Source organism: Glycine max, chromosome 11 (genome assembly GCF_000004515.6).
Source record: "Glycine max cultivar Williams 82 chromosome 11, Glycine_max_v4.0, whole genome shotgun sequence".
In the NCBI taxonomy this organism is placed as follows: Eukaryota; Viridiplantae; Streptophyta; class Magnoliopsida; order Fabales; family Fabaceae; genus Glycine; species Glycine max.
This window is the reverse complement of record NC_038247.2, coordinates 35990095-36060650: the sequence shown is the minus strand read 5'-3', so window position 1 is coordinate 36060650 and position 70556 is coordinate 35990095. Positions and strand designations below refer to the sequence as shown.

At 33.5% G+C, this 70556-nt stretch overlaps 9 protein-coding genes across 17 annotated transcripts in view; 7 read left to right on the top strand and 2 right to left on the bottom strand.

Moving 5' to 3' along the window:
* LOC100808074 (proline-rich receptor-like protein kinase PERK13-like) overlaps positions 1–2717 on the top strand; it is a 3192-nt gene extending 475 nt beyond the window's left edge. The window contains exons 1-6 of the mRNA NM_001255511.2: positions 1–231; positions 545–802; positions 895–1058; positions 1165–1244; positions 1359–1506; positions 2048–2717. The exon at positions 1–231 is cut by the window's left edge and continues 475 nt beyond it. Coding sequence (NP_001242440.2) covers positions 1–231; positions 545–802; positions 895–1058; positions 1165–1244; positions 1359–1506; positions 2048–2401 — 1235 coding nt within the window. The 3' untranslated portion in view covers positions 2402–2717. The remainder of the gene's footprint in view (positions 232–544; positions 803–894; positions 1059–1164; positions 1245–1358; positions 1507–2047) is intronic.
* A 704-nt stretch (positions 2718–3421) lies between these two features.
* LOC100776519 (polcalcin Che a 3) lies at positions 3422–4052 on the bottom strand. Its single transcript, XM_014763700.3, has one exon. The coding sequence runs from the start codon at positions 3926–3928 to the stop codon at positions 3620–3622; it is 309 nt and encodes a 102-aa protein (XP_014619186.1). The 5' UTR covers positions 3929–4052; the 3' UTR covers positions 3422–3619.
* Positions 4053–11842: 7790 nt separating this feature from the next.
* Positions 11843–14049, top strand: LOC100806813 (probable calcium-binding protein CML27). 2 transcript variants are annotated; one of them, NM_001354884.1, is made up of 2 exons: positions 11843–12505; positions 13690–14049. In NM_001354884.1, exon 1 carries the CDS (start codon positions 12064–12066, stop codon positions 12475–12477), a length of 414 nt encoding a protein of 137 aa, NP_001341813.1. In that variant the 5' UTR covers positions 11843–12063; the 3' UTR covers positions 12478–12505; positions 13690–14049. The 2 variants fall into 2 exon arrangements, with proteins under 2 accessions (NP_001341813.1, NP_001341812.1); NM_001354883.1 differs by having other exon boundaries at positions 11843–12509.
* LOC100526847 (putative DNA-directed RNA polymerase III subunit) lies at positions 13400–19864 on the bottom strand. 2 transcript variants are annotated; one of them, XM_026124276.2, is made up of 5 exons: positions 18827–18850; positions 18324–18390; positions 18100–18217; positions 17871–18023; positions 13400–13824 (listed from the first exon to the last, which is right to left on the bottom strand). In XM_026124276.2, the coding sequence occupies exons 2-5, from the start codon at positions 18329–18331 to the stop codon at positions 13618–13620; spliced, it is 486 nt and encodes a 161-aa protein (XP_025980061.1). In that variant the 5' UTR covers positions 18332–18390; positions 18827–18850; the 3' UTR covers positions 13400–13617. The 2 variants fall into 2 exon arrangements, with proteins under 2 accessions (XP_025980061.1, NP_001238744.2); NM_001251815.3 differs by lacking the exon at positions 18827–18850 and adding an exon at positions 19705–19864 and having other exon boundaries at positions 13502–13824.
* Positions 19865–30393: 10529 nt separating this feature from the next.
* Positions 30394–32848, top strand: LOC100306214 (protein C2-DOMAIN ABA-RELATED 4-like). The gene is made up of 3 exons (NM_001248586.2): positions 30394–30696; positions 31758–31853; positions 32199–32848. Exons 1-3 carry the CDS (start codon positions 30586–30588, stop codon positions 32487–32489), a joined length of 498 nt encoding a protein of 165 aa, NP_001235515.1. The 5' UTR covers positions 30394–30585; the 3' UTR covers positions 32490–32848.
* Positions 32849–39097: 6249 nt separating this feature from the next.
* On the top strand, positions 39098–45508 carry LOC100806282 (protein PTST, chloroplastic-like). 7 transcript variants are annotated; one of them, NM_001369280.1, is made up of 10 exons: positions 39098–39387; positions 39703–39810; positions 40907–40947; positions 41075–41378; positions 42473–42562; positions 43397–43465; positions 44209–44314; positions 44516–44604; positions 44975–45087; positions 45178–45508. In NM_001369280.1, the coding sequence occupies exons 3-10, from the start codon at positions 40928–40930 to the stop codon at positions 45278–45280; spliced, it is 894 nt and encodes a 297-aa protein (NP_001356209.1). In that variant the 5' UTR covers positions 39098–39387; positions 39703–39810; positions 40907–40927; the 3' UTR covers positions 45281–45508. The 7 variants fall into 7 exon arrangements, with proteins under 7 accessions (NP_001356209.1, NP_001356208.1, NP_001356210.1 ...); NM_001369279.1 differs by having other exon boundaries at positions 39700–39810; XM_041006428.1 differs by having other exon boundaries at positions 39145–39387; positions 40939–40947; positions 45178–45458.
* Positions 45509–48602: 3094 nt separating this feature from the next.
* Positions 48603–50714, top strand: LOC100775979 (uncharacterized). The gene is made up of 2 exons (XM_003537400.5): positions 48603–49167; positions 50300–50714. The coding sequence occupies exons 1-2, from the start codon at positions 48885–48887 to the stop codon at positions 50482–50484; spliced, it is 468 nt and encodes a 155-aa protein (XP_003537448.2). The 5' UTR covers positions 48603–48884; the 3' UTR covers positions 50485–50714.
* A 10621-nt stretch (positions 50715–61335) lies between these two features.
* On the top strand, positions 61336–63013 carry LOC102667224 (protein FAR1-RELATED SEQUENCE 5-like). Its single transcript, XM_006591726.1, has 2 exons — positions 61336–62279; positions 62515–63013. The coding sequence occupies exons 1-2, from the start codon at positions 61336–61338 to the stop codon at positions 63011–63013; spliced, it is 1443 nt and encodes a 480-aa protein (XP_006591789.1).
* Positions 63014–63040: 27 nt separating this feature from the next.
* On the top strand, positions 63041–63478 carry LOC102667087 (uncharacterized). Its single transcript, XM_006591725.1, has one exon. It carries the CDS (start codon positions 63041–63043, stop codon positions 63476–63478), a length of 438 nt encoding a protein of 145 aa, XP_006591788.1.
* Positions 63479–70556: the final 7078 nt, after the last annotated feature.

Sequence of the window (70556 nt, the reverse complement as noted above, 5' to 3'; positions counted from 1 at the left end):
TCAGGTTCAGCTTCTGTTCTCAGGTTGAGTTGGAGTCCCTGAACATGAGTTCTTCGGCTGCTGCAACGGTTTTGATGGTGAATTTGGACAATGGGGTGAGTGAATCGCGCGCCAATGAAATGAAGTGGAGGAGAATGGAGTCGTTGGAGAAGAGCATATCCCCTGTGGCTCACACCTTGATCAGGTTTAGCTATGGTGAAATTATGTCTGCTACTAGAAATTTCTCCAAAGGTAAGCTTTTTTTTTTTTTTTTCTTTCTTTTTTGGTTAATAGTGACTTTAGAGTTTAGTTCATGAAAAAAAAAATACTTAATTTTGGTTTTAGTCATTGTATCTTTTGAAATATCTGAACTTTAGTTCATGAGCAAGAGAAAAAGTGTTAACTTTAAACACTAAAATTTGAGTATGTTAAAAATACAGGAGCAAAACTGAGGAATTTGTCGGGGACTGAAAACATTATTAACCTTTGTTTTCATGTTTTTTTGATAAAAGTTGATTGGTTTGAGTTAGATCATGATTTTGTTTATTTGTTATGGTATGTGTAGGGAGGGTGTTGGGGAGAGGAGCATTGAGCTGTGTTTTTAGAGGGAGAGTTGGGATTTTGAGGACTGCCGTGGCGATCAAACGGTTGGACAAGGAAGACAAGGAATCTGCCAAGGCCTTTTGTAGAGAACTGATGATTGCAAGTTCTCTTCATAGTTCAAATGTTGTTCCCCTTTTGGGGTTTTGTATTGATCCTGAGGAGGGTTTGTTTTTGGTGTACAAGTATGTCTCAGGGGGAAGCTTGGAGCGCCACTTGCATGGTATTATTCATTTCTCTGGTTTTCCCATGGCTTCTATTTTGTGAGGTTGTGAATTGGTGAATTTTACTGATTCTAGCATGCCTGTTTTGCAGGAAGGAAGAAGGGTAGCTCGCCTCTTCCATGGCCTGTGAGGTACAAAGTTGCAATTGGGATTGCTGAAGCTGTGGCTTATCTACATAGTGGAACTGAAAGATGTGTTGTGCACAGAGACATTAAACCCTCAAACATTCTGCTTTCTTCAAGGAAGACTCCCAAGGTGAGACGTTTTCTTGTGAATCAATTGTAGGCTTGTGGTTAAGTAATGTGGAGAATCTAGTACACAGCCCGTGGGTGTTATTCTGATTGTTTTTGTTAATTTGTAGCTATGTGATTTTGGATTAGCTACATGGACTTCTGCACCTTCAGTTCCTTTCCTTTGCAAAACTGTCAAAGGAACATTTGGGTACAAACTTAAGCATTTCATATTGATTCTGCATAATATTTGTCATGTGTATAATTTCTTTTTGTGTTACGGTTAACTGAAATTAAATCTTCTATTCCTCTGCTTTCCCTACAGATATTTGGCCCCTGAGTATTTCCAACATGGGAAAGTATCAGACAAGACTGATGTATATGCTTTTGGAGTGGTTTTGTTGGAACTCATTACTGGCCGGAAGCCGATTGAGGCAACAAGACCTTCAGGAGATGAGAACTTGGTCTTATGGGTGAGTTATTTGTTAATTTTTCTGTAGTTGCCTTAATTCTTGATAATACGATAGTTGAACTTATTCCTTTTGTGGACGAGATTGATAATAACCAAAGCGCTCTTCAGCATAAGCTACTCCTTTATAGTACATTAAAGCAATAAATCAATAATATCAATTGCACAGAAACAATGTGTTATCCTAGCTGTTTACTCCTATTACAAATCAAAAGAGAATTGAAAATTGTTTTATCCGCTTCTGTAATCAAACTTACTTGATCTAGTTGTGAAGTATGAGAGTTAGATTTGAAATGCATCTTAATAGTTCAGATAGATACTTTGTTTGGCAGGAGTCGATGTACTATATATTTTGAATTAGGGAGTTTATTTCTATCAATTCTATGCATGGCAGTATCCATGGTGAATTATATCTTATCCTTTACTCCAAAGTTTGGCATTTATGACCACATTTGTGCTGGTAATTACAGCACTGCATTTAAGAAAAGTAATATCCAATTGACACGATCTTGCTAACATACGCCGAATGTGGCATTTGTTTGCAGGCTAAACCTTTTCTACAAAAAGGGAAAGGAGCAATTGAAGAGTTGCTCGATCCTCAACTCAAGTGCAGTCTTAAATTCTCAAATCAAATGGGTAGAATGATTGAAGCAGCAGCTGCCTGTGTCACAAATGAAGAATCTCGACGACCTGGCATACGTGAGATTATTGCAATACTGAAAGGTGAAGAAGAACCTCTTCTCTCCAAAAGAAAGAAGTCCAGTTTTCTTGGGAATGGATGTGTGATTGATTGTTATTCTCAGTTACAACAAACAAATAATGAGATGAAAAGTCACTTGGCATTAGCAATGTTAGGTGTTGCAGAGTTTGAGGATGATGATTATCTCTATGGTCGATAAAACATGATGACAACACTTAAGTAACCTTTTACTTTTTTGCCATGATTGTCACTAAGAGTGCTTAAGGTTAGATGTTGTGAGCGAGTTGAAATTGTAAATAGAAATAGGAGCTTAGATGAAGATTGTGTGTAGATATCTTCCCTTTTCTCTAAAGGGTAACGCTAATAGATTTTCATTCATGTTTGTGGATCACGTTCAATTCATATTTGTAAATTTTATGATCTTTTATCTGATCCTTCTTGCTCATAAACACACCTTTTTGGTGGGATGGGGATAATAACTTTCATTTCAATGAAGAGCGTTAGGGTATGAGTTGCCATTTTGAGAAGACTCCTCTTCTACTTCTCCCTCACCTAATTCATAATGACCCTAAACAGATAAAAAGAATAAAAAAGAGTAAAAGGCACACACAAGGAATGCATTAAGAATAGGTAAAGATGGACGAAATGTATTAAGTAAAGATACTTTTTAATCCATAAATTATTCTTGAGCATATGTGGTATAATTAATTTTATATATTTTATGGAGTGTTAAGGTTGTTAATAAATAACTGAATTTTGTTATGGGTTTTTAATAATTTTATGAATTAAATATGTTAAGGTTTTTGATAAATAATCAAATTTTATTATTGATTCTTAATAATTTTATGGACTAAATATGTTAAGGTCAGTTAAAATTATTAGTAATAAATTCGGTCATTTATGAGAGATGTTAAACATATTTTAATTTTATTTTATTTACTAATTGACACATATGGTTTGATATATAACTTTATACATTTATTTTCTCTTTTATACAAGACAGTGTGTTATGTCAACATCAAAAAGAGGAAAAAAAATGTGTCGTGTCCAGTTTACAACCTTAAGAATTAAGATTTTGATTTCCATAACTGCTCTCCTATTTTGTATTGAAGCTGGTCTCGATCGAGAAAACATAATCTCAACTGCCTCTAATGTCAAGGGCCTTGCTTTATAATTAATGAACATGAGAAAAACCAATTAGATTAAGTATATCGCAAGACATGACCGTACAACTAACAACAAAAGCGTTAGGCCATACACAACTTCAAAAAACAAAACCCCCCAAAAGAGGCTAACTAACACATCATGAACCTATCATTGTTACATCTTATATCTAAAGGATGAACACACATTGATAAATGATTGTATGTCATAATAAACATTGTTGACAATACAGCACAAAGAAATAATAAAATTATTAAGAGCAAGAACTTAAAAAACCAAAAATCTTGGCTACATCCCTCACTAGGCCACGGTTGGCTCGTGCAAAATTTATGAACTCTTCGTGTGAAATGAAGCCATCACCATCTGTATCGTGTGAAATGAAGCCATCACCATCTGTATCAATCTCTGCCATCATCCGTTGCACTTCTTCCGGGGTCACCGATCCAAGTGCTTTAAGGGCATCACCAAGCTCTTGTGAAGAGACTTGGCCATCACCATCGGAATCAAAATGCTTGAAAATGCGTTCCCTATCGGCTACATCTTGTGGATCATCATCAGCCATTGTAGAATGTTTGTATTGTATACCTATAAGAATGAGTTTCTTCTGGTTTTGGTGTTACTCTCAAAAATGGAGATTGAGAGGTTAAAGGCCTATGAACTTGGCTTGTAAACAGTTTGCATAAGGTTAAGCCATATTTAGTATAAAGGGTTTTCTTTTTATTGACAATAAGACCTAGTCACAAAGATAACATAATTCACAACTGGTTTACCAAACTTGGCCAAAATTCATTTTTTTACCAATATGAATGGAGGTACATGGTCTTTAAGAGAATGGTTGAAAGTGTTTTGCCAAATTGGGTCATTTTGGCTATATGAGATGTGACACAGTCCTATATGCATGGCCCTCTTCAAAGGATTTGGTTGATCCTATGTACCTGATATAACATCATGTTACAGATGAAAACAAACCATAATTAGCAAAAGAAGAATGGATTTTCAAACCTTGGTTTGACTAACCGTTGTGGCGGTTATATCCAACATTGTACTATCTCTTTATTGGCTTTTATTTACGTAGGTTTCTCCAAAATTTCTTCCAGACAAGGGGATAAAATTGAGTAAATGTTATTTGGTTGACAAAATCTTATCTAACTTATTTGAGGAGCGCAATAGAGAAATTATCCACATCCTAATCACTAATAATTAATATATACAACCTGCATGCATTGCACGTGACAATACTTGGACAAAACCATAGGTTCCAATTCTAGAATGCCCATCCCCCATCCTCCTCTTTTATTAATTTTTTGTGGAATAAAATTTAATCATGTGTGCATGGTTTGTATTTGCCAAGGAAGGGAAAAGAAAAAGGAAAAACTTTGTTCACATTAGATATTTTTAACTAGTGTTACGAACCAGTACTGGGCCCAACAAATGGCCCGGTCATCTAGCCCAATCCATCAGGAACATTTCAGACTTGCACCCAGTCGGATACTTTCTTAACCTCACCAACTTCACTCCCAAGCCAATACAACACTAGTGACTCTCCTTTCAAGTAAGTTCTCTAGGCTCTTTTTTTAGCCTTCTCTTATTGAACTCATATGTAAGATTTGATGTCTTGCATGAGAGAGATGTGACTTATTAATGACTAATAAATAAATAATTGATTATTATAGACTAAATTGTAAATGAACTTAAGTTGAGTAGTTTATAAAAATAATTGTTATTTGATGGGAGTAGTGATTTAAAAGGTCTAATACCTATTAATGTGAAATACGATCTTCCCTTCCTGACATTAGAGTATTCTTTAAACCCTAATAACCATTATGAAAGATAGAAAAAATAGAAAGAAAAGTCAAAGGAAGTGAAACCTTATTTCCTTCCTCTATAAAGGAATCAAAGTGCACTGAAAAAAATCTTATTATAGAGAAAGATATAAATTATTTATCTATTATTTATGAGAATCATTAATTTTAAGACTGCTCTTAATTTTCTACTATCAAACCCTAGAAGTATAACTTACATCATAGGCATAACTTACTTAAATTTAGTGTATGTGTTTGGTTGAAGTGAAAACAAATTAAAAGAAGAAAGGAAGGGAATGAGTGGATTGTGCATAGCTTCTACTGTTTGGTTTGGTTTGATATAGAAGTGAAAGAAAAACTTGTGAGACTTTTGAAGTAAGAAAGAAAAAGGCACCTTTTATATTAAAATATTAAATTATTCTTATTTTTACACTTTTATTTTATTTTATTAGTGATATTTGTGTCATAATATATGTTATTTATTTTTACACATGTACACTTTTAATAATAAACAACTGGTATTAACAGTAATGCTTAAAACTAATCATCTAATAAAAAGTTCTCACCATCTTCTCTCCTGAAAAAGCAAAATTTGTTTCCTCTCAATCAGTAAGATAAGAGCCCTGAATATTGGAAAACTAATCATCAAGAATTATGCTGTCAAAGAGCCTTCGCCGAGGAACACCTTTGTGAATGTTACAAATAAAATAGTAATTTAGCAATTAGGTCCTTTAATTATTAAGTAGTTTAACTAGATCTTCTAATTATTTAAAATGGTTCAATTGGATTATTTCTATTGATTAGGTGTTAATGTTGTTAGGACAATTATTGTTGCTTAAATGTATTAACCTATTGTGAACGATCTTAAGTCACAAAGAAATATTTGTGTTCAATCGAAGTGTGAATATGTTAGGATTATTTTGAAATTTTACTCATCTTTGTGGTGAAAAATTTGATGGAGGGAGATGAAATTATCTGAAAAAAGAAGAAGACCGTGTTGCTAAGAAGAAGAAGATTGTTGGGTGTTTGACTAGGGTTTGTTGACGATTGGGGGGAGAAAAGAAGAAGATCCTATAGTGAAGAAGAAGACGGAGATCGTGAATTATTTGGATAAGATTTATCGACGTAGATAGGTGGAGTTACTTTAAGATATTAGATATCATGAAACATAAACTATAAGGACAAGTGAAGTTTTCATAATCTCTATTAAAATATGCATAAATGAATATCTCTTTGTGACTTAATATCATGCACAATAGGTCAATATTTGCTTGTGACTTAATATCGTGCAGAATATGTTAATATACTTCACCAATAATAAGTGTCATGTAGATGACTTGTTGATGATGTTAAGACTTAATTGACAGAAATGATCCAATTGAATCATTTTAAATAATTAAATGATTCAATTGAACCACTTAATAATTAAAGAATCTAATTGAACATTAAAAATAAATTAAAAGACCTAAAGAATCTAATTGAACACTAAAAATAAATTAAAAGACCTAAAGAGTAATTTAACCTAAAATATATATTTTATCCATTCGTTCGAGATAAAGTGAAGCTTTAGTAATTGCCTTTTAGACATCTGCCAAGAAATTGAAATTGCAAGTTTTTGATTCACATATATAAATAATATAATAGTATTTATATAAGAATAGTTTTTGTCAAGAAATTTAAATTATTGATCCTTTGGTAGCCATGTGTTACGAAAATGGTTTGAGAATTTCTATGATTTATATTATCATGAAATGATGAAATAAAATTTGATGCTATTTTGCATTTTGCATAAACTATTTGATATCGTTATTTATACTTGTGAAATATATAACAGTATCATTGAACAAACAAACTATCTAATGATATTTTATTTTATCCGTAAAAGTTAAAAATAATATCATAACATTTATAATAACTCATATACTATGTTTAATTAATTTTACATGTAATGTTAGAGATTTAATATTCTAGATCCAAAACAAATAATAATAAAATTAAAATAAGACAAACTCTTTAAACCATCCAATTTTCGCATAATTGTTTAAGTTTTCGTTTTATCAACATATTTTTTTAGTAGTTTAAGCAATTAGAGAAGATAAATTAAATTTACCATATAGCACAGTAGTCCTAGAAATATCTGTGAGAACAATCGAATCCATAAATTGGAAACCAGATCTAAATAGAAAGACGTTGGAAGCAGCAAATTATTCTCCAATAGTCAATGATGGAGTAGATGACCTAAAAGGTTTCTTTATAATTTAAGTTCAATAGGCGACAAATTGAAGGGTATAATTATTGTACAGCTATGTGTGATAATGCTCTCTTGCCACAAAAACACCGGCACCAGTGTTGTCAAAAGCATCCACCTTAAACCCTTGACTTCACCACTGAAGTACTGCAAGGAAATAGATGACACAGGTTTCAAAACATAATTATTAATTATCAAGAATACGATATAACTAGCAGCATTTAATAAAAACAACCTGGATTGATGCTATAGTTAACAGCAACAACAAAAACTCTTCGCTATTGTTTTCAATAATTTTTAGTTGTATATGTAAGTCTGCAACAACTGCACATAAAGGATTTTAATGTGTGATTGGTTTCATGTTAGAAAATTAATTAAGTTTAAAAAATTGATCTTAGATAAAGTTTCACAAATTTTGATTTTACTTTCTGGATTGATGTTATAGTTAACAACAACAAGAACTCTCCGATATTGTTTTAATAATTTTTAGTTGTCTATGTAAGTCTGCAACAACCGCACATAAAGGATTTTAGTGTGTGATTGATTCCATATTGAAAAATTGATTAAGTTTAAAATTAATTTTAGATAAAGTTTCACATATTTTATTTTACATCAGATATAATATTAATTATGAATTGATTATGGGTTGAATCAAACATTTAGCATTCGATAAAATATTTTATATAAAGTTTTAATTTTATAATAAAATAATCTAAATATAAATTATACTACTTTAAAATAAATTTTATTAAAAATCAATTTAATCAAAAGTGATCCAAACACGCACCTAACAAACATAATAAAAAGATGTTCTGAGGGGATTTAAAATCAATTTTATTTAAATAAGCTGGGGAATGATGCATGCATTTATCGTACAAGAAGTCAATTCTTAATCTGTTCGGAATGTAAGAGCACAGTGTAAGCAGCAAAAAAATTGTCGTTAATTGTTAACATGTCTGAATGTGCATCAGAGGCCAAAAATAAAATAGTTACGTTATCTGTACAATAGTTTATATAACAAATTACATAATAATATTTTTTTTCTTTATTTTTCTTTCACATTGTTGATTATATTTCATACTTCTTTTTCTGTTTTCTCTTTTCTTTTTGTAAAATTTATCATACAAATTATATTTCTCTAAAATAAATAAGACGGAACTACACCAGCATCTTTTACAGCAGCTATTTGTGCTGAATTATGGATCTGCATGTTCTAAGACAAATAGAACCATTAAGATCTTGACCTGCCAGAATAGAAAGACATAGACCAATATTGATACGATAACTTGATTAATCAAATAGAGTTAAAATTATGGTAAATTGTATAAAGCTATAAATGGAATGATTTTGATCGAGTAACTGAAAATTGTGAAATGTGTACGCGAAAGAATATTGAACAACTTTCCCAGCAGTTATTTCTCATCTATTCAACTTATCTTTTTTCAGTTGATACTACATATGTTTTGCAAGAGAGATAGTCTTACTCGGACAAGGTATGATCATTGTAGCCGCAAAAATCTCCAAGTATTAACATAGGTATATATTCATGAAGTCAAAATGAAAAACAATCTTGCACCAATTAATTCATGGATTTGGTGGTAACTTGTATGGATCAATGGTATAGATTTTGTTTTTTTAATAATCGTTAACAATTAACATTTGTCAGATAAAAAAAATCATTCATTGCAGCTTTCGTTTTAGCTTTCTTATGAAGTCAAAATCAAGTTCAGCAACTTCTTGGAGCAGCATATCAGCGTTGGGATTACGATAAAACATGAACTCTCGTAGGCTTCAAAATTGAATTTGATGCAATGAATCAGATTCAGCTTCTATTGGAGGCAATAAATTACAAATTTTCTCATAGGCAAATGACTCTAATCCGATGGAATTGGACGTACTCCAATGATATTTTAGATCATATGGAATTTAGGGATACTTAATATACCATTTTCCACTACTATGTTCCGAAAGTGTACAAACAATACAATACATAGCCCACACAGGCCACAGCATGCAGTCTAAGAGTATGTTATGAAATAAGCAGAGGCATTATATTATGGCCTAGAACTGCAAATTGAATTATGAAATATATTGTTCTTACTTCTTATCTAAAAAATGAAGGTACTGAAAAAGAACCCTAACTAGAGGATGAAAATTGAAGACTAGCACCATCTTATGAGCAAAGTTTGGGCAATTTGCAAGTAAAGTCATCAATAGATGCTTTAGCACACTAAAATATGATGCTTCCTGCTCCTGTCAAAATTTAACAAGCCTTGGGAATTGGAATGGATATATTGCTATAACAACTTCCCAATGAATGCTCCATAACCGCCTAATGTAGCCATGCCTAAAGAAACATTAGAAAAGTTCCTCCAATTTCCTTCTTACATAATGTTTGGTTGATTTAGTTTGTTTGGTTAAACTATAAGGAGGGAGCCCAAATTCATTTCCTTTTCAGTTGAGTCGCCTTGAATATTGAAAAATTTAAGAGTAATTAAAAGTACTTAAAAACTTTGATATGTATAGTAACAATTGGATTATAAAATACTAGTTGAAAAAGAAACATTTATGCTTCTATCTTTATTTTTTTTAAGTAGTTAAAAAAATAATAGCGACAGTTTTTTTTAGGGAAAATAACTTTAGTTACATCTTAAAAATTCATGAAGGAAATAAAAACAGTTTTATATATTAAAGGATAATTTAAAAATAAAAAATGTGTATATTAAATGAAGTAATTATCTTTATTAATAGTTATAGATATTGTTCAACTATAGTAACAACTAGATTATTTTGAACTTGAATATTTGAATTGAATATCTTTTATTTGTGTATCACAGAAATATATTTATTTTTCTCTTCTTTTGCAAATAAAAAAAAAAGGTGTCCCTCATCTTTTGCTTTCCTTTGCTAAATTTCTTTCTTCCTTTCAACTAATCAGTACAAAAAAAATAAAAAATAAAGACAGGTGCATCTGCCAAAGAAAGACCATTAATTACTTGGCTCAAAATCAATAAACATTTCATCAGTACGGTCACTTTTATCACATATCCTGGCTTGTGGACCATATCCTTCACTTCTATGAATATGTGACCATGTGAGCATGCATAATCACTGCAAATGGAAGACAGCTTATGTTATATCCTATACTTTAAGGGTTTGTTTGAGTAAATTTATCCTGAAATACTTCTAGGTTCTAAAAGAAAAAATGTGAAGAAAAAAATGAAATTACTTTTTTATTAGTTAAAATTAATTTATACATAAATTAAAAATCATCTTTAAAAAAATTATACGAAAAAACTTTTGTAAGTCAGCTTATGCCCAAGACCAAACATAAAACTTTTGCCTAAACTATCTTAGCTTATTTTTCAACATGACTATCGATAATTCAATGTGAATTGAAACACGTACTAAAATAAAAAGCAAAATATGATGACAGGTTTGTTTCCACTGGCAAAATTAAAGAGCATCGCGATTTGGGAACCATTTTTAGACACGAGTAATGTTGTTGTGTTTTGATTGTTGAAGATGTTTCGAAAAAATCCATGTCCCACGTTGCTTGATTTTGTTTATTTTTTAAAGAATTTTTTAAGTGTTTATAATCAACATGTATTTAAATCTTCAAATTAAATAATTAAGAAACATAGACTAACGAACACCAAATCGCGCTAAGTGAACCTTAGCAAATCTGTCCATATAAACTAAAATTAATGTTAATTCGATTTTTGAATTTATTTAGACCTATATCTGAATAAAAACATTTTTTTGTTAGTTTTGTTGTCCGGTTATTATTGAAATCGAATAATCATTTTATTTTGATTTCATTTAAATATTTATTTGAAAAATATCCTATTTTTATGCTATTTTTAATGTCCTACTAATAATTATCCGAAAGCGCTTGTTAAATTTGACAAATTTATTTATGCATTATTCAGATAAAATTCTGAAGAATATTTGCGATAATCATATTTTTAGGATTTCCAGTATGGATTGAGTTCAATCAATATTGTGGATTTTTATAGTACTTATACATATAAATCATTAACCAAATTTTTTTTTACATTGATAACAAAAATTAAATTCACATTTTTGTGTAATATTATCAACTGAATCAACATTTATTATTTAAATAATAATATTCTTTATAATAAAATAGTGAGTGAAGAAAGAAGAGAGAAAGATAGAGATTCAACTGAGATTTCTAACTAAACTAATAAACTCAGATAAAAAAAATATAAAGAGAAAAAAGATGTGTGTATAAAATTATTATCATAAAGGATTTTTGTAGAGCAGAAATGGAATCCTTTTTAAACACGATCACGACATGATATCTTGATTCTCGTGCACTCCACGAGGACATGACACGCGTCCAAATTATGTGGTTAATAAAAGCCTTCCTTCGCTTTCAATTAACTAACTACCTTACATTCACCACTTCAGCCACACTCAACAACACCGCGTTTGGCTCACACACTAACACAACTGTTCTGTACCTTTCTTCCTCTCCTCAACTTGTTTCCTACTTAACGCGTTTCCGTGAACCAATCGCCGATCTCGCGCTTTATCTATAAAGCGCGAGATACCTCACCGCAACCAGTGGAACTCACCGAATTGAACTCAAGTTTTTTCTCTTCTCTCGGTTTCATCGCCATGGATGAAGAAGTGCGCAAGATCTTCAGCAAGTTCGACAAGAACGGCGACGGCAAGATCTCGTGCGCCGAGCTGAAGGAGATGATGGTGGCGCTGGGATCCAAAACGACGTCGGAGGAGGTGAAGCGCATGATGGCGGAGCTTGATCGGAACGGCGACGGCTACATTGACCTGAAGGAGTTCGGCGAGTTCCATTGCGGCGGCGGCGACGGGAGGGAGCTCCGGGAGGCGTTCGAGCTGTACGATCTGGACAAGAACGGGCTGATCTCGGCGAAGGAGCTGCACTCCGTGATGCGGAGGTTGGGGGAGAAGTGCTCCCTCAGCGACTGCCGGAGGATGATCGGAAACGTGGATGCCGACGGTGACGGCAACGTCAATTTTGAAGAGTTTAAGAAGATGATGACTCGCTCGTAGGTGGTGGTGGTAGTAGCACTCTCTTTCAGTAAGTGAGTCATTTATTTAAGTGAATGATGAATGACACCACATTTTACGATAATTCTGGTAACAAAAAAATATTGTAGTTTCATTTTAATTATATGTGTGGGTGAGTAGAATGTAGTGTTCAAGTACATCTTAATCAATGGGAAAGAAAAAATCATTTCTTATCACGTTAACGTTAAGATTCCACTATTTAATTTAACTACAGATAAATTTAACTCATAATTAAAAAAAACATTTTTAATATGAATAAATCATCATTTTAGTATCTTAATATGTATTAAAGACATGGCAATTTAATCTTTTGAAAGAAGGAAATTTTAATTTAGTTTCTGAATATATAAAAGGTATAATAATTATGTTATGTAATTAATTTTTTATGAGATTATTTTATTATTAAAATATAATATTTAATGATTAATTTAATAATAAGTTATATAATTAAAAAATTAATTTTTCATTAAATTGTAGGCTAAAACAAAATTGTCACGGTCTACACATTTATTTAGAACTCTTTTAATAATTTTTATAATGAGACTAACAAAGATTAACTCTCATCGAGAGTCTAGTTAATTAGAAACACAACAAACATCGTAGTATTTCTAAGACAAAATTTATTATACAATAAATAATCTTATTCGTTGACAAGTTAGGTAGTACAACTATTATTCACAACAAAACTTTTCTTTTAAATATTTAAAAGTAATATGTTTAAGACTTAAATTTAATACTAATAATTAAACTAAAAAAATCTCATATAACTTACCCATCCCTAGTAATATGTGCCAAAGAAATAAAGAAAGAATTTCATTTTAATATAGTAATTTTATTCTAGATATGAATTTTGAAATAATTATTATAAAAGAAAATAAATTATACATGATCAACAATAATTGAATTAGTGTGAAAATATTTATAAGTACATTCTAATTAAATTTATAAATAAAAGGAAAGTAATGTGTGGAAATAGCCCAACCGTAGGATTTGCCAGATCGTAGGCTTGTATCAAACTCTTTTTTGTATTGACTCAAAATTAAAAAAAATTACACAGCTATGAACTATCTTCTCCAGAACCTCTGGCACTACTCATATAATGTTGTGGTGACAACTAGGGTTTTAACTTGTGTCCATTTCTTCTCCATCTTCGTTTTGGTCTTGACGAATCTTATTACCTTTTTCATTTTTCAGTGTTGCGGTTTCTTCGTCACCCTTGGTGATTTCTTCCTTCTTCATATTGAGAGGCAGTGGCAATGTTTTCTTCACCAGCTCTACTATTTCAGTTACACCTTCATCTCCAAAACGCTCATCAGATTCCTCTAAGATCTGTGTAATGAAAGTGAACAAACTGATTACAGTTTCGTAAGGGTAGTAGCTATTGAAATAGACAAAATATTTAAAAGCATATTAGTAGTCTCCTAGATCAAAGTCTTACTAAAATGGGAGAAATACATAACAAGACTCTTAGCAGAAATTTCTTATCAAACAAAACACAGCACACTAATTTCTTGGGTTAATAATTCACGCATTGCTATTTCTTAATGAACAGTCAAACATAGCAGACTTGCAAACCTGATGAACCCAACCTCCCTACTCCATAGACAATTCCAAAACAAACACCATTAATCAGGAATTGTCATATCAAAAAGCAACTTTGACAAAAATACAATCATCAACATAGTCACTGAAGAAGGCAAATATGTAGATAGATAATAGTCATATTGCTCCGGAAGAATGGCAATCTGTAAGGGCTGTAAGATACCAAGATTAATTGGATAAAAGTTGTGGTGATGGAGCATGTTGAAGTCCCACATCGAATAAAAATAGTGTCGAGATAAACTATATAAGTGGAAAGTAATCCTCACCTTACAAGCCGATTTTGTAGGGTTGAGCTAAACTCATGAAAAACTCATTTTCTAACAAAAGTTGCACCATCATTATTTGCTGATAAATTACAGACAGGGTCAACAAAAGTCATTAACCCCAAATCCCAGTGGTCAACGCTAAAACCTTGGGCGTTTTTAAGTGCTGGTTCAGAGCATGGGTGAGATGATGCACCACGAGGCAAAGTAATTAATAGTGAGGGAGAATGAATTATCCTTCGAAAATTGATTCATAGTTAAGTTTTAGTTGCCCCTTATTACCTTAAATGAACAAAGCTTGTGGTAAGTATAAATTCACAAAGGTAGCACAATTAAAGAAATTCAAATACTTCAAAGATTGGATCTTCTTGTAGATTTGGTCCATCATGATTAGCCCATCCTCACATGTATTCGAATCAAAGGCAACCTAGTGCATGAAGGCTCCCTTATATATATATGCAGCTTTAACCTCGCAAGTGGAGGCTGGAGAGTCTGTTTCCAAGATTTGAATCCATTGCTCTATAGTTCACCACTTCACCCTCTAATTCACTAACAGGTCTATATACAAGTTGGGACCAAAGAAAGTTAAAGTTTAGTCTAATTGTCTCTTCCAAATGAGATATCATCACAAGATTCCCTAGAAAAGCAATTCCGGAATTGATAACAAATATAACGGCTGATTCATTCAAAATTGAATCTTATAACCTATCAGCTAAATATTTAGCTAATTGTACTATTTTGACTGCCACACCCAAGCATGGAGCTTCTTATGTATAGAGAAGTATTCTTAAAGCTATGGGAGAGCTTCATGCAGGATTTGGCCCTCAGTTGGCAGCTGGAAATTCATCTTTCTGGTTAGAAACTGGCTGGGGTTTGACCCAACTAACTACTTTTTTCTTTTTTTTTACACATTAAAAGTAATTAATAATGCAGGTACTATGTTACCAAGAAAGTTAAATCTCAATTAAATGCGAGAAGGATTGCTGAAGGATTGAGCGGTCTAATGTCAAAGGCTATTGACAGAGGGCTCTATAGGGGTTTCTTAGTGGGCACAAAGAAGGTTGAAGTTAGCATACTCCAGCAGGCAGATGACACTATATTTTTGGGAGAGGCAACTATGGAAAATGTAAGAGCAATCAGAGCAATCAGAGCAATATTGCGTGCTTTTGAGCTTGCATCTGGGCTAAAGATAAATTTTGCTAAAAGTAGCTGCGGGACCTTTGGTGTGTCGGATCAGTGGACTTATGGTGCATCCAATTATCTCAATTGTAGATTGATGTCTTTTCCTTTCACATATCTTGGCATCCCTATTGGTGCCAATCCCAGAAGATGTCAGACTTGGGACCCTATAATCACTAAATGCGAGAGAAAATTAGCGAGATGGAAACAAAGACATTTGTCTTTTGGGGGGAGAGTGACTCTCATAAATTTAGTGCTAACATCCATTCCGATTTATTTTTTCTCATTTTTCAGGGTCCCCAGATAGGTGGCCGACAAGCCAGTCAGACTACAGAGGAATTTTTTATGAGGTGGGACATCTGATCAAAACAAGATTCCTTGGATCCGGTGGGAAACGGTATGTTTGCCAAAGGTACAAGGAGGACTAGGAGTCAAGGATATCACTTCGTTCAATATATCATTGTTGGAAAAGTGGAAATGGGACCTGTTTCAGAATCAAGGGGAGACTTGGACAAGAGTTCTTGAATCAAAGTATGGAGGGTGGCGGAGTCTAGATGGAGCTTCGAGGACTAGTATCGAATCCTTATGGTGGAGGGACCTGAAGACGATAAATCATCATTCACATCAGGGACAGCAGTTGAATAGGTCAACTTTGAGGAAGGTCGGGTGTGGGGACAAGTTCAAATTCTGGGAGGATAAGTGGATAGGTGGAGATACTCAATTGTTAGAGAAATATCCAAGATTATACACCACATCGGCTCAGCAACACCAATTCATTCAGCAATTAGGATCTTTCAATGAAGAAGGGTGGGAGTGGCAATTTCAGTGGAGAAGACCATTGTTTGATAGTGAGATAGACATGGCGGTCGCTTTCCTTCAAGAAGTTGAAGGGTTCAGAACTAGGCTGGATTTATACGATCAGTGGATCTGGACAGCAGAGCCAAGTGGCAATTATTCTGCTAGGAGTGCTTATAAGGTAATTAGAGAAGCCATATCAGGTGAAGGGCAGGATGGAGGGTTCAAGGATTTATGGAAGCTCAGGGTACCATCGAAAGTGGCTATGTTTGCGTGGAGGTTAATCAAAGACAAATTGCCAACCAGAGACAATTTGAAAAGGAAACGGGTTAAGTTGCAGGAGTATTTGTGTCCTCTTTGCAGATCAGCGGATGAGAGTGCAAGTCACTTATTCTTTCATTGCAGTAAAGTTAGCCCTTTATGGTGGGAAGCGGTGTCTTGGGTGAATCTGGTGGGGGCCTTCCCATATCATCCGAGACAGCATTTTATACAGCATATTCATGGAGTGTATGAAGGATTGTAGACGAACAGATGGCAATGGTGGTGGTTAGCTCTGACTTATACTATTTGGAAGCACAGAAACAACATCATTTTCTCCAATGCCACTTTCAACGCTAATAAACTAATGGACGATGTGGTGTTTCTTCTATGGACATGGCTCAAATGCTTAGAAAAGAATTTCACTCTTCATTTCAATCAGTGGTCTTCAAATCTCAAAATTGGTTTTCTTAGGACACGAATATAGGAATATAGTCTACATTCCTGTTCATTTACCTTGCTATGGGATCTTTCAGCTTGTGTAATCATTGCTTGTCAGTGAACTAGCTATGAAAGGTCTTTTAAAACCTGTATTTTTTAGTACCTCTGGTACTCATTAATGATATATTATAACTTGGCTGAGCAAAAAAAAAATCTCAATTAAAAATTAAAGTTTTTTCCAACTTACCTTTCATTGCAACTTGGTATAAGGAATAAAAAGGAGTCATTGGAACTAAAACCTCAATTAAATGAAGGGTATTTTAGAGATAGTAGCATTAAATGAGATAAAGTTAGTTGAAATTTTCTTATATTTGAGACCAAGAAAAATGTACTTTTTTCTTATATTTGAGACAAGAGTAGTACTATATTATATTTATATATCAGAACAAAGTAATTCTTTTGTAGCTTATATGTTGCTTTTTATGTTGGTGTTGACAAGTTTACAACACAGCTTAAAACCTGTTGTAAATAATAAAAACATCTTAGGGGATCAAAATATGTGATATTTTACTTTGTTTCTTTTATTTCCTCACAGTTTCCTTGTTTCCTAATTTAAGGGACAATTGTTCCCCTATAATAGAAGAATTAGAGAATGTATTATTTGTGAACAAAATTAATAAAAGCACTGCCCCTTTCAACTTGTACTTCAAAGCTAAAGGCAAATAACAGAAAACATGTTGCAGACAATGTGGTTGCAGCTAAAATATTGCAGAGCTAATAACTTCTAACTATGCTTGGGTGTAAAATAAATGGGAAAATCAAAATTTTGATACTTACTGGGTATAATTCAACTTCGGCAGCTGGCCCAATGTTTAATATGTTCAGAACCTCAGCTTTTGCCAGGTCATGCTGTTTAACACTTCTCAAGAACTCATTGATGCTCTCTCTTGTTTGAACAGAGGCAGCAGTGTCAACCAAATAATCATAAACCTGTTAGATATACAGCACATTCATCTACCAATAAAGCTTACAAGTATTGCCATTTATTAGAAAAAGAAAATCCAACCTTGTATTCAGACTGTGATACTTTGGCAATAACTCTTGTTGGATCCTTTGAAGCTCCTTTAGCTCGTAAGAAATCAAGGACCTCAAAATTTGTGAGTGCACCAGCATTGCCCTCTAAGCTGCGACAAAGGTATTAAACATCAATCATATCCCAATATAAAAGAGAAGGTTCAATTGAAATTAGTGTATTAATTTTGAAAACAAACAAAAAGGCTGGAAACATACATTTTCATTTGTAACACAACAGTGAGAGAAAAGGCAGTAACAACACAAGAGAGTGTCTCCTTTGCTTCTGCAATAAAGCCAATACAGAAACAGACAATTACAGAATTAAATTTCCAGTTTTCACAAAATACAACAAATCACACTGCTAATACAGCTTAAACACACAAAATTGGGTTGGGGTGGACATCAGAAGCAAAAAAAATGAGTTGGGTATGTTTTACCCTATGAAGAAAAATAGCAATGTTCAAATATTAGAGCAGTGCATATAATTTGAGCAACTAAACAAGAATAAAATAGAGAAGACAGAAACTGTCACAGTGCTACAGATCTACAACACAACACAAGGTCATCATTTTGAAGAGGCAACACGCATCACATACAATTCACCAAGCTGTAAAACGATATTCAAATTGAAATTCTTATTTGCTTTTAACTTCAAATTTTCCATTATGATACTCATGGTAAATTTGAGAATTTATCTTACTTAAGTTCCTAGTCAATACCTTCAGAAGGCGGTTTAGCAATATTGCATCACGGCACATACTCTTCACCAAGTTAGAATTTTGTTAGAGACCTTTCCAAGGATTCCCAAATCCCCATTAATACCTAAAGATTTAACAACAATATTCCATTTCAAGTAGGAATTCAGACCAAGTTTACCCAATTTTCCTCAATCAAACAAGAATAATAATATGCAGGGACCATTCTCTAATCTCTTGGTTTTTCACTGTCCATGCAAGGATGGAATCGTGACACTCTCTAAAACTCAGAGCAACACTAGCAGAATAGTTTCATATAGGGAGAAGTTCATAGCTCCACAAGACATGAAAGTAGACATATGGAACATGAGTTTTTAAACCATAGGATAGAATCATAAACACAAACTGAATATGTAAGACTGGAGTTCAGTCCACCTGTGACTCCTAGAACAGGATCTTATTCTGATTTCAGTACATCTTCCAAATCAATTTTTCACAACAAGATATAATAGAACCCACCATGTAGAAAGGAATTTTTTTATTATTTTTATGCCACTCAACAGTAACTAATCGAAGAACTATAGCTTTCTCTTCTGCTATTACAAATCTTTGGCACCAAAAAATAAAAATCAAAATCAAAATAATGCATTTCAAGTTTTCACATGCAGGCATTTTGTTAAACAGTATATCTACAAACAATAAAAATAAAAATAACACTTTTGAAGTTTCACAAGCAGAGTCAGTGATATAACTGAATGAATAAAACACGGTGCTGTCAATGATATCAAGAGATAAACTGAGAAAGGAACTAATTTAACTGTGACAACGTTGCTGGTTTTGAAAGAAAAAACAAACAAACAGGGAGAAGAAGAAAAAAACAAAAAGCAAAACGCTAAACGTACCAGAGAGAAAAGCTTGTCAGACTAGGTCGTGGTGAACAACGGTGCCGGAGAGAAAGGCTGCTGAAGGAAATAGTGCGGCCGTGAACTCGCGGTGAACGACGTAGCAGAGAGAAAGGTAAAGTCACTATTTCAATTTTCAATTTTTATCAGGGTAGGAACCAGGAAGGAAGATAGGAATTTCAATTTTCATAACCCTGTTTTTTCGTGTTTTTTAAGGGTATTTTCTATAAATTTTAAAACTTAATTTTGGTTTTTGATTTTAAATTGGATTATTGAAGAAATAAAAAAATTAAACAATTTTTAAAAATAAATTTAGTAAAGAATTAAATATGAAAAAAATTGGAATTTTTTTCATTTAAAAAATAGTGGACGGATTAATAAGTATTAATGAGATTATTCATTGATTAAAAAAAATGAGATTATTCATTGAATTTTGAAAATAGTAGATGAATAATTAACCATACATAAAATTAAATAGATGAATTGAATCCAATCCATTTTTTTATCATAAATAGAATGGATGAATTTACTTATGAAAAAATGATGGATAAATAAATTAATTTGTCACCCTAGTCAGAAATAGATGGACCACTTATCAATTTTGTAAATAAGTTATAAGTTATATTTTAGCTTACGGACGATATAAATGGTTATTTTTATATAAATAAAATTTATAATAAATAGATATTTTTAGTATATAAATTACATTATAATTAAATTTTATAATAAATATTTATTTCAAATATATAAAATATAATTTAGGCTTAACAACAAAAACAGGTTTTTTTGTTGTATACCTTAGCAAGTTCTTACCAAAATACAGACCAAAAACCTTGATGGGGAAGGGAACAGAGACGTACGGAGAGAGGTAGAACATTTATATATATATATATATATAAAGAGTGGGTGTGTCCTACGCTGCATACAAGGTTTTGCTTCAGACACTAGCCGATTTGTTGATACATCTAGCAAAATTTTAAAAATACTCATTATATCCTTGTGTTATAAGTAACACTTTTCTTTTTCATTTTTGTCTGAGCTTGTTTTAATTTTTTCCTTCGTCATCGTTTATTCTGTGAGAAGTTATTTGTGAGAGTTTGTTGTTCATTCTTATGTCCTTTTTGGTCGAATTATATTGTTTTACGATGATTCGTTGATAAATGGTGATTGTGACAATGGCTGATTTGGTCTTTAACGGTTGAGGTAAGGTGGCCATTTTTTTTTTGCGTAATACTAACGAATTGGTAATCCATGAGTTAAACTAAATTTACAGATTGAAAATTCATAAATTTAATATAACTTACAGATTGATAATCCGTATGAATCATACAGATTATTAATTCATAATTTTGTTTTAAATTTATGTTATTTTTTTAAAAGTTATTTAATTGTTTAATTAGAAAAAAATTAGAATTGATAATTAAAAATTTTAAATAGATATAATTAGAATATTCATTTGATAGTTATAGTTTGTATAGTAAGAAAGTGATATTTAGGGTTAAAAAATTTATACATAAATTTTTTTCATTTTTAATTTAATTTAATGTATTATATTAATAAATGTAGTAAAAAATGAGAAAATTATATGATAGTATAATTATGGTGTGGTTAGGGATTTTTTGTTTGTCATTGAAATTTTTGAATATTTTGTTAAGATGGACGAAGATAAGTGGATGTATGATAGTGTAATGTCTGAAGAAGTTTATATGAATAGCCAAAATGAAGACGAAGGTGGTGTGAATGAAGAACATGTTGATTGTTCTGATACGTTCAATATTTCTCAAGTATTAATATGATTTATTGTTATTAAAGTAATCAAATGAATATTCGTTGAAGACTAAACTTGTATGGATTACATTATAAGTGCTTGTTACCCATGATGATGTTCTGTATTTGGCTCGATCCATTGCTTATGAAATTAGATTTGTGGCAGTGATTATGAGGTCAGACACAAATAATGGTATTAGAGGAATGACCTCATTTGTTTTAATTAGTTGTGAAAGGAGTGATCAGTATAGGGCCAAGAAGAAGGATCTAGTAAGAACATGTACTGACAGTAGAAAATATGGATGTCCATTTAAGCTGCGTGCAAAACTAGTTGTGGGAGGCGAAGGATGGATGGTGAATTTAATTTGTGGAAGTCACAATCATGAATTGGCGAAGTCTTTAGTAGGACATCCATATGTTGGTCGACTGACTAAGGATATGAAGATCATTGTTGCTGATATGACAAAGTCAATGGTGAATCCAAAAAATATCCTTCTAAATTGAAGGCACAATGACAGTAGTTATACAACTATCAAGAAAATATACAATGCAAGAAATGTTTACCGTTCTTCCATAAGAGGCAACAATACTGAAATGCAACAACTAATGAAGCTTCTTGAATGGGATCAATATATTCATTGGCATAGATTAAAGGATGAAGATGTTGTATGTGACATATTTTGTAGTCATCTTGATGCAGTCAAATTAACAAATGTATGTAATTTGGTATTTTTGATAGATGATACCTACAAAACAAACAGGTACAAGTTGTCGTTAGATATTCTCTATTGCTTTTGCCTATTTGGAGGGAGAGCGTCTGAATAATGTTGTTTGGGCTCTACAACGGTTTCGAGGTCTTTTCCTCAAACATGATGCACTCCTTGGAGTTATTGTTACTGATTGAGATCTAACATTGATGAATGCAGTAAATCTGTATTTCCTGAGGCTACCAATTTGTTGTATCGGTTTCACATTGATAAGAATGTGAAGGCAAAGTGTAAAACCCTGGTTGGTAAAAAAAAGCATGGGATTATGTCATGGAAGCCTAGGGGTGTTTGGTGGATTATCCTTCTGAGCAACAGTTTGATGAGTGCCTTATAAAGTTTGAAATTACTTACTCACCATGGCCAATGTTTGTTGACTATGTCAACCAAACATGGTTAATTCCTCACCAAGAAAGATTTGTTAAAGCCTGGACGAATAAGGTGATGCACTTGAGAAACACAACAACTAACATGTACGAAGATTCTAAATTTTTGTTGTTGTCATGGTTTACAGTTAAATGGATTAAAAAAATTATGTTTCTTTACCTACTTGCGTATTTCATTTGCAGGGTTGAGTCTGCTCATTGAGCCTTTAAGAGACTACTACAAAATAGCCTTGGAGACCTATGTAGTGTTTAGGAAGCCATGAACAACATGATCATGCTGCAACACACTGAAATTAAGGCATCTTTTAAGACAAGTACACATGTGGTTGCACATGTTTTTAAGGTTACCTTATACAAGAGACTACTTGGTATGGTATCAAGGTATGCTTTTAATCAGATTGTTGCTGAGTTTGAGCGTGTACATTATGCTGGCAAAAACCTTTCTCGTTGTGGATGTGTGATGAGAACTACTCACGGTCTTTGATGTGCATGTGAGCTATCTAAATATGTTCTAGGTACCATACCACTTGAGACAATCCATATGTTTTGGCGAAGGCTAAGTTTTTCAGACCAAGGGTTATCTGAGCCCCAAGTGAGCATAACCGAAGAGATGTAAACCATATCCAAACGATTTGAAGAGCATGATGTTTATGGCAAAGTTACTTTGAAGAATAAACTTTGAGAAATTGTTTACCCTAATCTAAACTCTATGTGTGCTCCTCCAGAAAAGATGAAAACAAAAGGTGCTCAGAAGAAACTGATGACCAAACAACAAAGATCAACAAAGCGTGATCTGTCTTACTGGAAGTATGTTGATGCATTACATTTTGTACAGAAGCGTAGTGCATCATCATCTGAGCAACTAATTCAAAGAAGGAGCATGCCGATGTTGGATCAATTTCATCCATGCATTCATGATTTCATTGTAAACATTGTTGATGTCAAAACTGATGGTAATTGTGGATATCGTGCAATTGCTGCCTTATTAGGTATGGGTGAAGATTCATGGTCATTGATGCACAACCATTTGCATAAAGAACTTACAAAATGGTCTGATAAGTATATCAACCTAGTTGGTGGCATAGACAAATTTAAGGAATTAAAGTTGTCCTTGTTGATGGATTATCCATGGTATATAACTTTAATGGTACATTTTGTTCGATTTGATTTGCTTTAAATAAATTCAATTTGTTTACTGTTACATGTAGGTTACCAGGGACAAGTGGATGAATATAACTGACATGGGATATTTCATTGCATCAAGGTATAATATAATCCTTGTTTCTCTTTTACTCCAACAAATCATGACATTTTTTTTTCTTTGAAGTCAACCACCAACAAATTCTTCTGTGTATCGCGTCATATGTATTGGTCATGTGTATGAAAATTATTTTGTTCAGGTAAATGCATGATCACCATGTGTTGTGTAATTTTTGTATAAAATATGTTATGATATTTTGAACATGTATGTCCTTATGTAATAGGTATTCTTAAGAGAACATTGTTCGTTACCGCCACTAGTGTTGTTATGGTCTATACATTGTCATCATCAAGAAAAGCAGTAGCCCACACCATAATTAGTAGAATGCAACAATATAAAAATTTGTCAAGGTTGAAAATAAAATTTATTGATTTAGGTGAAGATTGAAGATTTAGTTACTTAAGTGGTTGTCATGTAATACCATAATATACGTGTGTTTCACTAAATTTTCAGATGGTATTTATTGGGAGTATGTCTTTGTGTGTTTATCACAAAGTCAATCCATTGATCAAGGTTTACTGTGGCGTAACTAATTAGTGTAATTGGGTTGGTTTGCCTAATTAGGGTTACTAAAGGTTTAACATAATAATGTAATTTGGTGATTACTTTTAAATTCAAATACAACGTAAACCAAATTATTTAAATAACTTATCAAATAACATTAAATAATAAACATTGTATTCTCATATCTGATACATAAATCATATGAAACCTAAATAATCGCAAAAGTCTTCATGCATCTTTCATATGTCGCCTACGTCTATATCGAGCGTAGACATTCTTCGGTGACAGTGTATGCTTTTGTTCCCTCAGTCACTATCCTTAGGTTGAGCAACCTTTCCAACCTTTCAGCTATTGCTTGGCAAGCCTCCTAAGAAATTATAAAAAAACCATAAAAATATTTAGGGTTAATGCATGTTTACATAAATTGAGTAACAGTCACAATTGATAATTTTGTTTACCACTACATGTCAAGGATGGTCTACATCGGCATGTGCATCTTTTGTTGTTTCATCCATAGTCGCTGCCACCACTAGGTGTTGGGCAACATCTGGTTCAACAAATGTGTCATGGTGCTGCGCGGGTAGATGTCTAGGAGGATCCCCAAGCTGTATCGGATTCATGAAGGGATGAGATATCATGTAGAACCACTCCATGTAGTCTGGTGAACACTGTCCAAGCGCTACACATATCTGACCCATTGGTGCAATGTATTCAAAAAACTGAATCCATCTATCATCAATGTCTACTATACATAGAGAAAGAGGAGCAGGATGTGGAGGAATGATCTGCACATACCCAAATTGTCGTATTACCTTCTCCGATCAATGTATGACAATAGATGGACCCCATCTGATATGACCGGAAAATAAAGAGATAACCTCAAACTCTTTGAATGCACGGTGCTCCCCATACAGAATCTAGCACACAACATCAAATGTCAATCTATCCAAACACTTACGGTACGTCGATACTGGTAATGCCTTCCTAGACTTCCAACGACAGACACGTGATTTCCTCTCATCATAATCCTCAGTAGCAATAGCAGAACCAACAGTCGAAAAGTGCTCATAGATCCAACAATGCACATATTTTAAAAACAAATAAATTCAACACGATTGTCAAAAAAAAGTAATCAATCCAAATTAAATTTTTTTAAAAAAATCAAATTATCTTGCAAGTTGTCGGGTCGTACTTTTTGACGCATCATTCAAATTTTCATACATATGCACCAGTGCAGCAGCTCCTCATGCATAGCTTTCACTCTGCATCAGGTCACGACATGTGTCCAAGAATACCACATGCACATGTATGGCACTCTTGTTAGCAAAAAGTGTGCTACCAAGCAGATGCAACAAATACGCTCGAGCTGCTACAGTCCACTGTATTGCGTTTCATTTTCTCTGATATACGTCTCATTGCTAGGATAGTCGCACATATGCCCCATGGCATTGTACTGTCTCAGCTCTTGCCTCTTTAGCACTGACTTCAAGCAATTCGACTAAGAGAAACATGACATCGTCCACATGAAGAGGCTCAAAGGTATGGAACATGCCTGTAATAGGCAGATGCAACAACGATGCCACATCATCCAAGGTAATAATCACATCTCCTTCTAGCATATGGAAACTACAAGTTTCCTTATACCGCCTTTCCATGAAAGCAAACATAAGTCCTTAATCACCCGTGTTCAGCAAACATGCGATTAAAGGACTTAATCCAGTGGCAACCACTAAGCCTTCGATCTCTTGAGTAGGTCTGCCAAATTTCTCAACCTTCTTTCCATGGGAGGATAACTTCAGCTCAGGACATTCCTAAAAATCATAATTTAACTCATTTAAGCAATAATAACAAATAGTTACAAAAATATTTTTATTTAAAAATATAAATACCTCTCCATTCCAAACTTCCGTTGCCACATGATAAACATAGTCCATCAAAACTGATGTATCATGGGGTTCGCCTGAAAAACCCTCGACATCAGTAACTACATCATCAACAGCTGCTTCTTCAAGCTGTTCATAAACCTCGTCATCTGCATGATCCACATGCTGAACATCCTCAGCATCAGCTCTAGCTTCCCATTGCCTACGTGCAAATGTTGTGAGCCTTCACCGTTAGGGGACTTCATCTGCATCACCAGTGACTTCTCTCCCTTGGGTTCTTCCTATAATTCTGCCTATAGCCCAACCCAAACCTCTGGTTCTAACTATAATCTGCGCATTAAAACAGTCAAAACAATTTATGTAAGCGTTCAAAGAATACTTCAATCAATTATTATTTAATAATTTATAAATAAAATTTGTATTATTTTTTAATAACTTTTTTTTATTACTTTAATATATTCATAAATGCATATAGATTTTTGTTCAAATATATAGATTACACAACACTAATTCTAGTAAAGTTAAATTAATGACCCAAATATAACTACAATTTTGGTTTTTATTTCTAACAAATCACTATTTCATTTTTCAACAAATTACTATAACAATAACTTTAAATTTTTTTTACTAATGAAAATATTTTAATTTTATACTTCCAAACACTATTTATATAGATATTTAATACTATGACTGTAATAATATATACGACTATATCAATAATCATATATATATATATATATATATATATATATATATATTTATATAAAAATTGAAATTTACAAATTATAAAATTTGTAATTTAAAAATTTACATTTTCTTGTTAAACTAACTAAATTGTCAAATATATACTAATAAATTTATAAAACACTTACAAATTTATAAAACACTATTTAAAATATCAAGTATAACAAATTGTAATTTACTAATACTTTTTAAAAATAATTAAATCACAATAATATTTGTTTTAAAATAAACAAATTACTTAAGTTCTTAATAAAATTTAACTTAAAAAAATAAATATAATTAATTAAATAAAATTACACAAAAAATTTACAACAATATTTATATATTACAAAAAAATTAAACAAAAATATTAATTTATTTAAAATTTTAAAATAATTATAAAATAATTTTTTTATCTCAAATTGAAAAAATAAATATACAGATTGGTAATCCTTATAAAGCATATGAATTGCCAATTCGCATGTCTTATACATTTTACTAATCTGTATAAGCATACGGATAGGTAATCCGTATGCTTTATAGGGATTACCAATCCGTACAAGGCATACTGGTTGTCAATCCATATGTCTTATACGGATTTCCAATCCTCCCCAACCGTGAATGAGCATAAAATCCAACAAAAAAGAATGACAAGGGCACTTACGACGACGAGACAATGACAACACAACTACGGTGGTGGTCATTGGTGGCGCGAAGGCAGCATGAATGGTGGCGGCGTCGGCGTGATGAAGAACAAATGCAAATAAAGGGAGAAGAGAGACACAAGTATTGCAGCGGGGGAAAAACAAAAGGAAAATGCTTTTAAAAATAGATGAAGAACATTAATTTGTTGGGTGTATCAGCAGTTGGGCTGGTGACAAAGCAAAACCCCTGCATCCATAATAGGCTAACGGCCCAACAGCAAAGTGTTATATGTGCATAGAAACCCAATTACAATATATACCAACAAAACCACATTAATTCAATGGATAATAGTTTTTCAAGATTATTGAAGAAATGTGTTTGAATACAAAAGCAGAAAATAAATCAGTCATTGTATTTGAGTCTGTAGAACAAATGAACTTTCTTTTTCCGCATGTCGTGCCTACTCTTGGCAATTTTAAAGAATGCTTGCATTGTGGAATCCTTGTTCTGTGTGAGAAAATTTTTAATTTAGAAAGACTCTACTTCAATCCAAGGACCCACTAAAGACAATTTGGTCCGAGATGGGTACTAAGCTAACCTAGAATAAAACATTTCACTGATCGAACGACATGATATGCAGAATTATTTGGCCTGGTTTTTGTGGATGGCACCAACTTTACATTCGAACTTGATCACTTACGAGTGCTAATCATATCAATCAACTCTTCAAAATAAAACTACATAAAATTTGAAAAAGAAAGCTTTTTTCATTTGGGTTTAATTAATATTTTGGTAAATCTAATATGATTCAAGTTATGTTAGAACTGGGAGAGTTAAAATTACTAGATTTCAACTTTTTGTAATCCCTTAAAAAACTGTTTTTTAATCTCTCTCTCTCTCTCTCTCTCTATATATATATATATATATATATATATAACTTTTAACTTCAATTAATTAAAAATAGGGAGTAGAAAATAGCAAAAGCATAGCTCACATTCTTTAGGACCGTTTGGGATAATTGTGAATTTTTTATTTTATGTTTTTCAAGTATAATTTTTAAAAATAAAATATGTCTAGCAATAGAGCTGAAATAATGTTTTTGACAAAGAAATTAAATTTTATTAATTAGAATCAAACTTGACAGAGGGCGTGTGAAAGTTTAGTGTAAGAGTCGTAGAAGTGCATGAAATACATAAATACATAATAGAGGGTAGAATCCTCAGGATCCTTCCCTTCTTGCTCTGGCAAACTGCACTAGAGGGCAGACCATTATACTTAGAAAAACGGAGTCTATTAAATTTGTTCAGCTCATAAAAAACAAATATCTCCTGCAGGCTGATAAATGCTCCAAATTCTTTCATGTTTTAATTAAGCGCAACAGACACTTTAGGATGGACATAACACTTCCTCCCAGGATGAAATTGCTCTTACTTTTGTAAATCATTTTAGGAATTTGTTTAATACTCATAAGCTGACATAATAGTGTCCCAATTCAACCACCGAGAAAATATGCTCCTTACATCTACATCTCTGCCAGTCCATTATTTTCATGATAGCCACCACAAACTGAACAATTTTTTATTGAAACAAAATATATTAAGTCTTTTATAAGATAATAATGTAGGCAGAGGCAGACAAGTTCATTTATTGGTCCAACCAATTTATTTCCTTCAAAAATCGACAAATATGTCTCGCACGCCAAATTTGTGTCCGGAATGGTGTTCCATCTCAACTTGACATGCTTGTTACTTGGAAGGTGCTTCAGCACTCACTGCAAGTATTGTCAAAGTTCAAATGACTTTTGACCTCGTTTTTTATATGTTTTTTACTGCTTAAATTAAAACTACTTTAAATACTTACTTCGCAATTGTTTCGTTTTTATTTATTTAATAAAATACATTAATTATTAGGGTATTTAAAAGATATTTTGGTTTTAATACATGACTTTATAAAATATTTGTTTTTTCAGTTTTTTAATAAAATATTACTAGTTTATTTTTTAGTATTTCAATTTACACCTTCATTTGTTGGTCATAATTTTTTCATACTTTGTATTAAAAAATTTACTTTTAAAAATAAAAATCTCATATGCAAAAAAAAAACATTTTGTTTCTATTGTTTAGTTTTACTATCATTGTTCAATAACAAATAATTTATGCATTAATTATTATTTTTTTGTCTAAAATGTCTTAGATTATCTCTTTTTTCTCATGAAAATTAAAAAGATGAATAAGTTTCCAATAATGTGTTTTCTCTTCAACCTTTTTTTAATGCAAAACGTAAAAAATAAATTATTTGTATTTTAGAGAATTGGGTAAACCTTTCACAATTCACTACTTAGCATTAAGATTACCACTAACATTGGACTAATTCTCTTACTCCCGGACGCCATCTGGAGAGTCAACGTGGGATACTTCTATGATTAAACAATGGAAAAATTGGAAAAGCGTGTTATTCAAATTCAGAAACAGCCCACATTATGAGTCTCTTTCAATTTATTAGTATGAGACTAATTTCGTTTATAACATGTAATTATCATTGATCTAAATTTATTTTACACATAATAAAAGTCAAACATAAATTTTTTTATTAAATAAATTATTCTAACTCATTATATATATTAATATGGGACGAAAAATTAATTTACTATTGAGAATTATCGTAACTTCTGAAAGAAAAAAAATATCATTTGTATGGATCCTATGAAAAGACAGGTGAGAACAAGTTAAAAAAAACGCTCTGCTTTTCTAAGTTCTAGCACAGTAACTAAAGAAAAAAGAGAGAACAAGTCCTAAAAAAAATAATAAATAGAGAGAGAGAAAACCTTCTACAGATTATAAATAGCTGCAACCACTTTGATCTTGACTCATACAGGTCCCTTGTAGCCACTTGTTCTGTCTTGAAAATCCATTTTGCTTCATTTCATTCCTCACATTTATTTTTCTTCCATGGAGAACTTGTTGGGTCTGCTGAGAATTCATGTTGAAAAAGGTGTCAATCTTGCCATCAGGGATGTGGTGAGCAGTGACCCTTATGTTGTCATCAAAATGGGCAAGCAGGTCAGTTTTTTTTCTCCACTTTTCTCTGATCATCTTTTGGTTCTGTTCTTGAGAGAGCTTGTTGACTTTTTCTCTTTGTTATGTTAGTTTTTTCTCTTAATTTTCTTTCTCTTTTCTTTAATCCCCTCTTTTTATGTGTCTACCCCTTTGCTTCTGATGCATACTCACCTTGATTGACTAAAAGTGGAGTATCTGTTTCATTTTTTCATGTCTTGACTTCTCAATATACATAGATGATAGATGGTTTTAGAACTTTGTTGGAGAAGAAGATGAGTTTAAAACAAATTACAAAAAATATAGTTGATATAGCTATAAGTATTCTGTGTCAACATTTTTAAGACAAAGAGGCTAATTCAAGTTAAAAGTTAATGTTCTCCCACTCTTGCACATCATCTGCATATAAATTTTAGGATTTGATTCTTCAAAAAAATCACTATTGTACTATTATGAGTGCATTTTATTATTCTTTAAAATACACCCTTCAATTTAGAGAAGATAAATCTGAAAATTTTGAATTTGCTTATGTGGTCAGTGAAGAACATAAAAAGACAAGTCATAACTAGCCAAACCAATACGTTTTGATGGCTAGTGTCAAATAACATGTCCCACACTGACATTAAAAATATATAAAATAGTATAAAAACAAAAAATTAGTAATCTTCGAAGTATTTAAAATATTTTTCAACAAACAAATGGATATGGCCGGCACATAAATTATATTATAATAACCTTTGTCTAAGCTGTTTTTTGTTAGCCAAATCAAGTTTTAGCTCTCTTCTCATCGTTTTCTTGGGGGTGTTTTCCAATGAATAAGTTAGTATAAAATTTCTGTTTTCATCCCAAAATAGCCTTTTCTGTGATTCTTTCTTCATTTGAACTTCATGTGCAAGGAGTAATTAATTGTTTATTCTAAATTTCTAACTATATGGTTTTCCATGATTTGGCTCAATATGTTAATTGGTACTATCAAATAGTAGACGGGTAGAAGAAACCTTATGTGTTTCTTGTTGTCTGAACTCTGAACATCCAATTCATTACTGCATTTTATGTCTCATATGCAGAAGCTGAAGACTCGGGTAGTCAATAAGAATCTAAATCCTGAATGGAATGATGACTTGACCTTGTCTATCTCTGACCCTCATGCTCCAATTCATCTAGTAAGTAACTGTTCTTATAAATTATAATCTTTGTGTTTCAATACTACAGAGCAAAATTTGAGGAAAAAAATATAAAAATTGAAAGTTGCATTAGACCATCTGAATCAGTCATGTTACTGATATGCATATTCACTGTTATCCATGTAGTACTGAACATTTAAGCCATATGAACAATTTCTTAGCATCAAAAGATGTTGAACTTTAGGGACTAATGTGGAGTTTGCTGAAACAATGCATAGCTTTGTTACTTACTGTGCATATGGAAGATCATGGAAGTTTGAATTAATTCAAATTACCAGCAAATTCTATTGAATTGGCAGTAATATTTACTGTCCTTTGATGCAGCATGTGTATGACAAGGACACATTTAGCATGGATGACAAAATGGGGGATGCAGAGTTTTTCATAGGTCCATTTATTGAAGCAGTGAAGATGCGCTTATCAAGTCTCCCCAACAATACTATAGTTACAAAAGTGCTACCTAGCAGACAAAACAGTTTAGCTGAAGAGAGTCACATTGTGTGGAAGGATGGCAAAGTTGTCCAAAACATGGTTCTTAGACTAAGAAATGTTGAGACTGGGGAAGTGGAGCTCCAGTTGCATTGGATTGACATTCCTGGTTCAAGGCATCTCTAGATCACAGTCCAAAGCATGGTTCTTACTTCTTAGACTTGCCATATTGTGAAAATTAGATTTGCAGCTTCATAAACCAGCAGGCAGCAGCACCTTATGCTTTAATTTCTCCTATCCTTTTATCTCTTTCGCACAACATAAAAACTGTTTAATACGTTGGTATTGCAATTACTAGTAGTTACCGAAAAAGAATGGGAGATGTAGTTTCCCTAGCTGTAATTTAGACTTTGAATTATCTGCTAGTCTTGTGTAATAATGTACAAGAAATGTAACAGAAAGATGTTGCACTTAATTAGAACATCCTTAGTTAACATGTTAATCGCGTGATCATATATTAAATTTTGTCGTATTAATTGTTTAAACATTTTATTTTCCTCTTTATCCCAAACCTTTCTGCAAACAGCAGTTAACCCCTTAAAGAAAACTTTTGCACCTAAATATTGTTGGGAACTTATTTCAACTTGCGGTACAATTTATATGTCTGTTGGACAACTTCATTTAAGATCATTTGATTTTAAAATGAAATTTAACATGATATTAATGCCTATCATTCATCTTGGTAATCACCTATTAGAGTAGCACTCGCTTGTTTTGGCAAACATATGTGGAAGGAGTGTTGGGAAGTTCCATATCGTCGGTCTCACCTTTGAGGGTGCAATGCGCTGCCTGCATCGAAGCATTTGCTTGGCCACCTCTATACGATGCACAACAATTGGATGGGGAAGAAAATTCTGAGAAGGCTAATGATAATGGTGATTGCTCGATACTTCACAGTCAACAGGCTAAAAAAAAGTGTTGCGCATTTTGATTGATAGTGATAATGGTAGCATACTTCTCATGGAGATGCCATATAAAGGATATTCCATTATCATTGAGATGCGCATTTTGAAGTTGGTGGGGACAGTCACCAATGGTGGGCTAGGAATTAGGATACTTCTATAATCTCTTCCAATGTTTGAGTAATAAAATCTGAATCCGGAACCCACTTCTCATCAAACTTTATGACACGGAACTTAACCTTCAGGGTTGACTTTAAGGAACCTAAAACAGCAAAACAAAATATAAGGAAAAGAACAACTAAAGTAGTATGAACAACTTTATGAAGATAGCAACCCTAAAATAAAGGGGGCGAAATTATGCGCTCCTCCAGTGTGAGCAATACCCTTTGGTCAAAAGGGCCTAAAAAACACAACTTATTATCGGTACTACTCCGAGTTTAAAGCTCAAATAAATGTCAACAAAAAAGCATAATTTGTTTACTTTAAATACAAAACATATGCATAATTAGCTCTCTATAGTTCCAGGATAAAGTCTCTCTTGGCATTACCTACATGGAATTGAAACAAATACACGAAAAGTCAATCCCTGATCCCTATTCTCAAAACATGAGAAATCATAAAATTAACCATAAGCATATATATAACCTGGATGGAGTCTACCGTGCAAAAGTTGTGTAAAAGGTTTTTTAAACAGTTAGATCTATTAAAATTTTAAATTAATGGTTGAGATTATTTTTATTTTGATTTTTTATTTTCTTTATTATCTTTTGTATTTTTCAATTTAACTCTATTCATGTTCCTTCTCTTCCATCGGAAAGTGCAAAAACCTTTGAAACCAACCATGACAGCCAAGTTTCTTCAACACCCAAAAAAAAAAAAATTAGTTAACAAACAACACCAAACACCACTCAACAACATCAACACAATGGAGGATCAAATTTTTGTTTCCTCTTTTCTTTTCTACGAAACCTCAAACACAATTTGCAGAAAAATCGATGTATATCAATTTCAAAGAGTGATCAAAGAAGACAACCCCCTTTTCTCAAATCCGAAGAAAAATCGGTACCACTCTAAACTAGAACATCCAACAAATAAAAAAAATGCAACCCAAATTCAAGAAACAAATCCAAATCATTAAAAAAAAAAACAAAAAAACGGGAGCCTCTATCCCTTCCTCTTCATGCACGGGAAACACTGAAGAGAAGAAGAACATAAAGTGTAATTAAAAATCAAATATTTTGAGACCAAAGTCAACACTCTTTCTGATAAAATGGATGCATTCCGTTTATCACATCCATTTATGCTCAACACCAACTTCCCCAATCCCTCCTTTATATGCACCCTTCTTTCCTCTCCTAAAATCCCCATAGCATTTGGTTCAAGGTGGAAGTTGTAACATGAGGGTTTCATAATTAAATAAATAAGAAAAAATAATTTTATTAATTAAAATAATAGTTTGAGGGAAAATAAAAAGGACGCTGCGAGTACCCCAACTATAAATACATACATATTAGATAACTAATGACACGTCTCTACACTTTCTCTTCCTTTCAACTTAGTTTTTCCTTCTTTCTCTCCCAAAATCTTTTCTTTTATCCCGCATACACCTCAAACCTGTCCCAGTAAAATGACAATCTCGGACTCTTCAACCGTTGGATCGTCATAAAATTTGAACACCAAGTTTAAAACTCATCTTCTCACATACCAACCGTTGAGATTTACAAAATAATTTCTGTGGTGAGGGGAATGTCTCTCGAATGTAGCTCTTTATTTTTCCCGCATATACCCAAACATATCCCAGTAAAACTATGATCTATGACTCGTTAACCGTTGGATCATCGTAAAATTTAGGCACCAGGTTCAGAATATATTTTTACACATTCCCACCGTTGGGATTTGTGAAATAATGTTTGTGATGAGATAATTTTTGCTCGCACGAGGACAATGGAATGAATATTTCAATCCCTTCTCTTTCTCTCTAACATTTGAAAACTCTATCAGAGCAACCAGAGAAAAAATTTGAGAAATCTCAAGGAACCGCTAGAGATTTTGCTATCGTTGTTGGAGTACACACGTGAGCTCGTTTAAAGGTAATGAATGAGTTTATCGCAATTGGGGTTAGAATGAACATGTGTAGGGATCCTTAGATGATTAAATTGTGATTTATATTTGGGATGCTTGTTGAATTATAATTTTCCTTTACGATTATAAATACAATATTGTTGTGTTTGACAGACCAATGGATGTCTTGATGTGAATTGGTCGATAAAATTGAATGCTTTTGGTGTTTTCGTGTTTTTGACCTATGATTTTGATTCATTGATTTTAATATGATTGTGTGAATTGTTTGATGGGTTTTACTTTCCATGCTGTGAGAAGTATTTTTGTATAGATTGTTATATTCATATTATGAAATGGTGATTCAAATTGTGAGTAAGTGACAAATTGAACTTGTGATGAATAATGAGATACATGTGTATTGAGATGTTGTATATATTGAGTTGTGAGCTACGAACTGTGCAATCAAACAATTGTAATATCTTTTAAGGGCGACGATTTTTTGTGTGATGAGTATTGTGATAGGATCCACTATGAGAACCCGACAAGTTGAATCACTTTGAAGCGCGAGGAGTTAAAATGATTTTGAAAATAATTGAGTAGTTATGTGTATTGCATAGTTCATAGGTAAAGTATATATGATTCATGAGGTGTGATAACATGTTAAATTAGGATTATACCATTGTGCTTGAGACCGAGTATATGTGATAAACTAAGTATGTATTGACTTGTAATATATGTGCATTGAGATGTTATGTGCACTGAATTGTGAGCTATGAATTGTACAATTACACGATTATAAGACTCTTTAAGGGCAACGAGTTAATGTGCTACGAGTATTGTGATAGGAACCAATGAGTTTAATCATAAGCACGATGAGATAAAATTATTTTGAGAACAATTGAGGAGGAGTATGTTTTGTACAGTTCATAAATAAAATCTGTGTGCTAAAATGTTTTCTGGGTTGGACTTAAATTAGGAGGGAGAGACCCTAACGAACTCTTCGGAGTCTAGGCCTTGGGGGTAAATACATCTGGTTTAAGTGCTCCTTTAAGCCTATGTCGATCCCACATGGTTGGAGCATTTTCGCAAAACAGCACGACCCTGACTGGTCTTCATATGATTTTACCTAGTAAGAATGACCTGACTTACTTGTGTGTGGTTTGTTTTGTTATGTACTCCTAGGCGCCCGACGAGGTTCTTCATTGACATGGTACCACATTACATATATGATTAAGTCTTAATATATCTGTTGCATAACACTTGTGTATTGATTGATATTGATTGACTGTGTGATATAGTATTTGATCCTTGACTACGTGAATGATGTAAAAATGAATGAGACGTGTTGTGTTGAGATGTGATGTTATGTGACAAGTGGTGGAATGATATGAACAGTGTTTAAGTAAATTATATGATATGTATATCTATGTTGTTTTGTTTCTCTCTATTAGTTAGGAATGTGATAACTCACTCCCTGGGTGTTATTTGTGTTTGGATCCTGTGATGATCTCAAACTTTGTGTTCATGTGAGCAGATGATTATGTGGATGACTATGGAGAACCTCATGCTAGAGGATGCTGGAACACAATGTTCTGATAGGATGTGACATTGGGGTATATGTTTCTATATTAATTGCATGAAGTCTTGGATGACCTTGTTTTGAGTCGAGATGATTTTATTATTTATTTGGACAAGTTCTATTATGATGTTAGAAGAGTGAATGTGAGCATTTTACCATTTGAAATAATTTTATTGAAATGTTTTAAAACTTTTAATTAATTTTGCATTCCTATTTTTTTTATTATTAATACATATATGTGTGGGATAAAGAGTGTCATAGAAGTCGCCGTCGACATCCAAAAGAAGAAGAAGAACAACAACAACAACAAGGCCTTTGATGCGACAACATTCAAGGTGGAGTGGTTAGTCCTCGACGCAGAGGCCCAATGAGCCATGGCAGAGGCTGCCAATCCCAAGGCCTAGAACAAAGAAGAGGAAAGTAGAAGAAATAGATAGTTAAGGAAAGATAAACATAAAAAGAAAATCAAAAGAAAAGCAAAAATGTTAAAAAAGTTGAACCATCAATGAACATTAAAAAGAATTGAACGATAAATATCTATTTTCGTATTGTGTAAAGTTTTTTACTTAGGTATGTCTGACTCCATCTATAACCAAAGTAAATAAGTCATGTAGTGATCTTCACTCATTCAATAAATTTTTTTGACATGCATTAATAAATTTGTTTGTTTTTTATAATAATTATTTTAAAAATTATATCTATCATAATTTTTTATTGTAAAATTTTTTACATTAATCATATATATACAAATTAAACTCATAACAAATCACAAATGCATTGTAATACTAATCGTCAATTTTGATTAAGGATAGGACTGATATCACTTACTTTCCTTACTTTGGATGTTTTACTCTTTTTGTTTTAAAAATAATGAATAAATAATCAATGGATGTACACATATAAATGATAAAAATAAATTACAATAAAATTATAAAAAAAGATAAATAATTAAATTGGTCTTTAAAAATGTGATATCATCACAAATGTTAGACCTTGTGGCCTCAATAACTCAAGAGGGATAATCTTAGAATGCAGAAGAAACAACAATCAATTTAATAATGTTCTTTAAACATGCAAGACACAAATTGATTGCAACAACATAAATAAGATAAGGGAAGAGAGAATGCAAACATAGTTTTATACTGGTTCGACCACTTCCCGTGCCTACGTCCAGTACTCAAGCAACCCACTTGAAATTTCCACTATCTTTGTAAAATCCTTTACAACTTCTGAACCACAGAGGGACAACCCATCCCTTGTGTTCATGAATCCTTACAACTCAAGAGACCCTCGGTCCCTTAATCAATTTCATTGAGTAAGAAGAATGGAAGAAGAATTCTCTCTTCAAGAGAAGAATATTACAATGAAGATCCATGGATGAACTCTTAATGAATTTGCAAGTGTTTTCCCAAGAGTTCTTGAGAGAGCATTTAACAATGAAGTTCTCTTGGAATCTCTCTCATTTTCTTTTGAGAGGATAAGACATTTTGATTCAGGAAAACTCTCTGCAATTTCGTCCCAAGTCGCACATATATATAGGCCTTTGATGACCATTCAAAATCCAAATGATAAGATGTGACTATTGGCGATATTCCTTGAAAATTCTCTTTGGTAATTGTTTTTCTTGAACAGTTGTGACTCTTCATTTAAAATTTGATTTCCCAACGTTTTTAGAGTCTGTGGTAATCAATTACATATAATGTGTAATCGATTACAAACTTTCAAACCATTGACAATCGATTACATGTGCCTTGGATGACTTGAAACCTTTCATTGTGAGACAAGGCTTGATCTTAAAGAAATATTGAATCAAGACTTTGTTTGTTGAAATAATCTTGTATTAATCTTGAAACAAATAAGTCTTGTTTAATTTTTCTTTTGACATCAACAAAATCATGTATACATACATTCACAACAAATTGATACCTTCAAAATAATAAATATAAATTTAATTCTTAAATATAAAAAATATAATAAATTAGTCTTATAATTAAATTTGTGATATTATTTTATTATTAAATTATAATATTTATTGTCGAATCATAAATTATATTTTTTTTATTAAAAATGTGATATTTACAAAGTTTAGGAACAACTTTTTGAGAATGTCCCTCGTATTTACCCTAATAAGAATAAAAATTATATAAAATTAAAATTCACTTTACATTAGGGAAAGGAAGTGAAAAGGTTGTCTGGTGTTGTAGTCTTATTTTCGTATGGTTTGAGTACACCAAGTGAGAAGAAGCTGAATCTTCCACCGCTCATTCATTTGAAAATCCCACGTGCCTGAATATTGGTGCATTTCTTCTTCTAAAAATAATAGTTGTCACTTCCAAACTATTCACGACAAAACACACTAACATATAACATTATTGGCCTCGAAAGAGGAGTGAACATCTACCCTAGCGGTGTGAACTGAACCAACTTCACTGCACCAGAAAGGCTTTCAACCATCTACTCCACTTCTTCACACTCTGTGTGTGTAAGTGCTTACATTACATTACAATTCACTCATCAACTGTGCTGGATTTTTGTTTCTATTGATTGATAACCTTTTTTGTGGACAAAACGGTGTTGCTTAGTGTTAACAATGCACAGCCTCAACCAAAAGCATCTTTGGTTTTAAGTAAACATTTGGTTCTGTTTTGTGCTCATCTAATTGCAGTGAGCAATATGATTCATGAAAGAAGAATTTTTTCTATCTTGTTAGTGTTGTTCTTCTAAATACCTCCCTCCATTCAAGAACAGAAGAGATTTGGTTTCCATAATTCCCATTAAGAAATTGTGTTTATAGCAGGAAAACTTGTTTTGAGTAGAGGTTCATGGTAAAAATTGTGTCTTTTGATGGGAGGTTTAATGCTCTATAGTCTGAAGAAAGTATTGGAATGGAAGCACAACGCAAAAGGTGAGCAATATCATCCTGTAGTTGCTATGTGGGCCTCACTTGCTTTTGTGCTTTCTCATACTGTAAATTCTTTTGGTGGATGATTCTGCCAAATGGGAGTTTCAATTGCTGGTTGAGATTATCTTCATGTTAGGGGACTAGGGCCTCCTTCCATGGTGGAAGTTTGTCAATCTGTGTTGGAGATATGATTTTTGTGCTGGACACACCCTTTTAGAGTTCACTGTTGATTGGGAATGATATGCTTTATAAAAGGGTTGTGTTTTTGGTAGTTAGCAATAAGTGAAATAAAGAAGTAAAGAAAAAGTAAATCATTTTTATGGCTTCTCTTTTTTGGGGTTAGAGATTTCAATATTATGCCTTATTGATGAGGAATCTCTGGATTTTAAGATGTTTCAGGCCAATATGAAAATCTGACCTATATGATTGATCTTTTTCTAGAGTAAGCCATGACAATTTAAGTGTGAATTAATTTTGAATAATGAGCTATACCAGGAAGGAAAAGGAAATTTGTTATGTTGATGGACAGGGACATTGTTGTTACTTGATAGATGTAAAATTGAGCTACTTGATGCTGAGGATAAATCTTGTCTCCACAACTTACTTTACTTTATTGATATTTTAAAATTTTTGCAATAATTGAATTTAATTGTCAAGATAATTAGTTCACATACATTTTAATTGGGACACCTTGGTGATCAAAAAACATTTATTTAAATTCACTTGATTTGATAACTACAAGCTGAGAAAATCTTGGTCTCTATTTGTCCATCACCAAAGGAAAAGAAAGGGGAAATAATTATGGAAAGTGGTATCACCTTATTTTATAAGATGGTTGCGATGCATTAATTGGCATCCCCACACTTTTGAAGCCTAAACCTGTCATGCATAAAACGTTCCTAACTTTTTGTTTATGATGTAAATGTGGAAATCGGCATTCAACTTAATTTGAAACATCTCGTTTGGAATACATTTCATATTTTCCCATTAGGTCATTTATCCTGACATTTTGGTTTTGTGGTGTTACTCTGTTGATTCTACATACCTGCTTGAATAGGTCCTGACTCCTGATGTTCTGCTTTGTTTTCTCTTTGACAAGGAAAATAACAATCTCTTCTTAATGGAAATAAGTATTGCAAGGTAAACTTACACAATATATTGTATTGAGTTAACCTTGAAATTGTTTAGATTGTTGTACATTATTGTCATGTTTGAGGTTGAGAATTATCCAATACTAATTATCATATTTCTTTTATAATTTGAGTAGGTCTCATCTCGAAACACAGGGAATATTCTTTTCAAATGTTTCAAGAACGATAGGATGGGAAAGCACCAAGAAACTTCCATGTAATGTGGCTTCCCAGAGTTCAAGATGGGACTTTCACAGATTGGCCTCTTCCCATCAAGCTTTTACTGCAGTGTATCCTAGAAGGCCTTTTATCTGTAGAGCAAATTCTATGCCAATTAGTTTACAGGAATCTGCATCATATGGAGATAATTCTATTGAGGATGAGGATCCATCTACAGACTTGGAAGAGGAAACTTTGGCAAAACCACCTACCAGTGAACAGGTATTTTTTTAAATACAATTTATAGTTGTGTTTCTGAAATCCCACAACTTCCATATGATTACAGAAATGTTTGTAACTTCTCAAACACCTGAAATTGAAATTTTTGTCCTAACCATGCTATTTTTTTTTCTTTTTTGAGAGCATATGGAGCCACTGATGCAGTGATGTACCTTGTGAAACATCAAAAATGTTTGCACTGTTAAAACCACTAACCACTTCTTTTCTCTACTTTTGTCTTAGATTTTTTTTCTGCAAAACTAAATCTGAAAAGGGTTTAGATGATAGTCTATTATTCTATTTGCACTTTGTTAGAGACCTAGGTTGGCCTATCTTTAATAATCTTAAAATAGAGAATTGATGAACCTTTATCATGTGCATGTAAAAAATAGTGAAAAATAAATAGGCTAAGAAATTAGAATCAGTTCCTTCATTTGCTGTGGTGTTATTTTCTTTGTCTGTCTTTTCTTTACTTGGCTTTGGAGTGTCTTTTGTGTGTTGAGAGGTTACTGGTTAGCCTGTTTTTATTTATCCTGAAACACCACCTTGTATCACATATTCCCTAAACCAAAGGTGATTCACCATTTATATACTCCTATCATGGAGATTCAGAACAATAAATAGACTTGGGGCAAATGTAAGGATCGAGGAAAACTAATAAGGAGAAACTATTTCAATTTTCAAGTGCATTTTTTCTATGGAATATTATTTAAATGGATCTCACATTTGTTGTTTGTTGGGTTATTACTTTCTGAAATGACAGAAATCAAACCTGAAGGAATAGTTTCAGCAAGTTCCAAAAACTAAACACCCTTTATTTTGTGCAGTTATTTTGAACAGACAACAATGGTAGTGACTAATTGTACTTTTTCACTTCTTTTGTTTGAATATTTTGGGGAATACTTTGATATGGTGAATTTGCATGTTTTTGCGTGTTTACTTTATTGGGCTTAAATTATCTCTAATTCTAAGAAATGGTTAGTGTGTTTTTGGCCTGGGTGATTACACTTGTTGAAGATACCTTTTTTTTTGTGTGTGTATGCAACTTGGATTAATAAATCATACTGAGATCTTCTGTTTCAAATCTTATTGAGCAGATAATGGCACTGCTTGCTGACACACAGGGAGCAAAACTCACTAAGAAGCTTAGTGAAGCCAACCGGCAAAATCGGTTCCTAAAAAGACAGGTATCTGCATATATATATATATATATAGATATATTGCATTTGTGCCAAACTGTAGATGGATCATTGGGAAGAAGATGTATGGGATGTCAATAATACATGGGATGGATTTAGTCAATTCAATCTGGATGTACCATCTTCTTAATTATGATATTGATAGGTGAATGAATTCATTAGAGGGAAAAGGGCTACCATTGGGTCAATTGTAGAGTGAAAGCCGCCTTAAACATCGTCTCTTAAAGGAGGTGACAATGTTAGGAATCCCATATTCAGAAGAATAAGAAGCTCAATGTGGTACTTAAGCCATGATAATATTTTTTTGTTATTTTGCTGGTAAAAGAAATGGATAAACAGGAAAATTTGATAATTATAATAGTCCATTTCCATAAGCGGTTAGAGCTGAAATTCTATTTTGAATTTAATTACTAAAAGCTATCATCATTGACTGATATTGTTTGCCATAAAATGGAAGTACAAATGCTGAGAGTTTCTTGGGAATAGACTTGTTTTCCAATATTCTTCTGTTTTTTTTTTCTCCTCATCAGCATGAGTTGAGCATAATTGTATTATGTTTTTGTTAAAAGTTGTTCGAGCCTTCTAATTTTCAGCCTTTTTTCTATTCACTTCTCTTTATTTTTTGGTTCAGGGCTCATCTGTATAGGTTTTATTATTGAACTCATAAGTTATACCGACTTTTGATTATACACTGAAGAGTTTTTGGGGAGATTTATTTTCCCAGTATTTTTAGATGCCATAGTCTGAGGATAGAATGTAGATGTATAAATGGCAAAGGTCCTTACACTTAGAACCTGTACCGACTTCTTTTTGCCTCTACAGTTGAATGTAACGGAGGATGCATTGGTAAAATTCAAAAATGAACTTGCAGTCATGGAGCTTGAAATTCAGGTTAAAATTTACAGCCACCTTCTCACTTTTTATGCTGTTTTTATATTGCCAACTTTTCTTTGTTTGACATTTGTTGACCAACAGTTTTCATACTGCATAACTGAATGAGTATACCTTTCATGACTATGTCTGTATCTTGATTGCTATTGATTTGAGAATTGACTCTTGAAATTTTAAATGACTTTTGATGGTGGTTTATCACTTCTATCCCATTTTATACTGATGTTGCACCTTATGAATACTCTTCCTTCAGTGTGCTTGCTGTAGTGCTATTCTCTTTTCGTTGTTAGAAATCAAGAACTCCAAGCCATTGATATTAAAAACATAAATCATGTTATTTTTAGCATTTTAATTGTTCAACATTTATGCATATGTTATTAAGCTTATTATTAGTTAGAAACTATGTGGATAAACATGAAATGGGAGAATATTAATTCAAAATTTTGCTGAAGTTTCTACAATTTTGAACTAACCTTAATATATAATATCAAATTTGGTGTCTGAAAATGTTAAGATACTTATTGTTGTAAATTATAAAATATTTCAACAATTAAATTAATTTGATCATGAGTAAACAGAATGTCATCTAACAGATAAATTGAAGTTTGATTCTCTATCCAATCAATTATTGAGCTCTGCAAGCTTGCATTGTTAATTGTAGTATGTGTGACACTTGCTTTTCTCACTGAAATTCATTTGTTTCATCATATTGGGTGCTAAGATATTGTTTACTTTTGGGGTAGGCCTTGGCCAGATTAGCAGAAGAAATAGCTCAATGTGGTATTCCAGAAGGTTCAAGGAAGATCAATGGAAAGTACATTCATTCTCACCTTGTTGCTAGATTAGAAGGTATAGTGGTATTTGCTCTGACTACTACTCATGATTAGAGCCAACCCTATATGATTAACAAGTGTACTTCCTAGTTCTGGATAACTGTGTTAATGTTTGTGTGGAATATGCTAATAAAGCTTCTCAGCAATGGTCTTTTCTTGCCAACTTTGCCCCATTTGTGTCCTTATCAGTGCAAATGTGTTGTTTTTGCCTACATAGCTGTAAATGAACAACTGAAGGAACAAATAAAGGATGTTGATGCGGCACAATCAAAGGAGGTTTCTGTGTTTTGGGTTGGCATGGCTGAGGTAAACACTTCAAGATTAGACTTCCAAATGTTCAATAAGAATCAGCTTGATCAATAAACACATAAAACTTCTTTGCCTATAATATATCACCAAGCTATTTCAAATGTGAGATTTGATTTCTCTAGAAAATGTATCCCATGAAATATATATGGCATCCTTGCTTGCGTAGACTGATACTAATGTTACATAAGTACACTAATCTGTACAAATTTGATTTTCAGCACCAAGCATTGGCTTTTAATGTTTAGGATATAAAATAATTGTTTCATGAAGTCTATGTCTATGCAACATTATGGTATAGTGTGGTTTCAGAAATTGAATGTGTTTGCTAATGCCTAAATTGTCTGTATGAACTTTTATTTTCCATCAGAGTGTGCAAGTTATGGGCACCTTTGATGGCTGGAGCCAAGGAGAGCACCTTTCACCTGAGTATACTGGTTCTTACACAAGGTTTTCAACTACATTGTTGCTTAGGCCAGGAAGGTACTATTTTTTGTTAACTTTCTGAAGCTTTTGAACTGACTTTATAACATGGAGGCTTCTTCTAACTCAAAAACAAAAACTATTATGTAGGTATGAAATCAAATTCTTAGTAGATGGTGAATGGCATCTGTCACCAGAGTTTCCCATTATTGGTGAAGGGTTAACCAAAAATAATTTGCTAGTTGTTGAGTAATGAATTAATGATTCATATTTTCAATCCTAGTAACTGATACATAAGCAGAAACTTGAGTGTTATTTTCTTAAAGTTATTTAAATTTTCTTTCTTTGGTGTATAGGCACACACACTTTTTTGAGTGTTTTGTGTTGCTACACTATTTGATCTGCAATTATATTTTTAGGTTTTCAGCTAAGGGTATTTCTTGGTTGATAGTACTTAATAGACAGATAAAAATTACAGAGATCAAAATGAATATTACCTCTTCTATAAAACTTTTTACGTACTCACGGGTTAACAATTAAACCTTAACAGTTAAACCTTGTTTGACATGCTTAAGAGATTCAATTATTTTTCAGCTAGGTTGAATCTTGTTAGTACTTGTAATTTCATTTTAAATTCATGTTTGGAGAATATTATTTTTTAAAGTTCCTTTAAGAAGTTGGTATTTATAAATAAAAAAATTAATTCCAACATGTAGTAAGCTTAATTTTTCTTTCATAATTAATTTTTTTCTTTATATCACAAATCTTTTTAAAGTGTAACATGTTTTTTTTATTTTTTATATCGGGAAATATTAGTTTTTGTTAAAAATATCACTTTGGGAGATTCAAAACCATGATTGCTCCCCTCTCCCAACCAGTGAGCCAACTTATATCTCCTGCATAACAACAAGTTTTAGTGTGTTTAGTTGAAATTTTCAATTGCAATTCAAACATTTTATCCGAATAGTTGTTAATGAACATGACATAGTGCCGGTAACAATGTGTGGCATCCTGCATGGACATTACTCACATTAGTACTTATCTGCTCAATTGCAATTCTCTCCTCTGTCTCAAATTATCATTTTTTTCAATCTATCATCTTTTATTTCTATATCTAAATTGAATTTAAATAATATTTATAAATAAAATAATTAATATTTAAAAATCCTTATAACACAATTTAAATAATTTATTATTTAATTATATATTTGTTATGAATTTTAATTAAATATAACTTATATATCAAAAAGGTTTTATTTATGATAAATTTAAATTATATAAAAATATGTATTCGGTGTAATTTACTGATCAAAATATTAGTTTATATAATAATTGCTGTTGACTGATAAAAATTAATAAATACTAATAATTATTGTCGACAAACGTCAAATATTATTCATAACCCATGAGTGAGCGATAATCATCCACCTGTCAAATTATTGACCAATAAAATATGAATAGTATTAGTCTGTTGGCCGTTGACAATAAAGATATTTTGACTATTGCATAAAATATATAATTTTCTTCAATTAAAATTAAAAATTAAAATGATTTTTAGCCTGTTTTGTTTTTAGTTTTTCATAAAGGTAATTTTCAATTAAAAAGGGTTTGATATTTGTTGCAATTTACGTCTATATTATAAATTGCAATACATATCATAAAATCTCTTAATTAAAAATATAATTCATATGTTTAAAATTATTTACTTGTTATAAATTTAATTACATAAAAATAAAGCTTAATTACACTAGTCACTCAAAAATGTATTTTTTCGATATACCTAATTAATTAATAATGTAAAAATCTTTATACTAGTAATATATTAACATTAACCTCTTTCCTAGAATAAATAAATGACAACATGATAGAGTCAGCAAAGTGGTATAGCTTTGCACGCAAACATTCTGTGTTTTAATATGTATTATTTATTCCTATCATTAATTACATTGCAAAGGTTTTTGTTCTTGCTGTATAAATAAATAAATAAATAATATTACCTAAACCTCACCTCCACACCTACTTAAAAAACATATCATACGGTTAATACTCAGTTTCTCAATCTTCTTAAAAATAAAATAAAATTGTGTACTTACTGTACGCCAACGCAAGAGAGAGTGAGAGGCTTAGTATCTGACTGAGACAGAGACACAATAGCAAATTAACAATAGGAATTATAGGATAGAATGATGTTACCATTTTCTCCTCAAGTTCAAAGGAAAGAACATAAAATATGGAATATTTAGGAGCTAGATATATGCTAACTTGGACAAATTAGTTTATGAATGAAAACAAACAAAGAATAAACAAAGCTTTCTCTAAGACCTTACCTGCCCCATCCATCCATTCCTTCACTGCACGATTGAAACTTGCCTGCTCCATGCAACCCCTCAAAAAGAATTTCGCACCAAATGGATATGCCACCTTTACTCATTAAATTTTTATATTTTGTTATTGTGTCCATAACTATTCCATCAAATCAAATAGTGTCAATTGAAAGAAAAAAACTAAAATAAAATAAAAAAGATATTTCAAGTAAATTATTGAAGATAAAATTGATATAAAAACTAATAGCTTAACTATAAGCTAGTTGAGTGGCTAAGCTTATGAAAATAAGAGAAAGAAACTTTCAAAATAAATTTGTATATTAAACAAATTATTTTTGGTCACCTTGTTAAATAAATATTTATTTTAGTCAAATTAATTTATAAGTTAGTCGAATAAACTTTTATAATCTAATTAACTATTAGAGCAATTTGGCAATCATACCCATGGTTAAAGAAGTTATTTAACCAGTAAAAAAAACTTTTAGGAATTAAATTTACTTAAAATATTTATAAAACATATATACTTTTTTAGGGTAAACGTATGTACTTAAAATATATCCTTTATTCAATTTTGTTAGACATTTTAGTAATTTATTTGTTTCATTTTAATTGTGATTTTATAATATTGATGATGTATTAAATATTTTTTTCTTAATATATCCATTATCGTTCATCATTAAGTGAGAAAACAAAAAAAAGTATAAATAAAAGATAGTCCAATTAATATAAAAGAAAAAAATATTATAAAAATTGCATAATAATTTTAATAAAATCTATAATATTAATTACATATCTAAATTTCTGTACCAAAATCTTGTACACAAAATAAAATGGGAGGGATTATTATATTATTGGTTTAAGTGATATTGAACTCAAATTCTTTACCTAAAATCTTGAATTTTAGTTTTGTAGATGACAAAAAATAGTTAAGTTGAGAGAGGAAATTTCACACTAAAAATATTTAATCAGGCTAGGTTTTATAGCAAAGATGAATAGTCAGCAATGTTAGTAAATATGTCGACTAATATCATGTTAAAAAAAGTAGGAGGGAAGAAGTAATATTTTGATGCTACTTAAATGCACATTAATAATCAAATAAATAAATATACATTTAATATAATATATTAAATGCACATTTACTATTAGTATACTTTAAAACTATTTAAGAAGGTCCAGGGAAGAAAAAAAAACTCGAATAAAGTGTGCATGTGTATCTGTATATTAATGAACGATCTAAAACAAGTCCGAATAATGTGTTTTTTTCTCCTGAAAATAACTAATGTTTTATTAATATAGTTGGGGCCAAGAAATGAATATATAAGCAGAAGCATTGAGTGCAAGCTTATTCACATACACACGCATGTACACCTTAATGTTTATATAGGGTGGTTTCTTCTTGGTGTTATTCTTGTTCTGGCTTGTGCTTTAATGCATTCTTCTTCTTCTTCAAACCTCTTAATAACTACTGTGCCTTGAATGTTGGGTTTGAGTATATCTCTTTCTCCTCCAAAAGTAGTGCCACTTACGTAGGGCATGATGATGAAGAAGAGTGGTTTTGAGAAGATGGTGATGTTGCAGAAGAACAACAAGAACAAGGGAAGCTATGATGATGAGAAACCAAGGAGTAAGAGGTTTTTGGTGAACATCAATATCATGGGGAGTGCAGGGCCTATTAGGTTTGTGGTGAATGAGAAAGAGCTTGTTTCTGGGGTCATTGATACTGCTCTCAAATCTTATTCCCGTGAAGGGAGGCTTCCTGTTCTTGGTTTTGATGCCACCAATTTCCTTCTTTACTGTGCTAATGCTGGCTTTGATGGTATGCTTCCTCTCTACCCTTTTTTTGGAATTAGACTAAACTTTTATGCTGTTTCCTAATCAAAATTATGGTTTCATTTTGGTAGTTTATCTTGAACTTTATGTAAGCTTTTATTACGTAGATAACCATGGCTAAACTTCAATTCTGTTTTGAAAAATAACATCAAAGGCACTTGATTGGCATTGCATCTACGTTTTGTCTCTTAGAAAATGAGATTTTGAATCTTAAAGGACGAAAAATAAAATAAATATAATTAATAAGAATTAAATTAAACAAAAAATTACAAGAATAAAAAAATACTAAATTATATGACTAAAAAATAATTAAATCATATTTATGTAGGTTTTCATGCGAAACTAACTCCCCGTCGTAATTATAAAACAATACTGAGAACACCTGTAGAGTTTTCTCAAATTGTCATTTTGAAAATTTTTAATCGCTTTCCGTTTGGTGCATCAAATTGTATTTGTTTTTCTTTCTTATTTTGGTCTCTCTGCATGTTGGATCCGAAAGGCCGTTTTGATGATGTATGGCCATTGGCTCCTATTTCTTCCTATGATGTTTTCATGTCCCTCCTCAAGTTGTCGTTTGTTTTTTCTCAGCAAATGTTTCATAATTTAATTAAAATACAACATAAACTTTATATATATATAGTCATTCAATGTATTGTCATATTCTTAATTGAAAAATGAAAATGATTGTCTTATTGTGCTCAACTGCTCATTATTGTACCAAAGTATTAAAGGAGGAGTGAACATGAACCATAGCTTTTGTGGTTTTAGACTAGTAATTAAATTACCACACATAACACGTGTCATGTGCTCTATATTGATAGAACAGTGTACACCATATATTACGAAGTTTGGTTCCATGTGAATATTTTACATGTCTTAATTAATCAGTATTCTTAAGTTATTAAGTCATTGTTTAAGAAATTCAACGAAAAATTTAAAAATCATAACAAGACATTAAAAAAAAGTTATAGATAATTCAATTTTACGTATTTCAATAAAAAAATTCTTTTTTTTTTTAATTTCTTAATCAATATCTCAAAAGCATTAGTTGATATTTATTTTATTTTAATTTACAAACTAATTAAGAGTTGTTCTGTTTGATATGATATCTTTGATAGCTTTGAGTCCATTGGAACCGATAGGATCTTTTGGAGTGAGGAATTTTGTGCTATGCAAAAAACAGGTGTACTCATCTTCAAAGGCAGCACCACAATCTGAGTTGGCGTCTCACAAGAGCAGTGGTGGCCATGGATGGAAGGCATGGTTGAATAAATCATTTGGTTTAAAAATCGTATCCCATTGAGATATAAAGGTGTTATAAGTTCCCTTTGTATTATGGATTGTGCTTTAATTAGTCACTATATAGTATATATGAGTGTGATTGTGGCAACTATGCTATAGTAATTCATATGTTTTGCCCAATCTCCCGGAGACAACTTAATAACATTGAATAATTTAGGTTATTCGCTTCTTCATTGTATAAACAAAAGATGCTCGTTCTTTGGAAGTTTATATCATGGGTTACTTTACATTCAACATGTGCTGATATTGTCTTTGAATTCCAACGTTTAATTACTGGTCCTAGATTTCTAGAGAAGCATAAAAGGTGGAATGGGATTCTAGTAATTGAAGGCTGGGAATTAAAGAATTATCTTTCATAATGTTTTTTTTTTCTTTTTTCTGGATGGTAAGAAAGTGGTAAGAGAAGAATATTTAATTCAATAGTAATATTAGTTCATTACCATATAGGACTAAAAAAAATCGTCTCTTAATAGGTTTGACCAATTGAGGTTCAGGAGCAAGATCGTGTTCTAAAATGATCTATTCGACATGAAATATGCATGTCTTATGTGATTTGATTTCTTCACAATCCAATCACGGTAAGTCTCCAAATATACTAAATTTATTAATTTTTATGATAGTCACTGTGAACAGTATCTTGTAATTGAATGATAATGTTAATGTATAATTATTGAACTCTAATGAAAATAAGAAAAGTGATAAAAAAATGAAATGAAAATAAGATAGAAGAGAAAGAAAATATATGAATATAAGAATTCTATCTTTTAATATTATTACTTTATAAAAATTCCGAATATTGTAGTCCTTGTATGTACAATAATCTCTTCCACAGTTCCACCTTTCACCAACACGAGAATAACAGATCTTCTGAAGAACAACACAACTTTAACGTGGGCCGATTTCTCTTGGGGCCTGGGTCACCTTAGATCAAAATGTTTATTTATAAAATTATAACTTTATATGATAATCTGATTTTTTTCAATGCCCCCCAAAACAAAGCAACGCATGTTTTCTCCAATTTCTTTTTTTTTTTTTTCAATTTGTCAATTGATAACAATTTTCCCCTCAAAGATGGTCTGATCATGATCAAATTAACTATTTATCCACCTTTTTTATGTTATATCTCTCCATTGAATTTTTTAACATAAATATCTATTTATTTTAAAAAATTGCTCTCCTTGTAAGAGATAAAATGCGTCATACTTTAGTTCATTTGGCGTTCAAGATTCCTAAATACTGCCTAGCCGAAATGTTCTTCCTTACCATCAATATATATGATTTGGGCCTAGCAGGCTTTGATAGGGCCCATTCTGAGATGGGAGGTTCCACATGGGGGTTATGCTAGGTGCACCTAGCATTATTACTGGTACACCCAGTATTTTAAGTGAATGGACGAAAATGTCAATCACTCAAGTTGATCCGTATGACTCATACGGATCAAATTCATCTGTACAAACCATACGGATGCACCAGTATTTTAAGTGAATGGACGAAAATGTCCTTCACTCAAGTTGATCTGTTTGACTCATACGGATCAAGTTCATCCGTACAAATCATACGGATCAATTTGATCCGTATGTTTAAATTATACTTATGAATTACATGATCCGTATGAAATATATGGATCATGTAATCCGTAAATATAATTTAAACATACAGATCAACCATGAACTCGCATACCTTTAAGGCAGAGAAATTTTAGAATTAACACAAAATGCTGGATGCACAAGCAATAAAACTGGTGCACCTAGCAACACTCTCCACATGGGCATCTTAATCCTACCAGAGAGAGTTTGGCCTACTAATATTTTGGAGACATTTATTTCCTGCACTTCCTGTTGCATTCCGAAAAATTCATTCCACAGTATACATTTATATTTCAAAATAAATTTTTTGAAATGCAATGGGAGATACAAGATATAATAATGAGAATGCATGATACAATAGCCAATTTTCCGTGAGAGGATCCACAACAACTCATTAAGATGGTCCAAAATCCATCATGTACAGATAGTAATGGAGTAGAGGAGTATTCATATCTAAGAAGGATTGTATATCAATGGCTCTAAGATTATCTTTGTTTGTTTTACAAGTAGAAAATTTTCTGTCACGTGAATTCTTTAGTGGAATAGACCTTCTCTCTATAACTGCAAGCCTCCTAATCGAGTACTTACCTGAAATGGAACAGCATAATATAATAGATGTGTGTTTTTTTCTTTTTCTTTTCAATACTCCGAACTGATATAAGTTTCAAGGAATTCTCTTCAATGTTCAGGCTCTTGAGAACAAACGTTCTTTTAGAAACCCTATATACACATGTTTAAATATAAACCATTAAATAATATTTAAATTATATAGATTAAAAGATAAATATACACATGTTTTCTTAACTAGTCATCTGACTAATGACTAATTTTATTGGAGTTTAAAGTAAAATCGTTCTTTTAAAACACACACGTACATTATTCTTGTGGCCTTGTGGGGGAGACAACGAAAAGTAGTAAGTACTTAAAGGTTGAATATATAATCTAAAAAATACCCCATTAATAAAGTGTCACGTGAAATAAGATCTCAAAAGGGTGCATTGAGTTGTTTGTCCATGTGTGAAAAGAACAGGCCATATGCCAAAAGTAGATAAGAAATTGTTTGATGAGTACTACTTATAGTGACATCCAATTAACAATTAAATTGTGCAGGGTTCTAAAAAGTAAAAACATATTATATTACACATTTACATATATCAAGTTTTGATTTTGCTACGATGTTTCATTTTCTTAACTCTGCATTTATTAATTTGAATAGTGTTTACGTAATAATTTCTTTTTTTTTTGTTTGGGCCAAATGGATGGGATGTGGGACTAGATCATTGACTGGCTAAGCGCCTGAGGGGAGTTGCTACGTGCACCCAGCATTATTGCTGGGGCACCCAGCAAACAGTGAAGTGGCGAAACTGCCCTTCAGCAATTATTCTTCCGGAAGAAGGTTCTTCCGGAAAGTTTCCGGAAATAATTTTTCCGGAAAGTTTCCGGAAGAATCTTCTTCCGGAAGAATAATTTGTGTCTTCCGGAAATACTCACAGACAATTTCCGGAAGAACGTCATCCGGAATGTTTCCGGAAGAAGCTTCTTCCGGAAGAATTCCATTGTCTTCCGGAAGAAGCTTCTTCCGGAAGAATTCCGTTGTCTTCCGGAAACATTCCGGAAGAAGCTTCTTCCGGAAGTTAGTTTTTTTTTAATGCGTATGTAATGACGATTTTGCCCTTGTGTAAATTTCTTTAAATTAACGTCTTCAGGCTGTGTTTTACTGCGCTTTCTTTCTTTCTTCTTCCGTTTGCTTTGTTGCTTCTTCCGTTTGCTTTGTTTCTTCTTCCGTTTGCTGTTGTTTCGGTGGTGGTCCCTTCAGCAGTCTGTTGGTGGTCCCGTGAAGTGAAGTATTTGAAGATTTGGTGGTCCCGTGTTCCGTATTTGAAGTTTTATTAGTGGCTGTTGTTCCTATTTTGTCGGAGGTACGCGTTTATTTCGTTTTCCGGTTAGCTTTTAGAGAAGAAAAACAGTAAAAAATGTATCCGGAAGAAATTTTAGGCACAGAAGGAGGAAGGTCCGGAATGACCACTTCCGGATGAAGGTCTTCCGGAAATAGTTTCCGGAAGCACTTCTTCCGGAATTGGCCTTCGTAACTTCCGGAAGACCTTCTTCCGGAATGTTAAATTATTACTAATTTATTTTAATTTCTGTTTTATAATTTTTTTAATTTCTGTTTTATATATATTTCTGTTAGTTAATAATGAATTATTGGTTTAATTAGGTATAATGATATATATTGTGGATTATAATTTTTTTTGTTTTATAATGGTATATATATATATATATATTTTTGTTTTATAATTTTTTTTTATTTCTGGTTTATATATGTTGTGGATTATTGATTTAATTAGGTATAATGGTATAATATTAAATGATTTAGGTAACTTAAATGTATAATGGTACAAAAATGTTTTATTAGTTGTTTATTATAGTGATAAGTTTAGTTTAAGTAAATAATGTAGTTATAAATTTAGAATATAGTGATAATTTTAATATAGTCGTGTATGATGCATATGTCCTATTAATATGTTTGTTATTTAAGGTGTAGTAAATTTTTGGATGTGGTTATATGATAATTTGAATGTACTTGTGTATGATGCATATGTCCTTAAGATGGACGAAGATCAATGGAGGTATGACTTTGCGATGTCACAAGAAGTTCATATGGATTATGATTATGATAATCAAGAAGAATGTGGAGTGAATGAACGACATGTCGATTGTTCAAATGCTTTTAATACATCTCAGGTAATCATAGATAATTTGAGTCATTGGTTGAATTGATGGTTTGTACGAAAATTAATGTGTTAGGGTTGCGTTGTAGGTATTCGCTACTCGAGATGATGTTTTGCAATGGGCTCGAACAGTTGCCCATGAAAATGGATTTGTTGCAGTGATTATGAGATCTGACACAGAGACCGGTAGCAGAGGAAGAAGTTCATTTGTGTTAATTGGGTGTGAAAGGAGTGGTACGTACAAGTGTAGAAATAAAGAATTCGTTAGAAAAGACACCGGGAGTAGGAAATGTGGTTGTCCCTTCAGGCTTCGTGGGAAACCAGTGCGTGGAGGGGAAGGTTGGATGGTGAAGTTGATCTGTGGGATTCATAATCATGAATTGGCGAAGTCCTTAGTTGGACATCCATACGCCGGGCGATTGACTAAGGAAGAAAAGAAAATTATTGCTGATATGACAAAGTCGATGGTGAAACCGAAAAACATCTTGCTAACGTTGAAGGAACACAATGCCGACAGTTACACCACGATAAAGCAAATTTACAATGCAAGAAGTGCATATCGTTCTTCAATAAGAGGAGCTGATACCGAAATGCAGCATCTGATGAAGCTTCTCGAACGTGATCAATACATTCATTGGCATAGATTGAAGGATGAAGTTGTGGTGCGTGATCTGTTTTGGTGTCACCCAGATGCAGTAAAGTTATGCAATGCATGTCATCTAGTGTTTTTTATAGACAGTACCTACAAAATCCTAAGAAATTTCAAATTCCTTCAACATGTACCATCGATGAACTGAAGAATTTAATCAAGCAAGTTGCACCTAAAGGGATCCCCCCTCTTGGAATTCACGAATCACAAACGGTAAGACGATTGTTTTTCCGCCAACCAGCTCGGTTTGAGTATTCAGATACGGTTATAAAATATGAAATAAATGAGCTGATCACCAACGAAGAACTGCTGAAGGTGTTAGTACAATCTAACTACTGGAAAAAATATGGACCAATAGAAATTTTAGCTGTCTTTACTAAATATGTTGAAGACGAGGTCAGTGGGACGTCGCTAAACAACTGAATGTCATGTTTAATTTTTTGTTTTTTTGTTGATGTAACCTTTATATGTTTACGGCGTGTTTAATTCCCATAATAAAGTTGAATGCGTTGTTTCAGTGGTCCAAAAATTTAATTGTTAAAAGGGTTCATTTCGTAGTTTTTTGGATTTTGAGACTTTGTTTTGACGTGTTAGTTGACGGAACTGGGGAACGGGACTATTTTTTTTGGATTCTTTGACGTCCAAACATGAGAAATGGCCGCCCTCCATTGTCTCAGGGCACAGGCACACCCACGCAAAAAAATCCCAAACATGGGTACTTGAACATGGAAAAAGGGTTCACTTATGAATTATTAATCATTTTAAAAACTTTTATTTTTTATGTAATTCTTACAAACAAAACTCATGATTCTAGGTTCCCTTTTTTTAAAAATAAATTTAAAACAACCGTAAACTTCGCTTAAGGACCACAAACAATCGGAATAACAAACTATATTATAAAATAATAAACTGTGCAAAACACGCCAACTATATTAAACAAAAACTGTAATAATTACAAATATTCATGTCAACTACAACACAACAATATAAATACAATGATCAATGGTCCGTGCGGCGTCTCTGACGAGCCCTGACCGTCCCATCAGCACTGGGTCCCCCTCTCGCGATCGTCAGGCAGTCCTGCATAATGTCATATAACTCTGTGCCTGCAGTGACTATCCTAAGGTTGAGCACACGCTCCAACCTCTGTGCAATCGCCTCATATCCCTCGTAATCATCCTGTCAAAGTCAGTAAAAACATTTATTATGAAATTCAAAATAAACAACAACTCATAAAACATTAAACGCGCAAATAATCTTACCACATATGGAGGGGGGTCAAATGCCACTGGAACCTGGGGGCTGGGCGGCTGTATGTAGTCCTCAGGGTCTGCAGCTGGTGCATCCCTCTGTTGGTCAGCTGCCTGGGTCGGTGTCATGAAAGGGTGAGATATGCGGAAAAACCACTCAATGTAATCCGCAGATACCTGCCCAGGCACTAAACAAGGCTGACCCGCAGGTAGTAAGTGATCCGCAAACTCCATCCACCTGTCATCTATCTGCTCCTGTGACAATCGTGCACTAACAGGCGGCGGAGGGATGCTCTGGATGTAACCGAACTGGCGTACCACCCTCTCCGGTCGAACTGCGACGATCATAGGACCCCATCTGAGCTGACCCTGGAACGATGAAATCTCCTGAAACGCCCTAACACCCCGATGCTCCGTGTACGGCAACCAGGACACATCTGTGACGGTCAAACCATCACAACGTGCCCTGTAGGGTGCTCCTGTGATGCCCTTCATGTGCGCCTTCGACGTCAACCACCGGGAAGCACGTGGGGACGTCTCCTGGTATGTGTCGTCAGTCACGCACTGATGCACACTAGGGAAGTGCTCATAGATCCAGCACTACACAATAATTGAGGTTAACATAACATAAAAACATGTTTAAATCATAATCGAACCTAACATATTAATAAACACAAAATTTACCTGAAATAGCGTCAAGTACCCCGCAAGCTGTCGGGTGGTGGTCCTACAAGCCTCATCTAACTGGTCGTACATATGAACCAGCGCGGCAACCCCCCAAGCGTAACCACCACTATGAGCGAGGTCCCGGAAAGCGTCAAGGTGGACCACATGCACGTATGTTGCACTCTTATTAGCAAAAAGAGTGCAACCGACAAGGTGCAGCAAATAAGCGCGAGCTGCGACAATCCACCGCCGGGCCTGACATCTGGTCTCATAAATGTCACGAACCCATCCTAATCGTACATATGCTCCACGTGTGAGCGCTGTCTCGGCTCTGGCCTCCTCCGCAGACACTTCCAGCAACTCCGTGAGCAAGAATCTGGCCTCCTCCGTAGAAAGAGCGTGGAAACTGTGCAAGGCGCCAGTGATGGGCAAATGTAGAATGGACGACACATCATCCAATGTGATCGTCAGCTCTCCTACTGGAAGGTGGAAGGTGCTAGTCTCACTGTGCCACCTCTCCACAAATGCGGATATAAGTCCAGGATCGCCAGTAATAACTGAACAATCTATCAGTGGACTTAATCCTGTGGCAGCCACCAGGCCTTCAATCTCAGGCACTGGCCTCCCAATCAGTGTCAGCTTCCTCCCATGTGACACTAACTTCAAATCAGGACGTTCCTGATTTGAAGTACAAATTATACAATTATTAAAAAAAAATTAATCATAAACAAATAAATAAACAATGACAAATAATTAACAAATTAAAATACCTGTCCACTCCACACGGCATGTGCAACATGCTCGGCAAATGATGTGAGCACTGACGGGTCACGTGGACCACCAGGGAATCCCTCTGCAGCATCATCACCATCTGACCCCTCACCACTATCAGCACCCTGTGCGTCCGCACGCATCTCAGGTGCCTCCGTAGGCTGCTCAGGGACATCATCAGTCATGTCAGCGACGTCCTCAGCCATATCACGTCCCTCCGTAGTCATCTGATGAACGCGTAGCCTACGGGCTGAGGCAGTAGGCCTACGCCTCTCGGGAACATCGCCAGCATCCTCGCCAGCAGCTCTATCTCTGCCTACAAATCTACCTATGGCACGACCTAAACCTCGTGTTCTGGCCATGATCTGTAAATCATGTCGAACACGTTTTTTTTTCGGTCAAAATATACACAATTTTCTTTATAAAAAATCAACTTTATTTATAAACAAATAAGACTAACTTAAATCAAATCATTTTCACACATACACGACCTAATTTTAAAAAAAAAAATTAAACAACTTCATTTATATAAAAAAAACAACTAATGTAAAATAAAATTATTAATAAACATGCACAACTTAATTTTTTTTTTAAAAAAATAAACAACTTCATTTATATAAAAAAAAACAACTAATGTAAAATAAAATTATTAATAAACATGCACAACTTAATTTTTTAAAAAAAAAATTAAACAACTTCATTTATAAAAAAAAAAAAAACACAACTAATATAAAAATAATTCATTACTAAACATCCACAACTTAATTTTTAAAAAAAATTAAACAACTAATGTAAAAAAAAAATTATTTAGTAAACATCCACAATTTTTTTAGTAAATAAAATACTTCATTTATAATAAAATAAACTAATTAATTATAAAAAATTAGTATTTTTATAAAACTTCCAAAACACACAACTTTAATTATAAAAATAGACAACTTCATTTTTAAAGAAAAAACACTAATTTAAAAAAAAACAATAAACAAAAACAAACACAACTACTTTTATAAAAAAAATTAATTTACAAATTAATATTTAGTAAAAATACACAATTTAAATTATAAAAAAAATATGACATCAAAAACCCAAACTTCATTTTTCATAAAATCTAAAAAACAAAATAACCAAAATAAATAAAATAATTCATTTAAAAAAAACAAAACAATTTCTGTTGAAAAAAAATTTTAAAAAAAAAACACAAAAAAAAAACAAAAAAACCACTTCCGGAAGAAGTGGTTCTTCCGGAAACACTCCGGAAGAAGGGTTCTTCCGGAAAGGTCTTCCGGAAGTTTGAAACTTCTTCCGGAAGTGCGAGTCTTCCGGAATTCTTCCGGATGAACCACTTCTTCCGGAAAGTTCCCGGAAGACGTTTTCCGGAAGTCTTCCGGAAGAAGTGTTCTTCCGGAAGACGTTTGGTTACTTCCGGAAGAACACTTCTTCCGGAAACTTTCCGGAAAACGTTCTTCCGGAACTTCCGGAAGAACCCCTAAGGGGTCTTCCGGAAGACTCCTCCGTCAGCGATTTCCGCCATTTTTTCCGGCGTCCTCTCGTCTTCTCCCCTCTCGTCTTCTACCCTAGGTTTCGTCTTCTACCCTAAGGTTCCGTCTTCTACCCTAAGGTTCCACTAACCTAACGTTACACTAACCTACCCTAATGTAGTGCATAACAAAACCAAAGCTAAGAAGAAGGCCACCTACCTCGAAAGCAAATGGGTCCAAGGGCTGTCGGAGAAGCTCGCGGAGAAGAAGCTTGTCGGGGAAGAGAGAAGAGAAGAAGCTTTTTGCGGAAGAGACACAGTGAGAAAAAGAGAGAATGCTTCCGGGAAGAAAAAAAATGCTTTTTATTTTTTTAACTGAAGGGCAAAATTGACCTTTCATTGAATTGCTGGGTGCACCAGCAATATTGCTGGGTGCACCTAGCATATCCCGCGCCTGAGCCCAATAGAACATATAGGGTATGTACAGCTTTATTAAGTTTAAGGGAATTGCTAGGGGCACCCAGCAACATTGCTGGTGCACCCAGCAATTTTTAAAAAACCCAAAAATGCTCTTGTACGTTTTCCTTTTATAAAAATCTATTTTTTTTTTCATTCTTCCTTTTTGCTTTCTCTCTCCTGCGTTTCCTCCATTCCGGTGCGCGTTTTCTCCATTCTGGTATGTTTTCTCTGTTCTGGTGCTTGTGTTGTGCGATTTTTGTCGGTGCTGGTTGTGCTTGTGCTCTGCTTTGGTGTGATATTTGTCAACTAAGGTACGTAGCTGGTTTTGTGTGGTTGATTGTTTATTTTTGGTAGTAGAATGGTGTAAGTGTTTCAGATTCGACGCAAAAAATTTTCTTCCAGGGAAGACATTACAAGAGCAGAAGAAAAAAACTTGTTCCGTGGAGTCTCGTGGAAGACGTCTTCCGTGAGATTCCACAGAAGAAGCATTCTTCCGCAGTTGTAATGTCAACTGCGGAAGACAGCTTCTTCCGTGGAGACTCATGAAAGACGTCTTCCGCGAGACTCCACGGAAGAAGCTGTCTTCCGTAGTTGTAATGTCAACTGCGGAAGACAGCTTCTTCCGTGGAGTAATTCGTTTTATGATTTTCTTGTTTTAAGATTATTTGGAATGTTATTTTGGTTAATTCTATTTGTAATTTATGTGAAACATAAAAATATATTTGTTGGTTGAATTGTTGATTTTTTTTGCCTAGGTTGAGGTATTTTTTGGTTAAATGAGCTTTGTAGGTTATAATTTTGGAATTATGTAATTAAAAGTTGAATTTGGTTATGTATATGTAGATTAAATATTTGTGTGAGTTTGTCAAATGTTGAATTAGTTTGATATTCATAGTTTGCAAATTTTTTTGGGTTGCTGTATTGTTCAAATTATTTAGTTGAATGTTGAATCAGGTGATAGTTATACTTTGAATTAAGATGGACGAAGATCAATGGGCATATTACAGTGCGATGTCCGAAGAAGTTGATATGGATTTTCAAAATGAAGAAGATTGTGGTGTGAATGAAGCACATGTTGATTGTTCAAATGCTTTTAATACTTCTCAGGTAATCATGTCGATCAGTTTTAATTGTTTGGTCTAATGTATGATTTGTGTAAAAATTAATATGTCGTGGTTGTGTCCTAGGTCTTTGAAACCCGAGAAGATGTTTTGAAGTGGGCTTGAACGATTTCCCATGAAAATGGTTTTGTTGCAGTAATTATGAGGTCTGATACATATACTGGCAACAGAGGAAGAACTTCATTTGTGTTAATTGGGTGTGAAAGGAGCGGTAAGCACAAGGGTGGGAAGAAAGAATTTGTTAGAAGAGACACAGGTACTAGAAAATGTGGTTGTCCATTTAAGATTCGTGGAAAACCAGTGCACGGATGTGAAGGTTGGGCGGTGAAGCTGATATGTGGGATTCACAACCATGAATTGGCGAAGACCTTAGTTGGACATCCATATGCTGGGAGATTGACAGATGATGAGAAGAATATCATTGCTGATATGACGAAGTCGAATGTGAAACCAAGAAACATCCTGCTAACATTGAAGGAGCACAATAGCAGCAGTTGCACCACAATCAAACAAATCTACAATGCAAGAAGTGCATACCGTTCTTCAATCAGAGGAGATGACAGTGAAATGCAACACCTAATGAGGCTCCTTGAACGTGACCAATACATTCATTGGCATAGATTGAAGGATGGAGATGTGGTGCGTGATTTGTTTTGGTGTCACCCAGATGCAGTTAAGTTATGTAACGCATGTCATCTTGTTTTTTTGATAGACAGTACCTACAAAACAAATAGGTACAGGCTCCCATTGCTTGACATTGTGGGGGTGACACCAACCGGGATGACTTTCTCTGCTGGGTTTGCATATCTTGTATGGGCATTGGAACGGTTTCGAGGCCTTTTTTTAAGAAACGATCGCCTTCCTGTTGTTATTGTCACAGACAGGGACCTAGCCCTGATGAATGCTGTGAAAGTTGTGTTTCTGGAGTGTAAGAATTTGTTGTGCAGGTTTCACATAGACAAGAATGTGAAGGCAAAGTGTAAATCACTTGTTGGTCAGAAGAATGCTTGGGAGTACGTAATGGATAGCTGGGGTAACCTGGTAGATTGTCCTTCGGAACAGGAGTTCTCTGAGCACCTTCAAAGGTTTCAAGTAGCGTGTTCCCCGTGGCCAATGTTCACTGACTACGTATGTGAGACATGGATTGTCCCACACAAGGAGAAATTTATCTTGGCCTGGACGAATAAGGTGATGCACCTAGGCAACACAAAAAAAAATAGGTATTTAAATGTTTTATTATATTAGTCAAGTTTCTTTTAATGATTGTTTGGAACATTATTGTTATTAATTTGTCTTCTCTGTTGTGTGTTTTAAATGTAGGATTGAATTTGCTCATTGGTCTTTGAAGAAGATATTACAGAATAGCGTTGGAGACCTCTGTAGTGTTTGGGATGCAATGAACAACATGATGACGCTGCAACACACTGAAATTAGAGCATCATTCGAAATAAGTACGCATGTCGTTGGTCATGTTTTTAAGAAAACCTTATACAAGAGGCTTCTGGGAATGGTGTCAAGGTACGCTTTAAATGAAATTTCGATTGAGTTTGAGCGCGTACGTTATTTGAAAGACAATGTGTCTTCTTATGGGTGTGTCTTGAGAACCACGCTAGGTCTTCCTTGTGCATGCGAGCTACAAAGGTACGAGGGTGGTAGCATCCCACTGGATGCAATCCATATGTACTGGAGGAGACTTAATTTTTCAGACCAGGGGCTATGTGAGGCCAAAGTGAGCATCAAGGAAGAGATTGATAGAATACATAAAAGATTTGAGGAACTTGATGTTTGCGAGAAAGTTACTTTCAAGAGTAAACTCTGAGAATTTGTGTTTCCCGATGAGACCTCTATGTGCCATCTTCCAACAAAGGTTAGGACGAAAGGTGCCCCAGAAAAGGTAATGAAAAGAAGCGAAAGATCGACAAAGCGTGATCCATCTTATTGGGAGTATGTTGATGCTTATCATTCGGTTCAAAACAGCAACACCTCAGTCAGACCTAGTGCATCATCTTTTGCACCACCGAAGCCAGCAAGGATGATCCCCATGTTGGATCAATTTCCGCCATTTATGCATGGTTTCATTGAGGATGTTGTTGATGTGAAAGTGGATGGTAATTGTGGATATCGGTCAGTTTCCACTTTGTTGGGTATGGGAGAAGAGTGTTGGGCCATGATGCGTAATGAATTGATTAAAGAACTTGGAAAATGGTCACAAGACTACATAAAGATCTTTGGTGGCACGAAGAGATATGAACAGCTGAGGTTGTCCCTACACCTGGATAGGTAATCCAAGGTATGTGTTTTATGCTTTTTATTTACATAAGTAATGTTTATATGACTGACACGTGTATTTGTTATGTGATTTAGGTTAGTATGGAAAAATGGATGGATATAACGGATATGGGATATGTAATTGCGTCAAGATATAATGTAATCCTTGTATCATTGTCACGCCAACAGAGCTTCACATTTTTTCCTCTCAGAAGTCGACCACCGGCCGATTCTGTTGTGCATCGCATAATATGCGTCGGTCATGTGTATGGCAGTCATTTTGTTCAGATCCATTGAAAATTCGTTTACTCAAATAATTTCAATTATTGAATGTGTTGGTTTGTTTGTTTAACTTATTATTGTAATTTCACTTACAACAGGTTTTTCTGAAAGATCGTTGTCCCTTACTGCCTATGGCATTGTTGTGGTCAAGCAATGCGTATCCAGAGGCAAAACAATGGCCAACTGCATGTGTAGGTAGAATGCAACAATACTTAAGCCTAATGACAATTAATACAACGCATGTAGACCTAAGCGGACACTGAACTTGTAATATTTATGTATGTATATGTACATTGGATTTATGTTCATGTAATTAATCAATTGTTCCGTGAACAAGTGTTATTGTGTCAAATTGTTATATTTGTGTTGAATTGAATGCTAGTTATATGTTTCTAATAGGCCGAAAACCAACTGTTTTGATTTTTGGTGCCTTCGTTTGAGGTGCGATTCGATGGAACGGGGCACTGCTTTTATTTTTTTTTGGGTTCCTTGACGTGAAAACATGCCAAATAGCGGCCCTGGACAATCTCAAGCAGCTCCCACATAATTTAAAAAAAAAGCCCGAACAGGGATACTTAGGCATGTTTCTAAAAGGCACAAATCCAATTTTTTTTATTCTTTACTGTACATATATATATGGTTAAAATATATAATTTCAGAATAGTTATAAATTTTAACATTTAAATTACAAATTATTTTATCTTCTTTATTTTATATATTCAAATGCCATTATAAATGTGACTCATGTGTGTGGTTTATATTTAAATTTCAAACATATATTTATAGAGAGACAAACAAAAATCATAAATGATGTAAGTAAATGTGTTTTATGACATACATAAACAAATACAAAAATTAATAATTTAAGTACAATAAAAATATAAATCCTAATCTATGCGGCGTCTCTGGCGTAGCCTAAGACTTCCATCTGTTGTGTCACCTCTAGCTCTCCTTAGACAACGAGTCATGATGTCATGTAAGTCAGTGCCCTCAGTGACCATCCTGAGGTTGATGACCCGCTCCAAATCCTCAGCAATCGCTCCTAAATCCTGAGCCATCCCCTGACATCCTTCGCAGTGAACCTGTCACAGTCAAAACAACAAAGTCAGTATCACATTTTAAAAAAAATTAAATTATGAAAAACTACAGAAGTTATGCTTACCACTGAATGTGTAGGGAGATCGGTCGCAACTGAAACCTCGGAGATGGGTGGCTCGACGAACTCCTCATGATGAGGGGGAGGCGGATGTCTCCGCACAGCTGTCTCCTCGGTCCGCGTGACGAATGGGTGCGATATCCGAAAAAACCACTCCATGTAGTCTGGCGCCACCTGTCCAAGAACCAGAGCTCCCCTGAAGGCACCAAATGGTTTGAAAAATGCAGCCACCGGTCATCTATATCATCACCCGTCAAAGAATCACAAACCGACGGCGGAGGGACCGTCTGAAGGTAGCCAAACTGTCGAAGAACCCGCTCAGGTCGAACGTACACCACAATCTGACCCCATCAGAGCTGGCCGATGTACGACGATATCAAGTCAAAGGCCCTGGCTCCCCGGTGCTCACCATAGGGCATCCATCACACGTCAGTCACACTCAGTGCATCCAAACGTCTCCGATACGAGGCTCCCTTGATCCTCATCATATGAGCCTTACCTGTAAGCCACCTGCAAGCATGTGGGCTCCCTTCATCATAAGCATCATGAACGACGGATGTATGCACTGTAGGAAAGTGCTCGTATATCCAGCACTACAAACACATAGTCAACATCAATACAAAAAAAAAAAGAGATTCAATGCTACTTCAATTTAAATTATCAGTGATAATACGTACATGGAGAAGTGTAATATAACCGCCCAACTGCCGTGTAGAGGCCAGCGACGCGTCATTCAGATGGTCGTACATGTGGACTAATGCAGCTGCTCCACAGGCGAATCCCCCTACCTGGGCCAGGTCCCTGAAAGCCTTTAGGTGCACGACATGTACATGGGTTGAACTCTTGTTGGTGAAAACAGTACAACCCACCAAGTGGAGCAGATACGTGCGGGCTGCTACAACCCATCGTCTGGCCCTGCACGGACTCTTATACAAGTCCCGAAGCCACCCCAACCGGACATGAGGCCCACCAGCCTGTCAGGTCTCAAATGTAGCCTCCTCATGACTGACCTCAAGAAGCTCCGTCAGTAGACCAATGGCGTCTGAAGTGACAAGCGGCTCGAACGTATGCAGCGCGCCAGTGATGGGAAGGTGTAGGAGTGACGCCATGTCACCCAACGTGATCGTCAACTCGCCTACTGGCAGGTGGAACGTGCTAGTCTCGCGATGCCACCTCTCGACGAAGGCGGATATGAGTCCAGGATCAGTGGTGATAACATAACACCTGATCAGTGGACTCAATCTGGTGCCAGCAATCAACCCTTCGATCTCAGGCGCTGGTCTCCCAATTTTATCTACTTTTCTACCGTGGGAGACCAACTTCAGATCGGGTCGTTCCTAAATTGAATAACAATTTATAATAACGTGTATATAAAAAACAATCCAACTACAAATAATTTTTATGTAATTAGTCAACATTAAAAACTACGTACCTGTCCACTCTAGATGTTGTGTGCGACATGCTCAGCATAATCGGTCAAAATCGATGGGTCGCGTGGTCCACTGGGGAATCCCTCATCTGCAGCAGGTGACCCCAAGCTCCCATCAGTAGCCACTCCCTCTGTCTGAACAGCATCGGCGGCGCCTGTCATCTCTGGGGTGGCATCAGACACATGAGGAACATCCTCATGCAACTGAGGCACATCCTCATGTCTCTCAGTGACATCCTCACGCAGACGAACCTATTGCCTACGTGCTGAAGCAGTAGGCCTGCAACGCCGAGGAACATCGGCCTCATGCGCATCCTCACTAATGCCTCTACCTCTACCAGCTCCTAACGCACGACCTAAACCTCGTGTTCTAACCATGATCTGAAATCATGAAGAACATTTATTTTTTTTCAGTCAAATTAAATATTCAAATAATTGGTAACAAAGCTTTGTCATTACAAATTTGTTCAAACACATGTTTTGTATGTTTCTTACTAATTTGTTCAAATTAAGTTTTCAAACCTCTATTTGCATGTAAGGTTGAAATGCCACTGTGTATTTCATAAGCTCTATCGTATTTTCTTTTGATGCTTAAATGGAGCTCCCTTTGTACACATCATTTATTTTTATTCTTTCATATATAAGTATTTCATAAGCTCTTAATCTGTTCAATGAAGTAACTCTGCTTAGGTGGTTAAATGAATTAGGTGCTTAAATGAGTCTCATCAAAATGCTTAGATTGTTACATTTTATCGATAACTTATTTATTAAGTTATAATTATCTTTATTTATGAATTAATTAAAATTAAAATTTAGATTGTTACATTTTTTCAGACTATTATTATGTGAAATATTTATGATAAAAAAAATAATAATTCAACTATATTTTATTTAAAATGATAGTTATTATTATGCTAAAATCACATAGTTACTTCCTAATGCATATATAAATCACACCAAATATAATTTCAATTTAGACATCCTAACAATTCAATTTAGACATCCTAATGCATATATAAATCACACCAAATATAATTTCATTTTACATACAAACGCAATTTTTAATAGCAACTAAATAGCACAAACTACCTAATAATATGAACAAATTCAGGTATAATCTAAAAAAAAAACAAAAAAAAAAATACATAGCAAAACATGATCCGCGGAAGAACTTCCGCGATAAGAAAATGTATCCTGCGGAAGAAGCTTCCGCAGGTTCTTTCGCGACAACAAAATGTAGCCTGCGGAAGAAGGTTCTGCAGGATCTTCCGCGGGTCCGCGAAAGACAACGTTCTTCCACTGGATCACGCGGAAGATCCTGCAGAACCTTCTTCCGTTGGATCACGCGGAAGATCCTGCAGAAGCTTCTTCCGCAGGAATTCGCGGAAGAACCTTCCACAGTTCTTCCGCGGGAGTTCCCAGAAGCCCCTTTCCTATGCGTGGAAGAACCTTCGTCTTCAACCTCCAGCACCACAGGTCACTAATGTCGTCTATCTTAAGGTTCCTACAGCCATTTACGCCATTCAAACAGTTACGAGGAGGTTAGAAGACTAACCTTGATGGCGGAGGACACAAACAACAACTTCAATGGAGGACACGAGGGCTCGGAGGAAGGAAATGAGGGCGCAGAGGAAGAAGGCCAATATCGGGGAAGAAGAAGCACGAATGGAGATTGTTGGGTGCACGGGGAAGAAACAAGCGCAGAAGCAAGGGGAAGAAGAAAGCTATTGCGGAAGAACAAGCTTTTTTTTAATTACGTTACTTTTATTTTTTAAACGAAGGGTATTTTGGGTACTTCATTGAATTGCTGGGTGCACTAGCAATTTTGCTGGGTGCACCTAGCAACAACCTAAGTTTAATTAGGTCTTGAGTCACATTTGGTTAACTTACGGTTATCCAATCTAGTTAAGACAACTTAGCATACCCCAACTATTTGTAAACCCAACCCTACTACAACGGTGAAGCCTAGTACCCACCATGGGTCCTTGGCCAGGTTTATCCCAAAACACACTCTGCAATATTTCAAGGGGAGTTGATATTGACCCTTCCAAATTTGCTATTGGCCCCTAACAACACATGGAAAAGACTAAAATATCCTTTCTTCTTCCTCCAATTATTGGCACCCACCCTTCCCACCACCCTCTCTTCCTTTCTTTTCTTTTTCCTTTCCTCATCCCTTCCTTTCTCCTTCCCTTTTTCCCCATCTATTCCCTCCTTGCCTCACAAAGCCCTCCCTATTCATGGTATTTCTTTTTGTGTTTCTCAACATAATAGAATCACAATTTCATTGTGCAATTTGAACAATGGAATTGTGATTCTATTTTTTTTTTTTCTGGTTTTCTAGTAACCATAATGAAATCACATTGTGCTGTAGAATTCGCCTTACAACAAAATCGTGACTATGTTGTGTTGTAATTTTTGTACAATACACAACAAAATCACATTTTCATTGCATATTTTGTCGCACCTCACTAATGTAACAGAAGTGTGTTTCCACTATACAAAGTGGGGAAATGTATCTTTAAAATTTTCAATGTTGATAGGGCCAAGAGCAATGTTGTTTGGAGTCAATAGTAACTCCCTATTTCAAGGCATTGTCTACCATGATTTTGCGGATGAACTTTGTCTTCTTACTTAATATGCTTCAAAATTTCATAATAATATATAAGAGGAGTGTCAACAATACATTATTTATCATATTTGACGAAATTTATTAGAAATAAAAAAATCATAAGTAAGACTTATTAAATATAAGTAGGACACATAAAATTATGTGATTTTTAATACATTTTAGTATATATATATATTGTAGAATGCATTCAAAATAATTTGTTAGAGATTTATTAAAATTGTTCTTAAACATTATGGGTGAGTTTGTTTAAACTTTCAAAAAAGCAACTTTAAAATAAACCTTTTTTATGTATGAACTTTTTTAGGAAACATATAGTATTTGCTTCTTAGAATAAGCAGAAAACCATTTTTTTAAGCATAACCAATTTAGACAAACATATTAAAAAAATAGAAAGTTACTTATTGTTTACTCATTGGCAAGTACACCAATTTGTTACAAGTAGTAAAATATTCAGAAGTTTAAGTGTCGAATTTAACGGGACTTTGTTTGTACTTAGATTGATGCAAACCCAATTTACAAGCAAGAGATAAGAAATTTAAATGTAAAAATGAAAGAAATTAAGAGAGAGAAAGGATAAGAAATTTAAAATAAAAGATTAGGAGATCAGATAAAAATTAGATTAAAGTAAAAGATAAGAAATGTAGAAGATAAAATAGATAAGATGAAAAGTAAAAGATAAAGATAATGATAAAAAGGTGAATTCAGAATGTGATAATGTTGGGACCTAGCATGCCTTATTTGTTTAAGATGTATTATTTTGGATTTTTTTCTATCAATTAGTTAATTTTTTCCTACCTACATCTATTATAATACTTGTCCCTGATGTCTCACGATGACAAACCTATCTTATCTATCTATCTCCCAGATGTCTTCGCAAAGACTCAATAGATAAAATGCATGAAGTTCTAATTTTAGATGTTTGCTTTGATGCATGGGCATAATGCAATCACTCTATATCTAGCAATGATTTTATTAAGATATCCCTTCCTTTGAGTTTTATTAGAAATTACCCTCTTTCGAACAAATAATCTCTAAAATTGATGCATATAAGACATTCCTTGTATTTCTACTGAGGATTATCCTCTTTCGAGCGCCTAAACCTTAAAGATGATGCAAGGATGAATGATACATGAAATTAAAATAAGAAATAATAATAGGCAAGAAAACATTTGTTTGCATTGATAGATATGAAGCATATAATACATCTTTTGGCCCTAACTAAAGGGGTTTAGCCTCTCATTGTCATGAAAGGCTTTCAACTTTTTCTTCAAGTTTTTGCATCAATTTTCCTTCAAAGCACTTGAAATCTTCTTCTTTTAAATTTTGCTGATAAAAAATTATAAAGATATTAATTTTTTTTATTTCATTAAAAACAACATTAAAGTAAAGTAATTGCAATTATTCTTAGTCAAAATTGACTATCAAATTAACTCAAATTTCATAGTTATCACTTATTTTATTAAAATAAATATTAATTTTAACAAATAAGTTTAAACAAACTGATCTATAAGTGAGGTGAGTGTCGGACAAATTTATCTTTATGTTTATCCAACATGAAAATTTGTTAGGGTTATTTACTTGAATTCAACCCAATC

What these genes read in the sequence shown, in the direction of transcription:
- LOC100806282 (XM_041006428.1), top strand. Translation starts at nt 39,791, where the DNA reads ATGGAAGCACAACGCAAAAG. An exon ending in ATCGGTTCCTAAAAAGACAG is followed by an intron (nt 42,563 to 43,396) that starts GTATCTGCATAT and finishes TTGCCTCTACAG; the next exon opens with TTGAATGTAACGGAGGATGC. An exon ending in CCTTGTTGCTAGATTAGAAG is followed by an intron (nt 44,315 to 44,515) that starts GTATAGTGGTAT and finishes TTGCCTACATAG; the next exon opens with CTGTAAATGAACAACTGAAG.
- LOC100526847 (NM_001251815.3), bottom strand. An exon ending in TATCACAGTCTGAATACAAG is followed by an intron (nt 18,024 to 18,099) that starts GTTGGATTTTCT and finishes TATATCTAACAG; the next exon opens with GTTTATGATTATTTGGTTGA. An exon ending in CCGAAGTTGAATTATACCCA is followed by an intron (nt 13,825 to 17,870) that starts GTAAGTATCAAA and finishes TTCATTACACAG; the next exon opens with ATCTTAGAGGAATCTGATGA.
- LOC102667224 (XM_006591726.1), top strand. Translation starts at nt 61,336, where the DNA reads ATGAGGTCTGATACATATACTGGCAACAGAGGAAGAACTTCATTTGTG. An exon ending in TTCTCTGAGCACCTTCAAAG is followed by an intron (nt 62,280 to 62,514) that starts GTTTCAAGTAGC and finishes TTTTAAATGTAG; the next exon opens with GATTGAATTTGCTCATTGGT.
- LOC102667087 (XM_006591725.1), top strand. Translation starts at nt 63,041, where the DNA reads ATGTGCCATCTTCCAACAAAGGTTAGGACGAAAGGTGCCCCAGAAAAG.
- LOC100306214 (NM_001248586.2), top strand. Translation starts at nt 30,586, where the DNA reads ATGGAGAACTTGTTGGGTCTGCTGAGAATTCATGTTGAAAAAGGTGTC. An exon ending in TCATCAAAATGGGCAAGCAG is followed by an intron (nt 30,697 to 31,757) that starts GTCAGTTTTTTT and finishes TCTCATATGCAG; the next exon opens with AAGCTGAAGACTCGGGTAGT. An exon ending in CTCATGCTCCAATTCATCTA is followed by an intron (nt 31,854 to 32,198) that starts GTAAGTAACTGT and finishes CCTTTGATGCAG; the next exon opens with CATGTGTATGACAAGGACAC.
- LOC100806813 (NM_001354884.1), top strand. Translation starts at nt 12,064, where the DNA reads ATGGATGAAGAAGTGCGCAAGATCTTCAGCAAGTTCGACAAGAACGGC.
- LOC100776519 (XM_014763700.3), bottom strand. Translation starts at nt 3,928, where the DNA reads ATGGCTGATGATGATCCACAAGATGTAGCCGATAGGGAACGCATTTTC.
- LOC100775979 (XM_003537400.5), top strand. Translation starts at nt 48,885, where the DNA reads ATGATGATGAAGAAGAGTGGTTTTGAGAAGATGGTGATGTTGCAGAAG. An exon ending in TGCTAATGCTGGCTTTGATG is followed by an intron (nt 49,168 to 50,299) that starts GTATGCTTCCTC and finishes TATCTTTGATAG; the next exon opens with CTTTGAGTCCATTGGAACCG.